Below are 72,089 nucleotides of genomic sequence, written 5' to 3'. Positions count from 1 at the left end.
TTTTTTCATGAGTAAAAACTCATCTAAGTTTGTGACCCCCCCCCTGATGAAAAGTCTGGATCCGCCCTTGTTCCTGGAAGACGAGAGGGATCATAAATTAATGAGGAATTTGTTGGATGTGTGTATTCTGAACGATTCAAATTAATTCTCTTATTTCGCCTCCTAATTTCTGCAGCTTGTTCGAGGCAGAACTCTTGGCTTAAAGAAATAAGAAATATGATATCAACATCTGATATACGTATTTCCTCAGACAGCCAGGCTGTCCTTCAATGTTGTTGTTACAAATTAATAACTGCCGATCATCTCTATTGTAAATGGAAAAAAAAGTTATTATTCACCTTTGCTGGGTGCCGGTCCCTAGAAACACTTCAAGAAATTGTAAAGCTGATAAAATCAACAAAAATGGTTTAATACAACCCAATCGCTGCGTGTAAGCTTTGCTAAAACAAGACGCTAAAAAGAAAAGCAACATCACGTGAAATAACATCACCACCTGTCATTCCACAACAAATATCTCTGAGCAGTTTGCATATAAGCTCATAACTGGACACTGTCAAATAGGAAAGCACGCCACGCGGCTGAGGTATTTGATTGTTAGTATATTAGAAAATATAAGAGGTATGTTGGAAAGCATTAAAATACAAGAATAATTATTCTTCTCCAAACAATTGAAGTTTGAATAAAATTTTGAACAAAATAATTTCTGGTTGGAACATTAATCAATGCAAATAATAGATCATTTCATTTCTGAGTTTCTTTTTGTCAACTGTTCCTATTTTTTTTTTTGTGCAGGTAATGTTAACTTTCCAATTTTAGTCGTTCACAAATAATTGCGATACTAAACTACCTCAAATATATCTTTTTTTAAATTCTCATAGAAAGTTATTATAATCGGTCCGATTTCTCCAATTAAGACATTTCTTGACGTTTTATGGTCCCTAGAATGTAAATCAGAGATTCTTAGAGAGAAGCCTGTGTGCGCGTATATACATAGGTACATTCGTACGTCCGTACGGTAGGGATACGCATTATCATCACCCATACCTCAAAAACTAGAACCAATAAACTGCAAATAAATTTGTTCATAAAGATTATAACACAGAAAAATGTAGAAATGACTTTCAAAAAAAATTAATTAATGTTTTCTTACTATAGGAATTTAACCAAAGAGAACATTTTGGTTGATCCAAAATATCTCACTATTATCTCGCTGGGCACTTAAATTAAATTACATAATGTAACGTGATACCAAATTGATATAACTTTGAAAAACAAAACGTTAAATGTTTTATATTACCTACGACTACGATGAATAACGTCTTTGACATCCGGTTTTAAAAAAAGTAAAAACCTAAGATATAATATTAATAAATATAATTACTAACAATTGATAAGAATTGATTTTCGGCTTTTCAGAAATAAAAGATATTGGCTTCAAACTAATTTGATTTTATAAAAAAGTTGTTTTTGTTGGCGTGGCAAAATCGCATCGTCACCTCTTCGTGGTGCCCGCTTGATAACCAACTAACGACGAGCATTGGATCCATTGGATCCATGAGCTGAGTCACCTGAGTTATCTTTTCAGGAACTAGGAGCAAAAGAACAGAAATACCGCTCTGAATGCACCAGCTCGCAATTAAATCTAAGAGCGTCTGACACATATTGTGCGGCACACTGGTCAGCGTCTGTACCATGTGGGGCGGCTGAATATAAACTATGGATAGAAGTAACTGACCTATTTATAGTACGAACACTAAGTTAACAAAATTATGGCAATGAACAAAACGACTAGATAAAATACCCCAGGTGGCACTACAGTGAAACTGGTAAATCCACTCTCTTACGAGGTCGGTCCTATTAATTCTGGGGAGGACCAATTATTTCTTACAAATATTGAGAGACGGAGTTCAAAGATTCAAAGAACTCCCCCAAACAAATTTACTTCAGGGGTTACATCATCGACAACCTCAAACAATCCTATAGATGTTAAAAACATAAGCGAAAAAGGAACCAAGATCAATGAAGAGATCGACATCACAGATCAACAGAGTTCCAAAAAAGTTAAAGAGAAAGACCAATCAAAATCAAAGAACTACTTTGAAGAATGGCAAATTGAAATAGCGGCAAGAAAACAACTTTAAGTTCTAGTTCAAAGTAAATAAGCATACCACAAAGAAACGTAAACGTAGTCCCGAGACTAGTTCAAGAAATCAGAAAAGCTCTAAAACCGAAAATAAAAAAGAGTTGATTACAGGAACTAAAGTGGTAGCTAAATCAATATCTCACGCTAAAGGCAGCAAAAAAATTACACCACCACCAATGTGGAGATCTTAAGAAAATAATAGAAAAATGTACTAAAAAAGCTTGCAAATACACATCGTACAACAAAGACAATTGGAAAGTCACAGTCGAAGAAGCTGACGAATATAGATCTGTCTCTGAAGAACTGAGCAAACACCAAATACAATGGCACTCATATGAGAACAAAGCTACAAGGTCAATAAAAGTAGTAGCCAGAGGTCTTCATTCCTCGTGCTCTCCCGAGGAAGTAGTAGAAGATCTTGTACAAAAAGGCTTCCAAGACCTTGATGCAGTCAATCTATTTAAGAATGAGACAATTTAAAACTCCTCTGGAGAACCAATGACAAGTAAGAGGTTGCTGCCTTAATTCATGCTAACTTTTGACTGCAAACAAAGTCTCGAGGAGATTTATAAAATAAGATCAATCTTTGGCATAGCTGTAAAAATTGAACCACTCCGAAAATCTAAAGTAGTTCCACAGTGCAAACGTTGCCAAGCTTTTGGTCATACCCAAAAATACTGCAACCGAGAGTTTGCTTGTGTAAAGTGCGAAGGAAAACATGCAACTAAAAATTGTCCTATGAGCAAAGATCAGAAAGCAAAATGTGTGAACTGCAAGGGTAATCACCCGGCAAGCTATAGAGGCTGCCCAGTTGCCCAAAAATTCCAAGATTTCAGAAGCAAAAATACATCTGCTAGAGACAAACCCAGAAACACAGTAAATAACGATTTAACTGCTGAAAACAATACTAAGAAGGAACCGCCTAAAAAGGCTGTTCAAAGTAAAAGCGATGAAAAGAAAGCCTATTCTCAGATTGTTAAAAATGTGCGGAAGAATGAAGAGACTTCCATAAAAGAAATGCTACAACTTATTCTTAAAAGAATTGATAAACAGGATTTGAATATCAAACTGCTAAGCGAAAAAGTCGCTCTTAAAAAACAATGATGGACAGAACACTTAAAATCGCTATCCGAATTAAAAATCTTTTTAGATCTAGAACATATCGATATTTGCCTTGTGTCCGAAACTCATTTCTCCAATGGGCAAAGTCTAGATAATGTAATAGAAAACTATTCATGTTACCACGCTCCACATCCAGCTGACAAGGCAAGAGGTGGATCGGCGATTCTTATAAAAGAAAGCTTAAAACATTATGAAGTAGCCAAGTTCACTAGTGAAAATATGCAGGTAACAACTATTAGTATTGGTATGAAAAAGAAAGAGTTTAAGATAGCAGCTATATACTGCCCACCAAGGCGCTCCCAGACAGAAGATGACTATACAGATCTATTTAATCTTCTTGGGCATAACTTTCTTGTTGGCGGAGACTTCAATGCGAAACACACCCATTGGGGTTCAAGGCTTATATCAACAAAAGGCAAAAGATTTTTCCAAGTAGGCCGTAAATACAATTGCGAATTCCATTCCTCCAGGTCGCCAACTTACTGGCCTCCGATACTAACAATCAAATCATACTCCAGTGATTCTATCACTAAGTGAATCGGAAGTACTAGAAAAAAGTAATCCAAAGCTAGTAAATAAGAAAACAAACTGGAATGATTTTAGAGAAAGGCTTTTAAGTTTTATAAATTTAAGATCTCCCATGGATACAATCGAGCAAATTGACCATGAAGTGGAACAATTTATTGCTGATGTGCAACAGGCCGCTGAAGAAAGTACTCCAACATTTTCTAACAGAAGACAAATGAAATAAAATAAAATGAAATAAAATATCCTTTAGAGATAAGAGAGTTGATAATAGAGAAAAGAAGAGCTCGAAGAAAATGGCAAAATAGTAGATTTCCAGATGATAAAACAACGTTTAACCGTATAAGCAACAATCTTAAAAAACAAATTTATAAATTCAAAAATGATTCACTCAGTACATTCCTAAGGAATTTAACGACTGATGCTTCAACCGATTTTTCGCTATGGAAAGCAGCCAAGCGCCTGAAAAGACCGCAGTTACGAAACTCGCCCCTGAAATCCCAAGATGTTAAATGGATCGGTAACCCGAAAGAAAAAGCTAACCTTTTCGCTGAACATCTTGCGAATGTTTTTAAGCCATACTCATCAAACGCTGCTGAAAATAACTTACAGTTTGTTGATAAGATAGATGAAAGTGAAATACCAATTGTAAGACTTAAAGAAATAAAAAGTATATGTTTACATCAACTACCAAATAAAAAATCACCAGGTTACGATCTAATTACTGCTCAGGTTATGAAAGAAATGCCATTGAAAGTCTTCATAAAACTCCAATATATAATAAATGCATGCCTTAAGCACCGGTATGTCCCGCACCATTGGAAAATTGCTGAAGTAATTGTCATACCAAAGCAAGGTAAACCACCTACAGAAGTGACGGCTTACAGACCAATATCGCTTATACCAATTATGGCAAAAGTTTTTGAAAAACTGCTTCTGAAGAGACTTAGCAAAATCATAGAAGAAAGAAGGTTAATCCCAAACCATCAGTTTGGCTTTAGAAATAAACATTCCACGATAGACCAAGTTCATAGAATATCGGATGTAATAGAAAAAGCATTAGAAGAAAAACAAGTATGTTCAGCTATTTTCTTAGATGTTGCTCAAGCTTTTGACAAGATTTGGCATGAGGGACTTGAGTACAAACTGCAAAGGGATCTTACCAGGCAGTACTTTGAAATATTAAAATCGTACATCTCAGACCTATTGTTTAGAGTAAGGTACGACCAAGAATACTCGGAATTGAAGAAAGTAGAAGAAGAAGGTGTACCACAAGGAAGTGTCCTAGGTCCAACCCTGTATTTACTATACACAAGGGATATTCCAGTTGGTAATCACAGCATAATGGCTACTTTTGCAGATGATACCGCAATTTTGGTACCCGACAAATGTGTCTCTAAGGCAGCAGTAAAACTACAAAATGCCGTCGACACAGTGAGAGCTTGGACCGAAAAATGGCGTATCAAACTCAATGAAACAAAATCTTCACATATGTACTTTACAAATAAAAAGATAAACAATATTCCAATAATCATTAATAATCAAGCTGTACATTACGCCAATACGGCCAAATACCTTGGAATGACTTTGGATGGAAAGAGCACATCAAAAAGAAAAGAGAAGAACTTCTTGAAACAATTGTGAATTACTTTAAATTACTTTAAAAGTGTGACAATAAGTGATCCTGAGCCTTGAGTCTGGATTTGACTTTGTGTATTTCTTTAAATTGTTATAAATCTTGAAAAACAAACATTTTGTAACATTTGGTGATTTTGGTTTTTCTGTGACATTTTACTTTTTTCTCCCACAAGTTTATTTCTCAGAGAAAATAATAATAATAAAATATCGTAAATATTATCACTCAAAGTTTTAAAATAATACATATTGTAAAAGTACCTCCTAAATTCACTACAATCTGTTTTACGTGTTATATTAACTATCGTTGCATACTTTGAGGAGTAAAATTCAAATTCATTATCCAAACCGACAGAAAATACACGAACCATTCGCAATCCTCCAGCAACGTCGTCGTCGCTACAAACACTCAATAAACTCATCTTAATGTCTTCCTGCACCATATGCCATCAAACTACGGACTACTTGATTCATTCAATAATATGTCATGTCAACTGTCGACGATCATATCACATGATATGTATTGAGGCCCCTTATAGTACTATTAAGCTTTTTAAGGAAGGGAAATCTTTTTACTATTTCTGTGACGAGTGCGATCCGTTTGCACAGATTAACATTACTCGGGACATAATACAAAATAATTATAATCTAAAAAAGCTGCATAACCAATTACTTCGTCTTACCGAAAAAGTTGACAAAATAACCACTTTGTCACCAGTGCAAAATATTGAGCCTCATAATAACGAAGTCGAAATGACTAATAGTGGATCGCTAAATGACACCTCATCTTTAAACCAAATAACTGACGAAACTGATACAATTCACAACATGGATTCTCATAGTGTCGAAAATGAAATGACTCATAGCCGATCGCTAAACGATGCAGCATCATTAAAGCGGAAAATTGACGAAAGTGACGCCGAATATAGTGAAGCTAATCCATCAACGAAAAAGCCTGCCAGGGCCGCTTCTCCCTCTGCATCTGAACTCCCTTCTCAACATCTTCAATTAACTCTAACCTTATCAACATCTTCTGCCCCGATCAAAGCAAAAGCAACTTCAATATCATCAATAGAGCCATTACTCGCAAATGCAAAACCATCATCATCAACGTTAGCAAACTCATTGTTATTTTCATCCCTTCCAAACAAAACTCATCTAAACTCACCTATCTCATGTGGATTGAAAGTAGTAGAAGGCCATCGAACTTTATTTTTATCTTATCTAAACTTGCCCCTTCAACAAACGCCCTCGATATTAAAAACTTTATTTCGAACAAGACTGATACGTCGCTATTAAAAGTTGAGAAAATGATTCATCGAAACCACTCAAAATATGCATCTTTTAAGATATGAGTTCCAGACTCAATCTTCCACCTTCTAAACTAAACATCGCTTTGGCCAAAAGGGATACACGAATTTGAGAATAAACAAAATAATAATATAAAGTCGTCATCCTTTAACCCTTTAAAGAGACCCGACAATGCATTATTATCGAAGAGACAGATTCAATAAGTTTAGATTTATTACCAAAACGTCAATGGCCTAAGGACAAAGATCAATACGATCTATAAAAATATTAACAATCTACAACATGACATAATTACTCTTACAGAAACATGGCTAAATAATTCCTTCATAGATACTGAACTGTTTGACTCAACCTACCAAGTTTTAAGACGAGATATGCACCAATCAAGCGACTCGGGGACAGTTGGTGGTGGTAAAAAACTACCTTATATGCACTTTGGTTGATACTTTTGATCTTTCTGACGTCGAAATGCTATGTATTAAAATCAAATTGGAAACAGGTTATCTCTTTATCATCTCAGTATACATACCTCCAAGATCTCCCAGTTTTGTCTATGAAAATTGCATGCATTTAACTGCATTCTTGTGGACTTGTTCAATTTAATGGAGTTGCCAATCAATACAACAAATATTTGGACCTAATATTTTTTTCCGACACGATAAATACTGACGTAGCTGTATCTCCAGCCGATGTTAAACTAGTAGAAGAAGACCGTCACCATACAGCTTTAAATATATCACTGAATATAAATGTGTGCAATATCCCTAATACATTAAATGAAAAACTTGAATTCAATTTTAAAAAATGTAACTTTAATGAACTAACTAACTTATTGTGTAATGTTGACTGGAATCAACTGCTCCTAATTCGTAATATTGATGACATGTGTCTAAATTTGTATAGTATTATTTTTAACTGTTTTTATGAAACTACGCCATTACGGAAATCTCGCTATAAATCTAAAACTATACCATGGTTTGACACTCAATTAAAAAACTTAAAAAATAAAAGAAATAAGGCATGGCTAAAATTTAGCAAAACTAGAGCAGAAGAAGACTTCAGGTTTTACTTCGAACTTAAAAATATTTTCATTGACTACTCCAATATTCTATACTCTGACTATATTATATAAATTGAAAATGAATTGAAACAGACCCCAAAAAACTTCTGGGATTTCGTGAAAAGTAAAAGAAAAACTGACGGTTACCCAAACTCTATGTCTTTTAATAACACAACAAGTCATGACTCCCAAATAATTTCAAATATGTTTGCTAATTTCTTCAAAGATGCTTTCGACGTGCCTCCTTCTTTTCAAATTCCCGATTCGTTCTTTCCAGCCCAAAATTATCCTCACCTTAACTCAACTTGTTCGTTGTGTCTCAGAACTTGATGACTGTTTTCACTATGGCCCTGATGGAGTACCATCATGTGTTTTAAAAAAATGTGTGTCTCATTTATCGTACCCTCTGTTTGTTTTGTTCAATGAATCTCTTAGAAGCTCAGTTTTCCCACTATTATGGAAAAGTGCATTTATAACTCCGATTCATAAAAAAGGGTCTAAGAATGAAATATCGAATTACCGGCCGATTGCCAAACTTTCCGTTATTCCCAAACTATTTGAGTCCATTATCTGTAAGATGTTATTCTTTAATTGTAATTCAATTGTATTCTGTATTGTATTCTGGACGAAACCATGTTTCGTAAGTCAACAATTACAAACCTACTTTACTTCACTTCTTTCTGCCTTCGTAAGCAAGTTGATTGCGTATTCACAGATTTCAGCAAAGCCTTTGACAAATCGTGTCACAAGACTTTAGTCCATAAACTTAAGGCCTTACGGTTTAACGACAAGTTCTTGATGTGGATCTCGTCTTATCTCAAGAACAGAAGTTATAGCGTTATATTCAGAAATGAATTCTCCGACCAATTTTACGTCAACTCTGGTGTTCCACAGGGTAGCCATTTAGGTCCTTTAATATTTATCTTATATATAAATGACATAACATCCGTTATAAAAAACTCCTCCGTTTTAATATACGCTGATGACATTAAAATTTTCAAATCTATTAGTTCAATTAATGACTGCTCACAGCTTCAAGAAGATCTTCATAGTTTTAGGGAATGGTGCAATACAAACCGACTTTTATTGAATATTGACAAATGTAAAACTATGTGTTTTACACGCAAAAAAAAAACAATTATAGATTAGAACTATTTATTAGATTCTTCCTCCCTTTGTAAGCTTTCCGTTTTCTCTGATTTAGGTGTTATTTTTGACAGTAAATTAACGTTCTGTGACCATTATAACTTTATAGTTAAAAAAGCTAACAACATTTTAGGTTTTATTAAACTTTTTTCTCGTGACTTTCGTGACCCCTACGTCTTAAAACTTTTGTATGTATCATTTGTCAGGCCAATACTTGAATACGGATGTATTATATGGACACCATACTATTCAGTCTATATTGACAGACTTGAAAGTATACAAAAAAGATTTATGCGTTTTTGACTTCGTTTTCTTCCGTTTTCCCAAATATTCAGACCACCTCATTATTCTCATAGGCTTTTGCTAATAAACCTCCCTACACTTTCAAAACATAGACAATATCTCCAATTTTGTTTTATTTTAAAATTAATTAATGGTTCTATTATATCCGCAACAGCTCTGTATCGTCTAAATTTTAGCTATAGTCAAACTAGCATAAGAAGACAGATACCTTTATGTCCGATCTTTAGCAAAACTAACTATGGTATGAATAGCCCTTTAAATCAATTGATTTCAGTCTTCAATAAATTTTATAATTTAATTTCATCTGTTAATGACAATGTTAAAAGTAAACAATTTAAAGAAAGCTTTTTTAATATGTTAATTAAAATTTTAAATTAAAAATTATGTACATAGCTATAAGTTAAATAAATAAACTAAACTTGAAATATAGAAAAATGTACTGGTTGCTTGGTAACAACTCTGATTTATCAATTCAAAACAAAATAATGCTGTTTAATCAAGTACTAAAGCCTGTTTGGACCTATGGAATCCAATTATGGGGCTGTACAAAGAAAACAAATACCGAAATCATCCAAAAATTCCAAAACAAAATCCTTCGTTGAATAGTTAATGCACCTTGGTACATAAGAAATACCGATCTACATCGTGACTTACAAATAGAAATGGTTACAGAAGTTGTTAAAAAATACGCTGTTTCGCACAACCAGAGACTGCAAAGTCATACTAATTCTGAAATGGAGTCCGTCTTGAATATAAGAAATCATGTTCGGAGATTAAGAAGAACCAAGCCTCATGAGCTTATGGTCTAAAAAAACATGGGAAAGTATTAAAAGTTTAAACTTCCCCCAAAGTGATTGTACAAAATTAAGAAAGAAAAATCGGAAGTCGATCCTCCAAGATTGGTCCTGATGAAGAGGTGGTTTTAGTGGTAAAAGTCCCACACTACTTGGTGTCGAATACTGCCAAGTGTCTTTTGAAGATTTCCTCCTGTCAAAAAAAAAATTGGTTGAAATTAATGTTCGATTCTCAATATCACTTCAATTAATATAGGTTATGTTGTTGTTAGCGTTTGATAATGGTCTTACAAATCCAATGCGTATTTAAATAAAATTAAAAAGTAAAAAAAATAGCAAAACCAGATAACTTATTATATCAATTAATGTTGTTAACTTTTAGTTTATTCTTTTAAAGAACCTTAAGTAAAAACTATTTTACAAAACAAGAACACAAACAGAAACAACAAAAAACTGTACAAAAATGGTTTTCAACTGAAGTGTTATAAAAACTTCAAAATTTGTATATTACACAAAACGTTATTATTACTTTTTGGTTTAAATCTTATACAAACTGATAGACCGGAACATATGGTAAGTCTCTTTTTATGTTTTGATTTTGGCGATAATACCAATCGATTTTGTGGCGTTCTTATATTTAAAATTGTTTTCCCGGCAGAAGACATTTTAAAATCAGTTTCATAATAGTATCTTGGCAGTATAAATAAAGCATAGCTGCTTCAATACAATAAGAATTAAAAGTTTCGTTTTTATAAATGAATCATTTCTTACAACAACAAAATTACAAAAGATGTTATAGCCCCGACTTATTCTCGACCGTAGAATTAGATTCAAATAGGATATTGCTGAAATGTTTGTCTGCAACGATTTGACTTTCAATGTCTGTAATTATGTATTTTTCGAATGTTTTAATGGTGTAGTTATTTAAATGAAAACTTAATAACTGATAGATTTTATTAAGAAAATAATTTAAAAATCATACAGAATATAGAAACAGAAAATAGAGGATTTTTAATAGTAGATATTAATGTATATAGGTTTGCAGCTTTCTTTGGAAAAACATATTTTTTGTCAATATAAAAAACAACATAATCGTATTCGTGATGGCAATAAAAAAAATATGTGTTACTTGAATCATTCGCACGCCAATCCATATACATATATACAAACGAATAAAAGACTATAAAGACTTCCCATACCAGAAATTAATATGACACAATTGATACCAAATATCTGTTGAACCAATACGTTAAAGACTTTAATTAAATTGTATATTAGCAAACATAAACAAAAATTTAAAAAAATTGGAAAATTGGTGTATTTTAAAATAAGTTATCTTCATTACAATGAAAACATTTCTTGTTGTACTTAAAAATGTAAACAATGCGTGTATTCGATATTCCTGAATCTGAATCTCTTACTCGGTCAAGAACTTTCTGAGATTTGCGATGAAACGTACATGTACATTTTTTTATTTAGGTATATAAGACAGACAGATTGAAGAAGTAAACCTCTAAAAACACTACAAAACAATGAATATCACATCAGATTCAAATTATTTTTCTTCGTACAAATATTTAAAATTCTACTTTCAAAACTGAAAAAAAAAAGAGGCTGGGATGAGACCCACACTCATAACTTCCCATCCCGTCTGTCGATTTGTCTTGCTTAAAAGTTTGTCTATATGTATTTTTACCAAATTTGCGCACTATTTTTTGTATTTTATTTTTTTATGAAAAAAACGGACTGTTGGATTTTTATATAAAAATTATTAACCATTGAAAACAATATCTTCTCTGAAATAAAATAAGTTTGAAGCCAATATTTTTAATTTTTGAAAAGCTATTTGAGCCGAAAGTAAATTTTTAACAAATTTTAGTAGGTATTGTTTTTTTTTTAGAGTTTTATTCTTTGTAAAAAAACTGTCTATTCGAATTTTTTAAAAATTGTACCAAATGTTAAAAACAATATTTCTTATAAGATAAAATTAGTTTGAAGCCAATATTTAAAATTTTTGTAGAGATATTTGAGTCGAATGTTGAAAACAATATTTCTTATAAGAAAAAATTAGTTAAAACCTATTATCTCAAAGTTTTTAAAAGATATTTGAGTCGAAAATCATTTTTTACGAACTTTTGTTAATTTTTTTTTCGGTTTTTAATTTTTTGTACAAAAACTGTCAAATCGATTTTTTTCAAACTTTATCTGAATGTTGACAACAAGATGTTTTAAAATATAAAAGTAAATTGAAGCCAATATCTCAAAGTTTTGAAAAGATATTTGAGTCGAAAATCAATTTTTACCAACTTTTATACATTTTTTTAGGTTTTAATTCTTTGTAAAAAAAACTGTCAATTAGATTTTTCTCAAAATTTTATCAGATGTAAAAAACATTATTCTTCGTTGCACAAAATTTTTTAGGTGACAAATTTTTTTTTTCAGTTTTATTGATTTAAAAAAAAAACCGTTATATTGATTTTTTTCAAAAAATATACCAGTTTGGTATCACGTTATATAAAATTTAATTCAAGTCTCTAGCGTTTTTGGTTTGTAAGATATTTAGGGTTAACCAACATTTTCGCGAACGTACGGACGTAGGTACAAACTTACGTACACACGCACGCACAGACATCTTTCTAAAAATCTTTTATTTCGACTCTAGGGACCTTGAAACGTCGAGAAATGTCAAAATTTTCAATTTGACAAATCGGACCCATTACAATAACTTCCTATGGGAAGTTAATAAATACAAATTTAGTAAAAGTTGTATATCTCTTCGTCTTCTATAACGCTATTGTCTTGTGAAGTCATACCAAGTTATTATGAACTTAAAAAATCAACTAATATTTTTTTTATTAAATAAAAACAAAATTAAAGAAAAAAGGGGCTGGTATGCGACCCATTATGACAACTTCCCATCCGTGCCTGTCTGTCGATTTTTCTTAAACTTTAAAAATATATTGATCACAATATTTTGTGTGGGATAAAACAATTTTTTTCAATATTTTTCTTATTGTATTTTTGTAAGTTTTCGTGTTTTGTTAAAAAAAATTGTCGTTTTAATTTTTCCAAAAAATAAAGTCAAAGTCGAGTAGAAATCAATTTGTACCAACTTTTAAGGAGTGTTTTTTCTTACGTTTTTTTTTAACCGTTAGCTTGATTTAGATTAGAAACTTTATTATTCGTCGCATACAATTTTTTCCGGAGGTAATATCATTTTTGGTTCGTGAAATATTCGAACTGACAAATACTCGTATGTTTCATATTAAATTGTAAAGAAGGACACCCTGTATCCCATATATATTCTTTGCTTCATCATAAATGACTAATGTATTCAACTCAATTACTACAAAATTTATAATATTTAAGGCTTCCATGGGCAGGTAAATGTTCTTTCGCACACATGAGTAATGAACTGCCTTAATGTCTTCAGATCAGATTTCTTCAGTTCCGTTAAATAGACGCAAGACATTACCTGAGCATTACGTGTATGTCTGTTCTTTTTAGCGCTCTTCACTCTGTATCCCTCAAAATATGTTAGCCACAGAACACGGCCAGAAGTTTTTTATTTTTACTTTCCATTGGAAGCAAATATGACAAATTGTTTTTATATTATTATTATTAATTTTGTTTTGTACATTTCTATTTTTTGTACCAGAGTAGGCATTCTACTTAAAACTAAACCTAAACTTGGACTATAAAACAGGTATGTAGACGGCCAAGACTTAAAACCGCATGTCAAGTACAGATTGAAGCCACCAAAAATGGTAGATTAGGGGAATTGCCACAATGTTCTGTATCAGTATCAAAAAGAGAAATGCCTCTGCCGGAATGAAGCCGCTCAACCATACACTTTCAAAATATTCGTCGTTCGGATATAACATTGCAATCCCTCTTTTCTGAAGAAACCTGATGGATTGTAGAAAGCCCTCTCCATCTGAATTCTTTCAAATACTGATGGCGAATCATTTTCTCTACTTTTAGAACTCCTAAGTCCAAACACCAATCTCGGTCATGTAGAAAAAAGTATTCTGCTATTGCAAGAGAAAGCATTTCCTAGGCTATTAATACTTTCTCTCCCTTTAAATCTCCAGGTGTGGATGGCATACTACCAGCAATGCTACAAGGACTTTAAGATATAGCAGTAACATGGCTGAAGACTATCTTCAAAGGAGATCTATATCTCAATGGTACCGGAGACATGGATACATGTTAAAGTAGTATTTATCCCAAAAGTGAATAGGTGTGAATTCGCGAAGTATTATCGAGCAATTGGCGTGGCCTTCTTTACGCTGAAAACACTGGAACGCATCCTAGATACCCATATCAGGGACATTCTCGACGAATATCCGCTAGAAGAATCTCAGCCCCATATATCTCAAAGGCAAGTCTACTGAGACGGCCCTGCATAAAGTAGTGCAGTGGGTAGGTGTTTCGCGGCAAAGGTATAACCAACGAAATAATATTATTTTATTTTAAGTTTTAATAATATACGGATTTTAGTTTCACGTTATAAAAATGACTTCTTTATTTTAAATTGCAAGGAAGAATGAAAATATTACAAGTGTATGAAAACATTACACCTCGATATTGAAAGTTATATGAAAGTCAGCTGTGATATATAAATAATTACATAAGTATTTCAAAGGTTATTGACATTTCATAAATTTCTTGCAGACTGGAATAATATTAAATTTAGCATATACAATTACATGTTTAACTTCTTTTTGCAGTGTGAAGCAAATACATATTTAATTTAATATACATATAAAACATAGTAATGATGAAAGTATGACAATTAAATTTTAATGAAAAGAAAAGAGATCATTATATAATTAGCTTTGCAGTCTGCACAGATAGTCTGCACATCTAGTCTGCATATTTAGTCTGCACATTTGACAGTTCGTGTTTGACAGTTTTTTACATTTCGGCTTGTTTCTTTCACGCGTTAATTATTAGTGATTTTAAATTTAGATTAAATTTTTTTGTTTTTAATTTAGTTTATATTAATCGAAATATCTAACATGGAAGAGCAAGGTAAAAATTCGCTTGACTGGTTGTTGAGATTGTTAAACCTTGTGTTTTAATTTCTTAAAAGGCATCTCAGCATCTCAGTCCAACGAATGTTTTTCCCGCCTTCATCAAATGTCAAATGTGCAGATGAAAGTTATTAAATTCTTTGAATTAAATAAATCTATGTATAATTTTGAGATAAAAATTAAACAAAAGTGATTTTAAGACATAAATAACAAGATATAATAACAAAAAAATATGTTGGGAAGCAACATGCCCCCGCCCAAAGTGTTTGCAAAGTGTTTGCTCCCGCCCAAAGTATTTGGATGCTGTTGGTGACTTCTGCATGACGTCCAGAATCTCCTTGTTTTTGTCAATTGGATTTATCTCAGTACAATATTCATCGGATTTATCATGAAAATTATAGAAAAGAAGGAAACAAGGTTAGTTAGTTCTTAGACCCAAAAAAACGAAAAGGATAATTATAATTGAATATAGTTATCTGTTTGGCTTGAGTGATATTCATAGAGTTGAGGTTAAGATTTTATTCGACGTTATTGATTTAAACAGAAGTGTATTGCAGGTTTGTTTTGATATGGGCATTATAACGTTGTATTATAAATAGGTAATTGATAAGGGCTTTAGAATTAAATTTTTATTTTTTTAAAAGTTCATGAATTGTAATGAGAATTAAAAGTGACTTTAATTCCTGCTCCACTTTAGTGTTTATTTCATATATACATATGTATATATATTCAGGTATAGTTTCTATTGTTTTTTATGGATTCGGTTCGACGGATTTGTTACCGGCAAAGGGGATAATTTTGCTATCGGCCGTTTGAACGTTGAATTTTGTGTTTTGATGGTAGTTACGCGCGTTAGACCATCAGTTCCCGGATGCAATTCGATAACCCGCGCGAGTAACCATAATGAGGGTGGCAAATTGTCGTCCTTTACTATGACAATGTCTCCAACATTGATGTTTGGTTTTTGTTGTAACCATTTTGGTCGTTGTTGAAGCAAGTGAAGATAGCTTGTGCTCCACTGCTTCCGAAAATCTTATGTAATTTTTTGTATATATTTATATTTATCAAGATTATTTAAATTTTTGACTGTATGATTTCTGTCAAGCAATACATTGAGTGGACCTCCAATAAGGAAGTGTCCTGGTGTCAAGACATTGAGATCATTTGGATCAGATGTCATTGGACAAAGAGGTCGTGAGTTAAGGCACCCCTCAATTTGAGTTAGTAATTTAGAGTATTCTTCAAAAGTTAACTTCGCAGTGCCAATTGTTCTTTTAAGGTGATGTTTAATGGATTTCACCCCTGCCTCCCATAGTCCACCAAAATGGGGGGATAGTGGAGGATTAAAGTGCCAAGTGGTATAGAGCGTGTCCAGAGTTTTTGAAACTGTGGATGACCATTCAGAAGTTATGAATTTACTGTCTCTTTTGAGATCATTGCTTGCACCCTTGAAGTTAGTTCCGCAATCACTAAATAAGTTGTTGCATATTCCGCGCCTGGCTACGAATCTCCTATAAGCAGCTATGAAGGTTGCTGCGGTCAAATCACTGACCAATTCAAGATGTAAGGCCTTTGTAGATAGGCATACGAATACGGCGATGTACCCTTTTGAGAATTTGTTACACCTACCCTTCCACATTTTAATCTCAACAGGTCCAGCATAGTCCACACCAGTATTTGTAAAAGGTCTTGTGATTATAACACGTTCAGTTGGAAGGCTTCCCATTAGTTGGTTTTGCATTATAGCATCATGTCTATGACACCTTACACATTTGTGTATTGTAAATTTTACTAGTCGTTTAAGGTTGGTTATCCAATAATAGTTTCGAATATCTGCCATCATGATTTGCTGTCCGCCATGTAGAGTGCGTTGATGAGCATCGCATGCAATTAGTTTTGAAAAGTGATGTTGATCCTTGAGGATGATTGGATGCCGCTGACTGTAAGGTAAATAGGAGTTTTGAAGTCGACCACCTACACGTAAGATACCGTTTTTATCAAGGAAGGGATTTAAGTTCAAAATTCCACTTCCTTTAGGGATAGCTCTTGATTCATTTAATGCCTTTATTTCTTCATAAAATAGTTCGTTTTGTACTAATTTGGTAATTGTTGTTCTAGATACATTTAGTTCTTCAATTTTAAGTGGATTGTTCTCTAATCCTAATTTCATTTTTGAATTTAATTTTGATCTTAAGTTAGATATGTATCTTTGCCATATTGCAACGATGCGAATCAATCTTCTTAAATCGGAGACTCTTCTTAAAAATTCGTTTTCTGTTGTAACACAGTAAGCTGCAACACAAGAAAAGTTTAATAGTGTTGCAAAATTCTTATTGTACAATGTTTTTGTATTGATTTTGCTTTCCTTTTTTGTTTCTTGTTGTGTTTCAAAAGTAGTTTTTGATGAATAATCTTGCGGATTAAAGTTTCTTAGAAATGTTGGTCCATCCCACCACATCATTGTTAATGAGTTCTTCAGTTGTTAATCCTCGCAATTCTAAATCTGCAGGATTCTGTTTTGTGTTTACATGATACCAGCATTCGATGTTAGTTAAACTTTGAATTTCGCTTACTCGATTAGCAACGAAGGTGGTGCGCGTGGTTGGGCTTCCTTTTATCCATGCTAAAGTAATCATATAGAGTCAGTCCATGCATATGTTTTAATGTTTTCAAATTGCATGGCTTTAATAATTGTGAATATTAGTTTAGCCAGGAGTAATGCTGCACAAAGTTCAAGGCGTGGTAAAGAAATGCATTTGACTGGAGCAACTCTTGTTTTAGATGCTATTAAGTGTATTTTTTTAATGTTATTTTGTATGACACGTATATAGATGACTGCTGCATAAGCTTTTTCTGAAGCATCGCTAAAGCCATGCAGCTCCACCTCGGACGAGATTTCATAATCAATCCAACGTGGTATTTTTATTTGTGAAATTTTTGGCAGGGTACTGCGAAGATCTGTCCAAGACTTTTCTATATCTTGTGGTAAAGGTGTATCCCAAGCCAAATTTCTAGTCCAAAGTTGTTGGAGTATAAGTTTTGCCTTGACAATGCAAGGAGAAATCAATCCCAATGGATCGAACAGGCAAGCGATGTCGGCTAGAACTGATCGCTTTGATAATTTTGAAGTTTCAGGTAAGTTTATTTTAAAGCTAAAGTAGTCCTTGCTAGGATGCCATTGAATCCCCAATGTTTTTATGGCATCTGTTGATTTTAAATCTAGAGGAAGATTAATCTCTCTATAATTTTCAGGAATTCCCTCCATAACTCTTTGTGAGTTGCTTGCCCATTTTCTGAGAGGAAACCCTGCTGCTTGTAAATTTGAAACCATATCCTTTTGCAATCTAATGGCTTCAACTTCATTATCTGATCCATATATAAGATCATCGACAAAAAAACCATCCATGATTGCCTTTGCTACATGAGGATAATTAAGTTCAATATCTTCAGCTAACCTTTGTAATTTTCGTACAGCTAAGAAGGGAGCAGAAGCAGTTCCAAAGGTAACTGTATTTAAACAATAACATTTTATGGATTCATTTGGGGATGATCTCCATAAGATCATTTGATATGGTGTGTCTTCTGGAGCCACCCAAATTTGACGATACATTTTGCTTATATCTGCAACTAGAGCAATTTTGAATTTTCTCCATCTTGCCACCAGATCAATTATATCGAGTTGGAGGCGTGGGCCTACCATAAGACATTCATTTAATGAAAGTCCATTTGATGATTTGCAAGAACCATCAAATACTACCCGTAGTTTGGTTGTAGTACTTGATTCTTTCAGAACCGCATGATGTGGAAGATAATAAAAATAGTTTGGACCTAGTTCATCCTCAACTTTCACTTCTTTCATGTGACCTAAGGTAAGGTACTCATTCATGCAATCTACATAAAGTTTTTTAAAGTTACTATCTGCTTTCATTCGTTTTTCAATTTGTAGAAATCTTGCTAATGCAGTTCGTTTGGAATTACCTAAGACTGGCTGTTTCGTCCAAAAACGGTTTTCCAACCAGAAATAAAAGAAATGTTGTTTCCTCGGTGAGGTGTGACAAAGTAATAAATTTTATTGAACAAACAATAGTAACATTTTAGGTACAATTTTACAGCTTTATAGTATATAAAAGATTTATGTATTTTTAAAACAAAGAGATTACAAAATTAAAATTATATTATATATGACATTTGATAACTGACATTTATATATTTTGACTTCCAAGCTTGAGAGGTTGTTGAAAGTATATCTAGTTGAGCCACTGTATGGTTACATCAGTTGAGCTGCTGTATGCTTAAGGTTATGTTCGCAACATTCCTCCCCAGCTGTGAACAACGTTCGCAAGTTTGTTTTATTTCCTTCAGAGTGCTCATGGAACGATATAAAACAAATATTTAATACATTTATAACAATAAATTGTAATACATTACGAGAACACAAAAAAAAATTTTAATCAAACAGATCTAATTGTGAATGACAGGAATCTATCATGTTCTTGTAGTTTGTCTACGTTCCACAATTGCTACAAGTTCTACATGTCGGCGTCGGTTGTAAATTGTTTTAGTTCGGTTTTGCATTCGCTTTGTTTTAATTTGTGATATTGTTAAAATATGTTAATAAAAGTAATAACTTTAATGGAAAAAACAATTATAGTGCTATATGGTGACGAATTAAAGTGAGTTTTAATTATATTTTGTGTTACTTTGTTGTTTATGTCGATAAATTGTGTGTTTTGTGTCTTCCCTTCATCTCCAATAAGCTTATACGTGTTCGTGTGTATTCCCATAAGCATACCCATTATTGTTGTTTTTTTTTTTGTTTCATTGATGGCTTGGGCTAATTTTCGTTTAGAAATAGGGTGTTCATTTTTTTATGTGTAAAATTAATTAATTTTGATTAAATTATTTTTAAATCGATTTTTTTTTTTAGTGGACTGTAGATCATTAAAATTTGATTAATTAGATATGGTTTTTAATTAGTTTTACAGGGTGTTTCGGTTTTCCGTTCGAAAAATTAAATTTTATTCTGAGTTCGCAAATTGTTTTTGAATGTTTTGTTGTAATTCTGGTGTGAATTTTAAGTATATTTAAAATATTTTAAGGCGAATTAAATTAATTCCTTTTACATAGAATTAAAGTTGCTTTAAGTAAAACTAAAATTAATTTTCGGTGAATTACAATTGATTTTAAGTTTGTGATGATGTGCTGATTGTGATATTTGACCTAATTGTGATTTATATGATGATTGGAAATTTCTGTGACTGTGATTTAATTGATCAAATTGATTTGTTTTTGTGATAATAACATTAGTTGTGTGATAAATAAATTGTATTTGAATGTTTTTTTTTTTTTTTTTTTTCGAATATGTGTTTATTTAAAATAATTTATTATGTGATATTTCAAAATGAATTTATTGTGATTTACTGTGAATATTATGGAATTTTGTGAGTGTGATATTTTTGAATATATGAGTGATATCGATCCAATGTGTGTGTTATCGGTTGGTAGAGTATGAGTGCGTGTGATTTGCATGAGAGAGTGATAACGAATGTGAGTTTTGATCGATATCGAAGATTGAGTGTTTCAAGTTACTGAGTGTGCGTTTGTGAGTGATAGTGAATGATTGTATCGATGATTGATTTTGTGAGCGATAGCGAGTGAGTCAGTGTATCGAATAATTGATTTTGTGAGCGATAGCGAGTGAGTCAGTGTATCCAATAATTGATTTTGTGAGCGATAGCGAGTGAGTGAGTGTATCGAATAAATGAGTATGAGTTGTGAGTGATTGATTTTTTCAAAATGCAATCTTGCTTTGCAGAAATAATTTTATTATCTGTGACGACATTTCTGAATGATTATTGATTTGTGAGTGACTGATGTTGAATATTTTGATTTTCTGCTAACAACATCAGAGTTGAACGACTGTGATGGATGCATGATTGTTATTTCTTATTGTGATTTAGTTAATACGAGTGTTTGTTGATTGCATGTTAGATTTTCGTCCATGGTTAGATAGTTGCGGTTTCATCTGCAGTTCGATTGGATGGTAGTAGGCAAATTTTTGTAATTGGTCTTTTGAACTCTCCAGACTGCGTTTTTATGTTGACGACACGAATCAATCCATCTTTTCCTGGAACTAAAGATATGATGCGTGCAAGAGCCCATTGAGAAGGTGGCAATCGTTCATCCTTCAGCAAAACCAGGTCTCCGATTTGAGGCTGTGCTTCGGTTTTCAACCACTTCGGTCGTTGCTGAAGGCGAGCTAGATATTCGCTACTCCATTGCTTCCAGAACGAATGAACAGCAATTTGGATTTTTCTCCACCTATCAAGGTTGGAAACCTTTTCTGCCAAATCTGCTTCTGGAACTAGTTGGGCCGATGTTCCAAACAGGAAGTGTGCTGGCGTGAGAATAGCGAAGTCGTCTAGGTTGTCGGAAACTGGACAAAGAGGTCTCGAGTTTAGACATGCTTCTATTTCTGTTAGAAGCGTGCTGAGCTCCTCGAATGTAAGGGTTTCATTTCTGACGACCCTTTTCAAATGAAACTTTACGGATTTCACTCCTGCTTCCCATAATCCACCAAAATGGGGAGAAGCGGGAGGAATGAAATTCCATTTAGTTCCGACGTTCGTTGTTGTTGTTGTGATTTGCTTCCAATCGATCTTTGCAGACTTCATCATTCTTTGGAGCTCGGTATTGGCACCCACGAAGTTCTTTCCGCAGTCGCTGTACATTTCAGTGCAGACACCTCGACGTGCCGTAAATCTTCGAAAAGCTGCCAAAAATGCCTGAGTCGTCATGTCACTTACCGCTTCCAAGTGGATTGCTTTGGTAGCTAGACAAACAAATATGGCGAAATACCCTTTATAGATTTTGCCTCCACGTCCTTTCCAGGATTTAACCTCTATCGGTCCAGCATAATCTACACCTGTGTGTGTAAATGGCCGGGACACTCTGACTCGAACAGCTGGTAAATTCCCCATCAATTGTTGCATGGGTTTAGCTTTGAATCGAAAGCAAATTACGCATTTATGGATGTATTTTTTCACGCTTCTCTTGAGATTCAAAATCCAATATTTGGTGCGGAGATTGGTGACCATTTGCTGCAATCCACCATGGAGCGTTTTTTCGTGAGCTTCCCGGATGAGTAATTTCGAAAAGACGTGTTCTGGTTTGAGGATGACTGGATGTTGTTGTTCGAACTGTAAGTTTAAATTTTGAAGGCGTCCTCCAACTCGAAGAATACCATTTCGGTCGATAAACGGATGTAGTGATCCAAAATGTTTCGATGATGATGGATGCTTGATTAAGTTTTGGATTTCTTCAGGAAACATCTGTTTTTGAGCAGCTCTGATGCAATTAAATGTTGCGTTTTGTAACTCGGAAGTGGTAAGTAGTTCAATTAAATGGTTCATCGGGAGTTTTTTCAAGCAAATGTGAACAATCCTCCGGCAATAAGCGATGATTCGTATCAGTTTTTTCAAATCTGAGATTTTATGAAATAATTTTGCAACTTGATTTTCAGATTCTATTGCGCAATGTAACTGGACCTTTACTGATCGCATTTCTTCTTTAGTTTCATACGTTGTTTTTGGACTTGGAAACGGGAACTTCCAAATTGATTGAAGATACTCTGGTCCTCGCCACCAAAGAGTGTTAACTTTTAATTCTGATGGCGAAATTCCTCTCGAAGCTAAGTCCGCAGGATTCAGTTTAGTGGGGACGTGATTCCAAATGTTAACGTTAGTTAATCGCTGAATTTCGGCTACTCGATTGCTGATAAAAGTCTTCCATTTTGATGGCGGTGCAGCTATCCAACATAAAGTTATGGTGGAATCAGTCCACGCGTAAGTTTTGATTTGGCCTAGTTGCAAGACATCTCTTACATAGCACAGAAGACGAGCTAACATAACAGCCCCACATAACTCAAGTCGAGGGAGTGAAACTGTATTAAGAGGAGCAACTCTAGTTTTGGACATAACGAGGTGAGTGTGAATTTTGTTGCTTCTGTTCAGAATCCTAAGGTAAACTACTGCCCCATATGCCTTCATAGAAGCGTCACTAAAACCATGTAATTCTAACTCTAAATTCTCTTTTTCAGTGCAAATCCATCTTGGTATTCGAATTTTTTCGAGACTTGGCAAATCTGTTCGCAGAGAAATCCATTCTTGTTGCAGATTGAGAGGAACAGGAACATCCCATGCTAAACCTTTCAACCACAATTTTTGCATGATAATTTTTGCTGAAATCACGCACGGAGAAATCCAGCCAAGTGGATCGAAAAGTTTAGCAATGGTTGACAAGATGGTTCGCTTAGTGACTTCAGTTGCTTCAGATTGAACCCACTGAAAAGTGAATGAGTCACTGGAAGGGAGCCATTTTATGCCCAAGGTTTTAATGTGCTCAGAAGAATCGAAAGGCAACAGAAAATCAACTTCACGTTCTTGGGGTGCAATATTGATCAAGGCATCTTCAGAATTGCTCGCCCATTTACGTAAGTGAAAACCAGCTAATGATAGAAGATGGTTGATTTCAGCTACCTTTTGTTGAGCTTCTGGTACTGAGTCTGCTCCGCTTACCAAATCATCAACGTACATATCGTGACGTATCATCTGGGCTGCTAACGGATATTTGTCCTTCTCGTCATCAGCAAGCTTGTTCAACGTGCGAGTGGCCAGGTAAGGAGCGGAGGCTGTTCCAAAAGTGACGGTTTTTAATCGATACAGCTGCAGCGGATTCATCTTGTTGTCTCGCCAGTAAATCAGCTGATAAAAGGTGTCTGGTTGTTTCATCTGGATCTGCCGGTACATTTTTTCGATGTCAGCCGTCAATGTAATCTTGAATTTTCTCCATTTTAGTATGATATCCATTATATTTTATTGCGTTTTAGGTCCCACCAAAAGATGTTCATTCAACGAAGTCCCATTTGTAGTTTTAAAGGCAGCATCGAAAACTACTCGAAGCTTTGTGGTTGTGCTGGACTCCTTGAACACGGCATGATGTGGAACAACATAGTGGAATGGTGATTGGAGAATTTCACCTTGGCTGACATCTACCTTTTCCATCTGATCCAACTGAAGATATTCCGAGATGCACGCTGAATACTCCTTCTGCAATTGAGGATTGTTGTCGAATCTTCTTTCGAGCTGGAGAAACCTTCGTAATGCTCCTTGCTGACTTGCTCCTAGTGCTGGTCGAACACCTTCTTTGAATGGTAGTGAGACTTCGAATCTTCCATTTGGCAAACGTCTGGTGTGTGTTTTGAAGTGTTCTTCACAGGCGATATTTTCTGCAGTTTCTGGATCTTCAAACGGCGATTCTTCGATTTCCCAAAATTTTCGAAGGACACGGCAAGTTTGAATTGGCGCATTGCCAAAAACAATCCACCCGAGTTGAGTATTCTGTGCAATTGGTGCTACAGGCTCATTTCCCCTTACTATTTCTGGCAAAACGACCTCGGAGAAGACACCACTACCTAGGAGCAAGTCAACACTAGAAGGTTTATAGAAAGAAGGATCAGCCAAACACAAACCCTGAATGTGACCCCATTGATCAGGCAGAATTTCTCTATTGGGAAGTAAACCAGTTATAGTTTTGAGAACAAACGCCCTAGCATCAGTTTGAAAAGAGGTATGTAGAGATTTGATTTTCATATCGACAAAGCTTTGACAAGAACCACTTTTGTTATTTCCCAAACCAGAGAATTCCATGAAGGTACGACATTTTTTTAGACAAAGTTGTTGTACCGCTCGTTCAGTGATGAATGTTGATTCTGAACCAGGATCTAGCAGCGCTCTCAAACTGATGAATTCTCCGTTGGCTGATTGTATTTGGATGACTGCTGTAGCAAGTAACACCATAGTACTCAAGGGATTTGCGACGTGATAATTTTGATAAATTTGCGAAGTGGCAGCTTGGCTAGTACTCGGATTGAATGGTTTCGCGTTTGGATTAATCTGGTTTGTATTTTGATTATTATTTGAATTACAAGACTGTGAATTTGTAATTGTATTAAGCGCATTCGATGTAGCTGAATTAAAACTGGAACAATTCGCTTGATTGGATTGTGAATTTTGAGAATTTTGGCTGAAATTAGAATTTTGAGCAATAAGAGAACTGTGCAAAAGCGTGTGATGTTTTTGGTTGCAGTGAAAAAACCGTTTTTGGACGAAACATTTTGTTTTTGAATGGAAGGTGTACCTCATATCTACCATCTAATCTTCTCTTGAATGTATCCTTAAAATGTTTTTGGCACATATTCTCATCTTCAGTCCATTTTCTCTCATCAAGATTTTCTTCAATTTCCCAAAATTCAGTAAGTTGGACATCCAATTGTGTATGATGACTTTGGATAGTTATTGGAATTTTTTGTGTGTGAATGTTTCCAGTTAAGATCCACCCTAATTCGGTCAACTGGGCTACAGGTGTTCCTGTACTTCCCTTGACTACGCCATCCAAAATTATTGTCGAATACACATCGGCACCTATCAAAAGATCAACCTTTCGGGGTGTATTGTAAGTTGGATCAGCAAGTAACAGATTTGATACATGATTGAAGTTAGATGCATCAAATTTCTGAGTGGGCAATGTAGTGGTTAAGTTATTGAATACTAGAGCCCTAACATCTACAGAGAAATCAGAATCATGTACTGAGAATAACTTAAAATTGACTTCATATTTTGATGTACCAGTTTCAGTATTTCCTAGTCCTTTAACAATCGCATGTGATTTATGTTTTTTAAGTTTTAAGATCTGAGCTGCATCTTCGGTTATGAAGGTAGCTTGAGATCCTGGGTCTATAAGAGCCCTTAAAATAAGTTGAGCTCCATTTGGTTTGAAAACTTTAACAAGGGCAGTAGCCAATAAGGATTGTGATTGCATTTGATTTAAATGCGTTTTATAGTTTATTGGCTCTGTATTAGAGCAGTGTGGTTGAGGTTCATTATTTGAGGATTGTAAATTTTGTTTCGACTGAGATGCATTTGCTTGGTATGTGTTTAATGATTTAGTTGGTTGATAATTATTTTGAGACTCAATATGTAATAAGGTAGTACCCGTGGCATGATGGTTAGTGCGTTGGACTGTCATGCAAGGGGTCTAGGGTTCAATCCCTGCCTGTGCCACCTTAATTTAAAAAAAAAAATTAATTTTCGCGGGTACTGCCTCTTGCGAGGAATTGACAAATCCTTCAAGAGTAATTCTTGACATGAAAAAGTGCTTTCTCAAACTAGCCGTTCGGATTCGGCCTAAAATTGTAGGTCAATTCCATTCCTGACAACAGTACTCGCACACAGGAATGGTTGAGAGTTGTAAGTCACTAGGCCCTGGTTCACAACGGACTGTCGCGCCACCCCATTTGATTTGAATATGTAATAAGGTATGATGCTTGAGTCCGCACTTGTAGCATCGATTTGTGCTGCTGCACACTAAAGCATGATGATCATAGCCGAAGCAGTTAGAGCACGACACGACATCTGTACGAGTTTTAACATCCAAATTTAAAAACTTCCTGCAATGATGTGTGCTATGAGGCATTTTACAAATGCGACAGTTGAAATTTGTATTTTTATTTCCCGGCTGGGTAATTGAACGTTTTTTCAAAAACAATTGGTTGGTGGAAGGTTTCTTTGATTTTCATTCATGTCTAGGATATTTTCTAGAGAGTTAAATCGACCTTCTATAAATGCTAGAAAGGTTTTCCAGTCAGGCAAACTTTTTGTTGCACCTAGCTTGTTTTCCCAATCTTTTTGGGTTTGGTATGGTAATTTTTGAAATACTATAAAAATTAAAATAGCATCCCACATATCTACCGCAATTCCTAAGTTGGCAAGAGCATGTACACATTCGACACTTTTATCGTGAAGCGATTTTAAAGAGTCTGCAGATTCGATATTTTGTTTTTTTTGTTCCAACAAATTTTTGATTTGCGTGTTTACAAGTTTTCGTTTATTTTGAAACCTATCAGTAATGATCTGCCAAGCAGAGCTTTTCGTTTCTATGGGTAGATGTTGTATCAGACGAGCAGCATCACCCGTTAAAGATGTTTTTAAATACTGTAATTTTTGAATATCAGAAAGTTCTTCATTTTTATTTATTAAATTATCGAAAAGATTGAAAAATTCTATCCAATCTTCAAATTTACCCGAAAAAGGCTCTATTTTGATGCGTGATAAGCGCACATCTGAATTATATGATTTTGTGTTATTTAAATTGCTATTAGTATAATTCAATGCACTTGTATCTAAAGAGATTGTTGCTTTCTCTGCCAATAGCTTATCTCTATCATCGTGTAGTGTATAGTACCGATATATTTGTAATATATGTATTTAATTTTTAAAAAAAATTTCATCAGCAAAATATGCTTCTTTAGAAGTATATCGGACGTACTATTTACTATAACCGCGTGGTCTTTCTTGGCTCGTGAAAAAATGTCCTCAACTTCTTTCATACACGCGTTCACGTACCCCTTTGATTTTCGCGACGCGATTTCTTTTAAATAGTTTTCGTAACCACTGGACAATTCAGATAAAGTTAAACTTTGTCCTTCTATTAATTTTGTTAATTTAGACATATGTTTTTTAATATGAAAGATTCTGATTGTAAGTTAATAAATATGATTTTCGATTTAAGTTCAAAATTTTTGATTTAAATTTTATTTAAAATAAATTTAATATTAACACATGAGAATTATATTAAGTTCTTAAATATGTGTTATAATATGTAAATTGTATGGTATTGGAGAAACAGTTTACCTTAATGCCATATACTTAATAGTTTTTGTTAATGATAGCAGTAAGCAGTTCTCGGATGAAGATACAGCTAGTACGGTGCTCCTTAGCTGTCCCTTGGTTTACGGTCTGATGAATTAGCAGTAAGTAATTCTCGGGTGAAGATACAGCTAGTAGGTACGGTGCTCCTTAACTGTCCCTTGGTTTACGGTCATAAATCGATGCTATCCTGGTTCTTTTTGATCTTATTCGCAATTTTATTGCAAACTTCCACTCACGTTGATTAAATTTACTTTTAAGTTATAAGTTCTTAATTATTTTGACTTGAACAGTTAAAACTTTAAACTTTAAAATTTAAACTTCTTAAACAAATGTTCTTAGGTGCTTTTTAATTATTCGAAGGCTCGAAGGACCATGTTTCGCGGCAGAGGTATAACAAACTAAATAATATTATTTTATTTTAAGTTTTAATAAAATACGGATTTTAGTTACACGTTATAAAAATGACTTCTTTATTTTGAATTGCAAGGAAGAATGAAAATATTACAAGTGTATGAAAACTTTACACCTCGATATTGAAAGTTATATGAAAGTCAGCTGTGATATATAAATAATTACATAAGTATTTTAAAGGTTATTGACATTTCATAAATTTCTTGCAGACTGGAATAATATTAAATTTAGCATATACAATTACATGTTTAACTTCTTTTTGCAGTGTGAAGCAAATACATATTTAATTTAATATACATATAAAACATAGTAATGATGAAAGTATGACAATTAAATTTTAATGAAAAGAAAAGAGATCATTATATAATTAGCTTTGCAGTCTGCACAGATAGTCTGTAAATCTAGTCTGCATATTTAGTTTGCACATTTTTAGTCTGCACATTTGACAGTTTATTACATTTCGGCTTGTTTCTTTCACGCGTTAATTATTAGTGATTTTAAATTTAGATTAAATTGTTTTGTTTTTAATTTAGTTTATATTAATCGAAATATCTAACATGGAAGAGCAAGGCAAAAATTCGCTTGACTGGTTGTTGAGATTGTTAAACCTTGTGTTTTAATTTCTTAAAAGGCATCTCAGCATCTCAGTCCAACGAATGGTTTTCCCGCCTTCATCAAATGTCAAATGTCCAGATAAAAGTTATTAAATTCTTTGAATTAAATAAATCTATGTATAATTTTGAGATAAAAATTAAACAAAAGTGATTTTAAGACATAAATAACAAGATATAATAACAAAAAAATATGTTGGGAAGCAACAGTAGGGTATGCTGATGATTTGGTTTTAATGGTATCGGAAAAGTTCATCACACTGATTAGCGAAATCACGGAGATGTCTCTCAAGAAATTTAGCAGCTTGGCCATGAGCTGGAGTAGGTGTTAATCTATATCACAAACTAAGCTGGAAGGTAAACATTAAAGAACAGGTTAAGAAAGCTTGCATTGCCTTTTATGAGTGTACAAAAAAGCGGGCATTCAATCAAAGATGATTGAAAGTACACAGCTGTAGTACGACATATTTTGTCAAATGAATCGATTGTGTGGTGGCCTATTTAACAATAAAACATCGAGAAAATCTTCTTTACTGGTCCAACGATGAAGGAATTTTATTTTTCAATACATATGTAGATCTAAGGGATTTATGGTATCAAAACGGCGCTTTCCAGTGCTAATTAAGTCGTGTATGCTAACTTAACACAGGACTGCCTGTGAATGTAATGAACGCAGGAAGATTCGGCTGTTTAATGTGAGCCAATACAGTGTTGTAAACACTGCCGCTTAAACAGCCAACAATTCTCCATCTGGAAAAGTTCAACGTTGAACCACGCCGGACAACCATAAACGAGTATCGGCTATATGAGGGCCATGTAGCAAATTACCTTCACTCTGATGGGATCAAGCTGATTGCTGTAAAATAGCTGTTTCGTGAGACAGGGAATCCAAGGTTTTCCAGTGAATAGTACATTGCTTAGCAATTATATTGTTACATAATAAAAGTACTCCATTATCTCCCTTAGTGAGTACACCATAAATCTAAGCTTTCACCACACTCGTTTTTGTCTAGCAAAAACAAGTGTGCTTATACGAGTACTTAGTCTTTTAAATCTCTCCAACTTCATCTTCTGCAAAGATAAAGCTGGAGATCATGATTGGTCGTCTTGCCTAGCAACTAAATGACGCTTAGGGATTAAGTGAAGCTTTCAAGTCCAGTTCTTTTGTTAAGCTATATTCAGCTTCGTTTAGAGTGGTCACCCAAAAACATATTATAATAGTCAGTCTGTCTATTTCTGTATTCCGTCCTGTTAACACGTTGTTAATAATTAAAATTAAATGTAATAGACAACTAATGTTACAAATAAAGTATTGTTAAGAAAAAAGTGTGTTTTCCTGTGTTTAAATAAAACACATATAATTGGCGCAGTCGGAAAAAAAAAAAAAAGTTCGGTGCAAGGAATAACTATAAAAAAAAATCCATCCAAAAAAATAATAAATCACGTGCACATATTATTAAAGTTACGCTGTGGAAATCTTTTTGAAAATCCCTTAAACATAAACTATAATCCAAATAGTAAGTTCTGAAAAAAAATTTAAGTAGAATAAAATTATACAAAAGCGTAAACATAAAACAATAAAAAAAAATACAAGTGAAGAACAGGAAAAACTGTACTTAACAAAAATTCCAGCACCCAACTAAATAAAACGCTTCTACCGCATAAGAAACATAAAAACAAGTCTGTTATCATCTTTAAAAAAAAAAATCAAAATCAAAATCAATACGAACAAAAAAAGACAAAAAAAAAACAATTATAAAACATAAAAAAAATATAAATAAAAAGTAAAACAATTCGAAGTGAATCATCTGTAACCGCCTTAATTGGAAGCGGCTCACAAGGAAGGAAAGTCGAATAATTGCAGTTGAAAAATTTACGAGTGAGTACCTTTACGTAGTCCCAACTTTAATTTTGGAAACCTTAACGATGGCAATCATAGATCCTGTGGATAAATTTAAGTTAACTTTAGAATTAATTACTAAGATTCCTGAATTTGATGGTAACAATAAAAATTTATTATATTTCCTGGACAGGGTAGATTCTCTTATGTCAACAATAGAATCATTTGAAGATTCTGCAAAGAACCTTCTCTTAGGATACATAAAGGACAAAGTAGTAGGAAAGGCCAAGTGTCAACTACAAAGACATGGTAGACAAAATAATTGGTCTGAAATTAAAGCAATTTTGAAAAATAATTTTGGTGAGAGGTTGTCTGTGGAAAAATTATTAGATAGTATTCGAACAACAAGAGTTTCAACAAACATTGAAGATTATTATCATAGGATAAATAATTTGCTTAGTAGAATTAATGGTGTTTATTTTCTTGAAAACAATAACAGTGATATAAGTGCGATTATTGAATCAAATAACAGGATTGCTCTTCAAGCATTTAAAAATAATTTACCTGAACCAACAAAGTCTATTATACTAAGTCGGAATCCTAAGTCCTTGACCGATGCTTTCAAAATCATTGTTGAAATCAATCATCAACGGTTAGGATCTAATACTCATTTTGGTGAAATAGGTAGGTCTCAATATAATTCAAATCAGAACTACAGGTCCTATGGTCAAAACAGGCAGGTTAATAATTTTACCGATCGGGGTTCGTCAAGTCATAATAATTCTTTTTCTGATTCAAGAGCATCACGTCAATACAATAACAATAATCAGGGCGGGCAGTCACGTCCATATAACAACTATAATAACAGAGGCCAATCACGACAAAATAACAGCTCCAATTACAGTGGGCAATCACGCCAAAGTTACAATAACCATAACAATAACATCTATCAATCACGACAAAACAATAGCCATACGACTAGTGGTCAATCGCGAAACTCTAATAGGAATAGACAGCCCAACAGCACGGAATCTATGGACATTACGCTAAACGAAGACATGCAAAATAATAATGACCATTCTGACAACCGTCAAAATTTTTCAGGTGGTCAAAGAAACAACTACCCTATCTAGTATTTCAAAATAACATTAAACCTTTAAGGTTTATAATCGATTGCGGTGCAGAGTACAGCATTATAAATAAAAACTTATGTGATCCAAAGTGGGAAATTCCTTCTAATATACATACTCTCAAAGTACTTAACCGCAATGTTCAAACAAATAAAGAATACCGTATCCCTCTCTTCAAAGAATTTAATGAATCGAAAAAATTCGTTAATTTTATTGAATACCCGTTCCATGATTACTTTAATGGTTTGATAGGTAATAACATCCTCATTGATCTGAACCCGGTGATTGATTATAAAAATCGTGTTATTAAAACTGAGTCTGCAAGAATCCCAATATTTTTTAATGAAGAAGAAGAAGTTTATGCTAACAACTGTTTTGAAGACAATTCATTTAATGTCTTCTGTAGCGAAGCTTTCGATTCAGATATAAACGATAAAATTTTGGCAAAAAATTTAAGTTCAAATGATGCTTCTAGCCTTAAATCTTTGCTCCGCTCTTTTAAATCAATTTTTTATAAGGAAGGTGACGACCTTACGTTTACTAACGAAATCAGGCACCAAATAAAAACAAAAAACGAAATTCCGATTTATAGCAAACTCTATCGCTATCCAGAAATTCACATAGAGGAAGTCGATCGGCAAATAAATGAGATGCTTAGACAGAGGATAATTGTACCCAGCCATAGTCCCTACAATTCGCCAATTTGGGTCGTTCCTAAGAAGGACGATTACGATGGAAAGAAACAATGGCGAATTGTAATCGATTATAGGAAGCTTAATGAGCAAACAATCGATGATGGTTTTCCTATGATTGGTTCAGACGAAATTTTTGACAAGCTAGGCAAATGCAATTATTTTTCTGTCATAGACCTCGTAAAAGGCTTCCATCAAATTGAAGTTGACCCGCGCGATAGAGCTAAGACAGCTTTTTCGACAAAAAGGGGTCACTATGAATTCTTAAGGATGCCTTTTGGTCTCAAAAACGCTCCCAAGACGTTCCAACGTTTGATGAACCACATCCTCAAAGATTTCATAAATTTAATTTGTGTTGTTTATCTGGATGACATCTTGATTTTTTCTACAAGTTTTCAAGAGCATCTGCAAGCTCTCAGAAAAATACTTCAAGTCTTGAAGGATTACAACTTGAAAGTTCAAATTAACAAATGCCGTTTTGCGGAGTTGTCGATATCTTATTTAGGACATGTTGTTACTAGTGACGGTATCAAACCGGACCCCAACAAAGTTAAATCCATTGTAGAAATGCAAATACCAAACAACATCAAAGGCATTAAGCAATTTTTGGGAATTACTGGGTACTACCGGAAATTCATAAAAGATTATGCAAAGGTAGCCCACCCAATGATAAAATATCTTAAAAAAACTGAAAAATTGAATATATCCGATCCAAAGTACATTAAAGCATTTCAAAATTTAAAAACGTTGCTCATTTCCGATCCTATTCTTAAAAGTCCAGACTTCAATAAACCATTTGTCCTTACCACTGACGCGTCCAATTATGCTCTTGGAGCAGTGTTGAGTCAAAATGGCCATCCCATCTGTTATGCTTCACGCACACTTAATAGACATGAGCTCCATTACTCGACAATCGAGAAAGAGCTCCTTGCAGTTGTATGGTCAGTGAAGTACTTTAGGACATATTTATATGGAAGGAAGTTTACGGTGAAAACGGACCATAAACCACTTGTATGGTTGAGTGGGATTAAAGTGCCAAACATGAAGCTACAGCGTTGGAAAATTATGCTAAATGAGTACGACTTCAATATCGAGTACCTAAAAGGGAAAGAAAATTGTGTAGCGGACGGACTTAGCAGGTTTATCGATCAAATTCAAAATTGTCATTCTGAACCTAACGAAGAACTTGCTTTAGAAAACAATTTCGAAAATGAAAACGTAAAACAAATTTCAGATCTTGACGAAGAAGTCTATTTTGCCGAAATTTTTAATAATGAATTAAACTCTAATGATCAGCAATGTGGAAATAACGAAGATGTTATTATAACAGGTTCAACCGTACAAGAAAATAATGTTGATGCTATATCAACTGTTGCAACCATACATAGTGCAATAGAAGACGAGTCACTGCACATTTTTATGACCGAAAAACCAATTAACTTGTTTAAAAATCAATTATATTTGTCTTATGGCACAAAAGAGAAAATAACAATGAAAATTATACACAAAAAGATACAAAATTACATTCAAATTGAAAAAAATAAGAGTAATATACTTGAGATAATGAAACGTTTCTTAATTAGCAAAGGATTAATCTGCGTTTATTGCGAAGATTTAACACTTTTCCTTGAATTTCAAAATTTATACGTAAAATATTTTTCATCAAATACAAACCTTAAGATCCTTAGATCAACATCAAGACTTAAAGACATTACAGACAAAAACGAAATGCTAACAATAATTAAAAATGAACACCATAGTAAAAATCACAGAGGGATAAATGAGATTTTCTGCGAGTTAAAAAAAGTATATTTCTATCCGAAACTTCAAATAGAAATTCAAAAATTTATCAACAACTGTGATATTTGTAATGTGGCCAAGCATGATCGACGTCCAATGCAAATACCATTACAGGTGTCAGAAAGTCCTCATCATATTAATGACATTCTTCATGTCGATATCTGGTTTCCAGAGCGAGGTAAAATGTACTTTACTACCATAGATAAATTTTCAAAATACGCTACGATTCATCCCTTAGAAGACAGGAATTGGATAGCCATCTTAAACGCAATAAAACAGAGGATTCAGTTTTTAGGCAAACCCAACAAAATTGTCTCGGATGGTGAAACATGTATCTTGCATTCGGCTGTAGAGCAATTTTTAAAGGAAAATGATATAACTTTCCACAAGACCACGGCATCAATCAAAACCGGTAATGCCGACATTGAGAGATTGCACGGAACACTGAACGAGCATCTCCGAATACTTGCTGCCAGCAAGGACAGTTCTGATTTAAATGAAAAAATATTCAAGATTTTAAACATCTACAATAACACCATACATACGACTACAAAACTCAAACCAATTGATTTTATTTCTAAGAACATCAGTAAGGAAGAGATCGAAGGGTTAGTAAATGTTTACAAAAAAAAAAAGGAAATAGCAATAGGTAAAAGAAATAAACACATACCACTTAATCACAAATCCGAACAATGTCCAGAGTTGGTTCAAAACAGAACTATTGTAAAATGTAAACCAAAATATAAAAAATTAACTAACTTTACAGCTGCAGGAAACTATGTGACAGATACTTCAACAAAACGAAATACAAAATACTATAAAAAACAACTTAAACGTAGATACAAATATCAAAACATATAACTCTAAAATTCACCAATTCGCTTTCGCCGTAGTTAGATTTCGCATTTGCACTTGATGCATTTTTTTTTTTTTTTTTTTTTTTTCTTCGTTTTCAGAGAGATATACACTACACACATATATATGTAGGTAGGTGTAAAACACTTTGAAATTCAACAATGTTCGCGATAAAATTTCATTTACTTTTTTCAAAACCTTAAGAATACTATGTACATATATTCAATAAATTGCGATAATTATATTTTGCATTCAGGCACCAATTTGTTTTCACTTAAATAAACGCATAGATAAAATATTAAAACTTTAAATTTCAACAATTCACATTTATATTACCTTACACTATAACTCATTATTTTTTTTTTCCATCTCCGTACGATATTCATAATATTTCTTTTTGTTCTATCAAAATATAGTTTTATTTTCCTTGTTTTGTTGTTTTCTTGTACTTTGAGACCCTCATTTATAATAATTTCGATATTTAATAATAAATTTTCCACCAGACATCAGACAATACACCGTTGAACTTTGTTTTAAATACACAAATACGGTAAAATAAGGGGGAACGAAACGGAAAGAAAAAAAGTTGGTTGCCATTTTCTTTCGTTGACATTTTGATCAAAGCGTTCAAATCCATTACGCGATAATGAGTGTGTTCCCTAGATGAACTCGTTAGTTTCGTGTATCGAGGTGGGGCAGTGTTCAGCGTTTTAACTTTCATGGTTCAATAAAGATTTTCAGTAGTTATGGTTTTGCGATACTAGTTAATTATACCTAAGTTAAGCTAAGTTAAGTTAGTGAAAAAGAACATATTACCCTGGCCAGGAAGGTAATAATATTAGTATTATAAGATTTATTATGTTATTGTTATCTTAATATGTTAAATGTATTAAATCATACAAATTACAGAGTGTAAACAACGGGACCGGACAATATAGAAAAAAAACATTTGATAGTAGGTATTTAACCTTTATTACTCGTTACTTATAAAATAAAAGTAAAAAACTATAATTATTGATGCAAATAAGAATTGAGTTGATTTTTTTTTGTTAAATGATAACTAATTATATAAGTTATATACATACATTTTGTATACAAGAAATTTTGTGTTTTTAATTTAAAATAAACTTATTAATTTATATTTGTATAATTGTAAAAGTAACGACTTTGATTATAAAAATTAATTTTATGATAACAAAGAACTCAAAAATTAAATTATTGAATAAAAAAACTTTTTGTAAATAATGTTTTTGGGGACCAAAAACAATTAAGTGGGGGAGGTGTTACATAATAAAAGTACTCCATTATCTCCCTTAGTGAGTACACCATAAATCTAAGCTTTCACCACACTCGTTTTTGTCTAGCAAAAACAAGTGTGCTTATACGAGTACTTAGTCTTTTAAATCTCTCCAACTTCATCTTCTGCAAAGATAAAGCTGGAGATCATGATTGGTCGTCTTGCCTAGCAACTAAATGACGCTTAAGCCTAGTACATACTTCCTCGTGAAGTGAACGTTCGCCAGTGTAGAAAGTGAACTTTTGCCATTGCTCACTGGTACACACTTGTGAGTACACGTTGTGAACATTTGACTTCAGCTTCACCAACAGTTCCCGTACATTTTGCACGTGAATTGTCCGTGAACGAAAACTCTCCACTTTGTTCTCCACTCAGCTTCACGAGCAAGTTCACGGGTGAACCAAAAACTGAAATTTGTATGGGTTCACGAGATGGTTCACAAGTATGTACTAGGCTTTAGGGATTAAGTGAAGCTTTCAAGTCCAGTTCTTTTGTTAAGCTATATTCAGCTTCGTTTAGAGTGGTCACCCAAAAACATATTATAATAGTCAGTCTGTCTATTTCTGTATTCCGTCCTGTTAACACGTTGTTAATAATTAAAATTAAATGTAATAGACAACTAATGTTACAAATAAAGTATTGTTAAGAAAAAAGTGTGTTTTCCTGTGTTTAAATAAAACACATATAATTATATGAACCAATATTTCCTTCATTTATTAAAATCAATAAAAACAATCAAATTTATTAAAAGCGATACAAATATGTCATAAACTACGAGAACTTACAAACATAAATATTAAACATGAAGCAAAGAGGAAGTAGGAAGTAACATTCTTCGCAATACAAAAGGTGTTAAATTAATTACAGCTCTCGCCTTCTCATAAGATGGAATATTTGAATTTCAAAAAATCTTCGGTAAAGCTTATAAAATATATAAATACTTGGTTAAGTAAAAAGAATCAACATTGAAATCAACATCGATTTAACTCAAGAATAACATGGGCAATTTGAATCGAAAAACTTATTTTATAAACAAAGATAAGTCCATTAACAACTGATTCCAGTATCATACAAAATATAACAATACTTCATTTTTTAAAACTGATATAATAATCCATTTCTAGTACACCAGTTAACAGCAGACAATACCAATCTGAATCTTTCTGGCATCTTAATAAGATCTTAGACAGTTAAACATCTTGAGATCTTCTGCATATAAAAGATACATTGAAAATAAAATACAATTTGGCAAATCATAATCATTATCATCATATTCCAATGAAGGAGATTACAGTGAAATCCAAGTAACTAAAGTTTAAAAAAAAAGCATTGTGTTGGATGCGCTCAAAAGCCTTTTTAAAATCGGTATGAATAACGTCGACTTTCAATCAATTAAAAGACCGTAATTTATAACTATTGATAAATTGGTTCATGTCGATTATGAAGCTACGCTGTTGCTGGGAAATGTGATTTCGAATTAAACTATAGTTTAGCAATATGTCTTTATAATTTCCACAGTTGCATTAGATCCAGATATGTGCAGAGGAATACTCAGTCAATGTTTCTTATTAACTTAAAATTGTAGCAAGGGCATACTGAAAATATAAAATAGTGAGGCTGCAAAATTATGGTGAAATTGTATCTGTTGTCTAGAGACAATAAAGCTGGCATCACATCATCTGTAGATAATCAAAGCCTATCACTGAAAATACTTCTTTATAAGATAGACTACATGTTATACCAATCTATTTTTTTTAGTATTCAAAAATGACCAAAAACATTTAAAATTACTCTTAATTTTCGTCTCCAGTGACCATATTCAATCAAAGCAGAAGAATTAGACTTAATCTCAAGTGATTGGTGATGTATACTATAATCTTTTTACTTAAAATTTGTTGGATCTTACCGAACTTCAAGACTTTTATCCATAAAAACAAGATCTAAAAAATATAATATTTATGAAATCCAATAAAATACGAAAATAAAATTTTTATTTCCCAAAAAGTATGAATATCGAAACCAAATCCTAAATCGGAAAAAAATTGACAAATAGTTTGTGTGTAAGATGTCAGAATTTCGAGTCAGAACCATCTACGGGGTTGTACAAACATTTCAAAAAACACGTAAGAACTAAGTTCCATTCAACTGAGATCTTAAATACCTAGAACTCTAAAAAGATTTTAAACCGAGCTCTATACAGACATGATTAGATGTGAAGAACTGCTCGAGTTCTAAATATTAAAAAAAAAACGAATTTTTAATTTATTTTAGAACTTTGTCAAGAGCTTAATACGTATTCAATTTACATATTCATTATTACTTTACGTTTCTCATTTATAAAATTTTGATCATTGGGAGTCACAAATTTTAACAAAAAAAAACTAAGAATTGTATTATTTGATTTGCATATAATTTTGTTAACTGCGTTTGTGGCGTACATTTACATACCTACATTTATATATATTGAACATTACAAAGAAACTTTAAGTAAATATTAATGTAATGGTATTCAACAAAATAAGAAAACATTTATTTGATTTCTTTAAGCTTTACATAAAACATGCATAGATGAACATGTGTGTATTTTTTGTATTCTTATTTTTGTTATTTAATACAAAATAGGAACGTATTTTACGTTTACAAGTTGGACCATTCCTGGAACATACATACTCGTACCTATTCCTCGAAGTTTTCTTAGAAGAAAATTTTTGCATGTAAATAAAGTATCTATTCATGCGATATTATGCTCTCCCTGTTGCTTTTCAATGAATGTATTGATTAAGTGCTCGGGGAATTGGAAACATCTCAACAGGTTTTAGCTTTTAAGCCTTTTAGAATTCAAAATAAGGAGCAAAGGATGGATGAAATAAAGATGATATCGATGACAAGAACAACAAAGGGCTTCAATGCCAACAAATGGTTCATTCAATGGTTACGATTTTATATAAGTAATAAAGATGCTCACTCTCACTATTCTATATGCAGACATTTCTTTATTCAATTTTAAAATGTGGTTGCTTAAAAATGTTTATGTCTTTCATGGCTTGATACTATGTCATATTCCCACCTGAAGTTATTCTTTATTTTATTTCAGGGTGACTTCAGTTGATCGTAGAGACCCAAGGCCTAGTTACTTTACACTCAATTATTCTTGTAAGTGAGTCATTTCAGGAATTAAGGGGACCTACAATTTTCACGCCCAATCCGAACGTCTAATTTTTGAATGCACTTTTCATGAAAAGAATTACTTTTGGATGATTTATCAATTCGTCGCAAGAGGCAGTATGCGTGAAAAAAAAAATCGTAGGACCGCTAGCATGACAGTCCTACGCACTAACCATCGCGCCACGGGTATTACACAAATTATTTCCTTCATTAATTTAAAGTAATTTTATTTTTAAATAGAAATATTTTTCTTAAGCTAATGTGTTCTTTTTTGTTTAAAATTATTTGTTTGTGCAACTGCTCACTTCAGAGTTATTAGAAATTATGAAAAATGGTCTTTTTTGTTTTTTATTTGTAATTTTTTTTGTTACAACTTTAAGTCTACAAGTTAACCTATTCGCATTACATTTAAATTGCCGCCCAAATTGAGGATTCTTCAAGTCATGTCAAATGCCATAATTGCCGAGCAAGCGGGACCAAGTCCCTTGTTAGTGACGAAGGTTGAGCTTTAGCTCATCTTCAATTCAATAAAAAACAAAAGGTCAGCAGGCGTCGATGGTATATCCAATGTTGTACTAAGACATTTACCGATGGAAGCAATTGTCATTTACACCACACTCTTCAATAATGCACTGAATAATGCATATTATCCAGTGCATTGGAAGACCGCTGTGGTTCATCCTCTCTCGAAAAAGGGAAAGGACAACTCCAACAAGTAAACTCTTCGGTCGAAAAGTCTTCTTCCGAGGATCAGCAAAGTTTTCGAAAAGATCATTAATAGGGCTCTATCTAAGTGGGCTGCGGACAACAAAATTATTCCGGATAAACAGTTCGGGTTCAACGCGGGTCATGACACAATTCATGCTGCTTCTAAACTAGTTTCTGATATCCAAAGGAATAAATCAAAACAACAATGCACAGGTGCTATTCTGGTTGGTTTGGAAAAGGCCTTTGTAACCGTATGGTTAGTGGTTCTTTACCTAAATTGGCATTAGCAAGCCATTGTTGTATATATTTTTTTTTTTGGTATGCTTAACGGTAGTAGTCAAAAGTGGCAATGTAACTTCTACCACAACATTCTCAATTAAAAATGGTCTTCAACAGGGAGCGGTGAATTCGCCGATTCTCTTCAGCATTTACACCAGCAATCTGATAGGTAGTCTTACAAAGGCAATTGCGTACGCCGGCGATCTAATTGCGTACAGAACGGCCCGAAAGGTTGAGGTTATTAGAATTCTCTTGCAGCGTGATTTCGACAAGATTCAGCGATATTGCGACGACTGGAAACTGAAAATAAATGTCCAGAAGTCGAAACAATTCTGTTCCGGAATCCCTTAGCTAGAGCCTCGAGGGATACGTGCAAGACTTGGCGCAAGATTAAATTACTTTTCCAACGAGGTCCTATACAACGAGGCTCGAATCAACAGAATTGACAATTTCGTGATAAAACTCGTTCGAGGTCACATTGCAAGAGCTATGTCTTCAACCAACGATTTAATTTTCGGGGCGTTCTATGCGAACGACGAGTATTTTGAAAGTGCACGCTTGAGCGGCTTCATTCCACCAGAGGCATTCCTCTTTTAAGACTAATGCGGTCTGATACAGGATAGATTGGCAGTTCCGTTAATCTACCACGTCAGATGAAGAACCGTGGATAGGCGACTCCCATACAATCGGGACGTCATGGCTCAAGGTGGAGCAGAGCTCCTTCGGTTCAGTAGGGCTGTGTCCGAACGCTACCGAACTGATAGGGTGAAGCAGGAGAACCAGTATTGGTGGCTTCAATTGGCACTTGATCGTGGGTAGTCGGGATGTGGTTGTAAGCCTTGGCCTTCTTATATACTTGTTTTATAGTTTTAGGGTTTAGTTTTAAGTAGAATAGGCATGGTGGTACAAAAAGAAATACAAAACAGAAAAAAAAATTAAAAAATACATTAAAGAAAAACATTGAATACAAAACAAAAATTTTAAAAAAAGACAACAAAATATAAAAAACAAAAATGTTAGATATTTAGATTTGCTGCTGTGGTTGTTTTAATTTTAAGTAGTTTGTAGGTAGAATAGGTGGTTTAAATTAGCTTTAAGTCTTATATTAAGGACCTTATTTTAAGTAGATTTTAAGTAAATATAAAACAGGATCTTGATATTAGTTTTTTTTTCAAAATTTTCTAATAAATACAAAATAAATAAAATTCAAATTAAAGTAAAAAAGATCTAAGGGCCGAAAGGCATTAGTATTAAGAATTATTGTTTAACTTAGAGTGTCTGTATGGGACCATTAAGTTAGCTGTTAGTTATGGATAATTAGGCTAGTTTTATGAATTTTTGTCTACCTTTAAGATAGGTTTAAGATTATAAGATTGAAAGATTTAATTAATAAAAATGAATCAAAAAAAAATTCATCAAGTCATATCATTCAACAGAAAGTATCGCACCATGCATTCAGCATACAAATAGTCAGCTTTGGCAGTCGGAAGCAGTTCAATTTCATGTACTTCATGCACCCGCGTGATTTTACTATCGGTATGATTTAATAATGTAATTATTTCAAGATAAATATTTTGTAGGTCAGTTTTTAGCCAATACCCATCACGAACACATCAGTTCCTAAATAAAGCCATATTGAGATTAAGTTAAAAGAATTGTTTCATTTATCACTTTTTTTCTTTAAAAACATCTCCAGGCAAACTAAGTAAATAAATTACATACTCAGTTGTAGGCAAAAATTATAGTTTATGTTAAAGTTAAAACACCAATAACTGAAAAAGTGCGAATTTTTTCACGGTTTTGCACTACTGGACTATTAATTAGGCCAACATAATAAACAAGTAACTAAAATAAACAAAAACTGACGGATGCATGATAATAGTTTCTGTGGACTAAAAACAAAATTATACAAAATTTGCATAGTTGAGTGCAATTGTATCGAACACTTGCGGTGTTCTTTATAACATTTCAGTATTAACTTAATGCTGCTTCGGTTTAAAAAGAATAATTAAAATGCAAGAATAATGGTTGGGACTAATAATGGGATATCCCTCCACAACAGCAGCTTGTCGACGCACGGCTTATGCTCGTCGGATCGGGGCCCTCCCCCTTGCTATACAAAACATTATTTAAATACAACAAATAAGATATCGTTCCACTAATAAAAACTTACATAAAATAATAATAATCGCTGTTGAAAATCGCAATTATCCATACATCAAACACACTGTAGTGGCAGCACCAATAATTCCGTGCAGTTCCTTAAAGACTCAAAACCAAAATCTTTACCATACCTTTTTATCTCAATTCGTCTAAACAGTTTCCAGTCAAGAGTACGATAACTCAAGCGACAATATATTATAACGGATTTTTCAAGAACAGTTAAAAAACAAGCATTTTATACTGTGGGAGGGGGGTCTATCTCCTAGCGTTTAGGAGATAGGGGCAATTTAAAAAAAAATTTTTAAATGGAAAAAAATAGTTACAAAATAACGGTAACACTTATACAAACACAAATATTATACATTTTTTTAAAGTCAACATTCTGTTCTATTAGTTTTCAAATCAAGTCAAAAATATGAGTAGTTTTTGAAAAAAATAATTTTAAACTCAAAATTGAGTTAAAAAAAAGTTAAAAAAAGTTTTAAAGTGTAATTTTTCAATACTTCAAGATTATATGCTATTGTTTTTATTTGTGAAAAACAATAGTAGATAATCTTAAAGTTTTGAAAAATGATTCTTTAAATCTTTTTTTAAACTTTTTTGCACAAATTTTGAGTTTAAAACATTTTTTTTTTAAACTATGCATAGTTTTGACTTGATTTAAAAGCAAACTAATAGAAAAAAGTGTTGGTTTTAAAAAAATATATAAAACTCAATTGTAAGTATTACCAATATTTTGTAATTATTTTGTTTCCATTTAAGGTTCATATTTTTTTAAATTGCTCCTACCGCCTTAACGGGGGGAGATAGACCCCTCCCTCCCTCAGTAAAAAATGCTTGTTTTCAACTGTTCTATACAAATAGGTCATCAAACTTTGTCGCCTGAGTTGTCGTACTAACCCCAGATTCCATCTTCCCGTTTATGTTTTAATCTACTATAACTTAATTTTTATATAAAAACGTATTTAATATACATTCGGTAGTACCCGTGGCATGATGGTTAGTGCGTTGGACTGTTAGTTTAGGGTTTAGTTTTAAGTAGAATAGGCATGGTGGCACAAAATACAAACAAAAAAAATAAAAAAATTATATTATATATATGTATGTATATAGGTATATTGGTATATAAAAAAAAACATAAAATAAGGAAAAAAAGGAAAGGAAAATATGAAAAATAAAAAAATGTTAAGTAGGTTATAGGTAGTTAAAATTAGTTTTAAGTCTTATATTATGGACTGTTGAGCTAAGAAACAGAACGCCACCCACCAACTAGTCTTCAATTTGATTGTTTTTATAAAGTTATATAATTGTAAATGTCAAATTCAAATTCTGCTTATCATGTTTCATTTTTATTGTTATACCATTATGCCTATTTTGTGACAATAATGTCAAGAAAATAAATCATTCTTCTTTATAACGTTGGAACGAAAAGATCGTCTTTTATTTTAATTTATCGGCGAAACATTTGGTCCTTCGAGCCGGATTAAACTAATACGACATATATACATATCATCAAAGTTGATTGTGATAAATATACAGATAGTAAATCTTAAAGACTGTGATAAATAAAGTAAAATAATAATACTGTGATATAATCAAAACAAAATACTGTGATAAAAAATACAAATTGTGAGTGTACGTCGAGCGTCATCGAGCATACTGTCCAGTGAAGTACCCATACGTTGTCTTGTCCTGCGGAGCATCCAGTCAGTGTCCTGTCCAGCGGAGTTCCCAATCAGTGTCCTGTCCAGCGAAGTACCCAGTCAGCATCTCAGCCTGCAATTAATCAACACAATTAATTTATAAATTCATGTGAGTAATTATATCAAATTACACAAAGTGCAATAAACGTAACAAAGAAAATCTATATTTTTTGGAGAATTTAACCACCAAATGTGATATTGGATTGCCGTTGCTTCATAACTGTTGTCCGTTATAACTGTTGCTGCATTACCGTTGTCACCGTTATTGCCGTTGTCACCGTTTTAACTATTGCCATCATTATCACCGTTCATCATTACTGTGCAGAAACTGTGGAGAATTTGTCGAAATCATCGTGTGGAATTTTCATCATTTATCCTGCTTTTTAAAGTGAGTGCAATAATTTTTATATTTATCATATCATATATTGAGTGTTATATATACATACATACATATATTACAATGAGTGAATCAGCCTCAATGAAATTATTTAAGAAAACTTGTGCTCAAGTCAAAAAGAGTTTCACGAGTTATAAAAATTTGGGTGCTGAAAGAAAATCCAAGAGTTATTTGCATGTTCGATTGAGTGTTTTAGATGATAACTATAAGAAAATTAGTAGTCTTTTCGATGACATTCAGAAATCAGATGAAAGCGAAGATGTAGCGGATAAGTGTGAAGAATTATATGATTTCATTGTCGAAATGTGTCTCTGTTATAAATCAGACATTCTAAACGATTTAGAAGAATTGGTGAAGTTAGATGGTGGTCAATCTGGTGAAGCCACTAGAAAGGTAGAAAGGAATGATGAATCTCATTTTAATAGTACTATGAAAACACCACATGTACATGAGATTAAGCTTCCTCGTATAACTCCTCCAACCTTTTATGGAGATTACAATACTTGGCGTCCTTTCCATGACCTTTTTGTGTCATTGATACACAACAATTCTTCTTTATCGAATATCGAGAAATTGACATATTTAAAATCATGTTTAAAGGGTAATGCTGCATCATTATTAGACTATTTAGAGGTTAATAATGATAATTATGATGAGGCTTGGGAAATTTTGACAACACGCTACGACCACAAAAGAATTTTAGTCAACTCACAGTTAAAATCATTTTTTGAGCAGCCAATAATTAAGGTTGAAACGTCAGATTCCATCAAGTGTCTGTTAGATAAATCGAAAGAAGTGCTTCATGCTTTGAAGAACTTAGGTGTGCCAGTAGAAAGTTGGGATGTTTTCGTGATTTTCACATTGCTACAAAAACTACCTATAAAAACACAACAGTTATGGGAAGAAAAGCTTGGATTAACAAAGGAGCTACCTTCTTTCCATGAATTTTCAGTTTTTTTGGAAACTCGTTTTCGTTCTTTAGAAGTTGTTTGCCAATCAGGGTTGAAGTCATTAGATTCCACTAGTAAGGAACCATCTAAATTCAAACCAAGAGTATTTCACTTGAATTCTACAAGGAAGGATACTCGTAGTTGTGCAGTATGTCATCGCGGTCAGCATACACTTCGCTCTTGTTACTCATTTTTAGATTTGGATGTACCTGAAAGAATGAAGATAGTTAAACAAATAGGAGTTTGTGAAAATTGTTTGGCTTACAACCATAAAACATTCAAATGTCCGAGTGAGAAACGATGTTATCACTGCAGACAGAAACATCACTCACTTTTACACGATTCTCATTCTACTCAGCAGTCATTTAACAATCAACCTTCATTTTCTCAAGATTCACAGTTCAACAATTCACAGCCGTCTAATTCGCACAATTCACAACCACATCGTAGAAATCCAATACCAGATTCAAATCAAAATAGCTATCCAGTATCAACACAAATCAATCCAAACGCTCCAGCATTTCATCCAGGTAGTGATCAAGCTTCATCAACGAACACCACTCGCAGTTATCACCTCTCAAATCAAGCGAATTCTTTCGTTCTACTTGCCATAGCAGTAGTTCAGATTCAGTCATTGAACGGAGAGTTTGTGAATTTGAGAGCGCTGATAGATCCAGGTTCAGAAGCAACATTCATCACCGAAGCAGCAGCACAACAACTTAATTTAAGAAAATGTCGTACCCTTGTCGAAGTCTCTGGATTTGGAAATAACAAAACAGGTTCTTGTCAAAGCTTTGTCAACATAAAATTAAAATCGATACATACCTCATTTGAGATAGGTGCTAGGGCGTTCGTTTTTAAAACTTTAACTGGTTTACTTCCCAATAAAGAGTTTCTTCCACATCAATGGACCCATATTCAGGGTTTGAGTTTAGCCGATCCCTCATTTCACAAACCTGCTAACGTTGACTTGCTATTAGGTAGTGATGTTTTTAGTGAAATAGTTCTGCCGGAGATAGTCAGGGGAACAGAAGCAGTTGCTCCAATTGCTCAAAACACTCAACTTGGATGGATCGTCTTTGGTAAGGTACCTGTCGAAACATTTCGGATACACTTGCAGTTTGTCGACATCGATTCACAACTTCGCAAATTTTGGGAAATTAAAGAAACACCGTTCGATGAACCTGAAGCTGCGGAAGACGCTGCTTGTGAGAAGCATTTTCAGATGAACACCTGCCGTTTACCAGATGGAAGATTTGAAGTTGCCTTACCATTCAAGGACGGTGATAGACCTGCACTTGGAAACAGTCAGCAAGGAGCCTTCAGAAGATTTCTTCAACTCGAACGAAGACTCAACAACAATCCAGAGTTACACAAACAATATGCAGCTTGCATTTCCGAGTACCTTCAACTAAATCACATGGAAGAAGTAGATGTCAGCCAAGGAATTCTTAATTCACCATTCTATTATGTCGTGCCTCATCATGCTGTATTTATGGAGTCCAGTACCACAACGAAGTTGCGAGTAGTTTTTGATGCTACCTTCAAAACTTCTGACGGAACGTCCTTGAACGAACATCTTTTGGTTGGACCTAAGACACAATTAAACATTATGGACATCATTTTAAAATGGAGAACTTTTAAGATTACCTTGACAGCGGACATTGAAAAAATGTACCGGCAAATTCAAATGAGAGACCAAGACACGCTTTATCAGCTAATTTATTGGAGAAGTGACAACCAGAGTCCTTTGAAGCTGTATCGTTTAAAAACAGTAACTTTTGGAACCGCATCTGCTCCTTACTTGGCAACACGTACTTTGAATAAGCTCGCTGATGATGAAAGGCAAAATTATCCATTAGCAGCTGATATGATAAGACAAGACATGTACGTTGATGATTTAGTAAGCGGAGCAGACTCAATTTACAAAGCTCAACAGAAAGTGACCGAAATCAACCAACTCTTATTATCAGCTGGCTTCCATCTTCGGAAATGGGCCAGTAATTTTGAAGAAGCTCTTGTGAACATCGCTCATCAAGACCGTGCAGTTGATTTCATGCTACCCTTTGAGTCAGCAGAACACATCAAGACTCTTGGAATCAAATGGCTTCCTTACAGTGACTCCTTTTCTTTTCAGTGGACCAAATCCGAATCAGTAGAAGTCACCAAACGAGAAGTTCTTTCAACTATTGCCAAACTTTTCGATCCCCTTGGATGGATTTCACCATGTGTGATTTTGGCAAAAATCATTATGCAAAAGTTATGGGTGAAGGGTTTGGCATGGGATGCACCTGTTCCGCCAGAACTGCAGCGAGAATGGTTATCTCTACAAACACAACTACCAGTTCTTCAAGATATCAAAATTCAACGTTGGATGCAAACTGAAAAGAATAATTTAAAAGTAGAATTACATGGATTCAGCGATGCTTCAATGAAGGCTTATGGAGCTGTAGTTTATTTACGGACCTTGGACAAAAATAATAAAATTCACACCAACCTTGTTATGTCGAAAACTAGAGTTGCACCACTCAATACTATATCGCTTCCTCGACTTGAATTATGTGGTGCTGTGATGTTAGCTCGACTTTTAAACTATGTTCAAAAGGTCTTAAAATTAAATGATGTCAAAACGTTTGCGTGGACGGATTCTATGATAACTTTATGTTGGATTGCTGCACCGCCATCAAAATGGAAAACATTTGTTAGTAACAGAGTTGCCGAAATACAGAGATTAACAAATGTCAACATCTGGAATCATGTTCCTACAAAACAGAACCCAGCAGATTTTGCGTCCAGAGGAGTTTCACCATTGGAACTTAAAGACAACTGTCTTTGGTGGCGAGGACCAGACTACCTTCAATCCGATTGGAAGTTTTCGAGCCCAAGTTCAACATCATCGTTTGAAACAGAAGAAGAAATGCGTCCAGAAAAAATCCACCTGCATTGCGTCGTTGAAACTGAAAATGAAGTACAAAAATTAATTAACAAAATTTCAGATTTTAAACAACTCGTACGAACCATTGCTTACTGCCGGAGGATTGCATTCTTTTTTGTTAAAAAATTATCACAAGACCAGTTAAAAAGCCCAATTTCAACAACCGACATTAGAAATGCAACCTTTAATTGCATTAGAGTAGTACAGAGACAGCACTTTTCAGAAGTATTCAAGGATTTGACAAAGCATCCAACATCAGGTAAACATTTTGGATCATTAAATCCCTTTATTGACAGTCATGGAATACTACGAGTAGGAGGACGTTTACAAAATTCAAATTTACAATACGAACAGAAACATCCAATTATTTTAAAATCTAGCAATCTCTTCACAGAACTTTTGATTAGGGAGGCGCATGAAAACACTTTCCATGGTGGAATACAACAAACGATCGCATATATAAGGACAAAATATTGGATTTTCAACCTAAAAACTAGTGTTAAAAAATATATTCACCACTGTACTATCTGTTTTCGTTTTGGAGCGAAACCGTTACAGCAATTAATGGGAAATCTTCCAGCTCCCCGAGTAAGAATCTCGCGACCATTTACCCACATCGGGGTAGACTATGCTGGACCGATAGATGTCAAATCTTGGAAAGGCCGTGGAGGAAAAACGTTCAAAGGATATTTCTCCATATTTGTATGTTTAGCAACCAAGGCAATACACCTTGAAGCTGTCACCGATATGACAACTCAAACTTTTTTGGCAGCCTTTCGAAGATTTACAGCACGTCGAGGTATTTGCACAGAAATCTACAGTGACTGTGGAAAAAACTTCGTAGGAGCGAATTCCGAACTTCAAAAAATGCTGAAGGCCGCAAATTTCGACTGGAAGCAAGTCCAATTAGCAACAACCAACATCGGAACAAAGTGGAATTTTATTCCTCCCGCTTCCCCGCACTTTGGAGGTCTATGGGAAGCAGGAGTGAAATCTGTTAAATTTCACTTAAAGCGGATCGTTAGGAACGAGACCCTTACATTTGAGGAACTCAGCACACTTCTAACTCAAATAGAAGCATGTTTAAATTCGAGGCCTCTATGTCCTTTATCCGACAACTTTGAAGACTTCGCCATTTTAACACCAGCACACTTTCTAATTGGAACATCAAGTTTTCTTGTACCAGAAGCAGATATAAACGACGAAAAAATTACTCATCTAAATAGATGGAATAAAATGCAAGCAGCCGTCAACTCATTCTGGAAGCAGTGGAGCGGAGAGTACTTATCTCGAATGCAACGTCGACCAAAATGGTTACACCAACAGCCACAACCTCAAGTTGGAGATTTAGTATTGCTAAAAGATGAACGCCTGCCACCATCGCAATGGGCTCTTGCACGTATTACCTCACTAGTACAAGGAGCTGATAAGCTTACACGTGTCGTAACTATAAAAACAAAATCAGGTGAATTCAAAAGACCAATAACTAAAATATGCCTTCTACCCTGTAACAAATCTTTCGACGAAAACTCAATTATTTAACCATGAGAAATTATATTACTGAATCAATAACAAAACAATCTCTCATTTAGAACCAAAACATGCACTCACTAAAACACTCAAAATCGAAATACACACTCAGTCAAAATCGAAATACACACTCAGTCAAAATCGAAATACACACTCAGTCAATCAATCGAATACAAACACTCAGTCAATCAATCGAATACAAACACTCAGTCAACCAATAAATATGAATCAGTCAATCAGAATATAACAGTCATATTTCAGATTATCACAGTCATGCAATTCTAATGTTGTCACAGAAAATCAAAATATTCAACATTAGACATTCAATTGCACAATTCAAAAAATGTTACTCACAAAAAATCAGCATTAAACGTATTGAGATATTGCATTTTTAAACAATTTAAATCTATCACCCACAATTACACAGTATCATACTCATTTATCACAGCAGAAAACATAAGTATCACACGTACTAAAAAACACCTAAACATGTTAATTAACATTGTTATATTATCATTAATGTCATCAAGAACATTCTTCATTTAATAACAAATAAATAATCACATATAAATTCATCACATTTAAAATCACATTCAACTCTAATTCAAATATAAATCAACAAAACAATCATCTATAACTAAGATTAAGCAATAATTAAAACATTAAATATTAAAACGATGTCAACCAAATCAACAAAAAAAAAACAACATTTTTTTTTTTTCTAAAAAAAATTCTAAAACACCCCACTGTTATCGTCGATTAACTTAATTAATACAAAAAATTAATAATAATACAGTCCACTAATAATATCATAATAATAAAAAAAAATATTTTTTTTCGAAACCAATAAGGGACCTTTAGTCTGCAACGAATGGAATTTTACTCAATGGAGATACGAAATACACACGAACATGTACTTTCCTTATGGGCAACACACGCACTCGTATATTTCTTATGAGAAACACACAAACCTGTGCATTTCTTATGGGAAACACACAAACCTGTGTATTTCTTATGGAAGAGTAAAATGCAACTAATTACGCTATTATACTAAACTTACCTACAATATTAACACAAAATTTAAAAAAAAAACTTACCCTTATTTAGCAGCACACACCACAGATAAATATTTAACAATTTATTTATTATTTATAACAAAATAACACAATTTAATATCACTGATAAACAAACTTGAACACAATTTACAAATTTACAAACAACAAAGACCGAAGCGAAAATCAAGGTGCACGGACTAGAATGAGACAACTATAGTCACATTGGAAATTTAATATCTGACGTTCAGCCAGATCTGTTTGTTTGAACTTTTCTGTTTATGTCTCCGTACCTAATCTAGTGCTATATGTTTTATTTTTTTTGAATCGTATTAATCATTTAATTTTATCGTTTCATGATGTCTCAAGACGAAGATGGAGTTGAGAACTATGTTCACGCCGGGGAGGAATGTTGAGCTAAGAAACAGAACGCCACCCACCAACTAGTCTTCAATTTGATTGTTTTTATAAAGTTATATAATTGTAAATGTCAAATTCAAATTCTGCTTATCATGTTTCATTTTTATTGTTATACCATTATGCCTATTTTGTGACAATAATGTCAAGAAAATAAATCATTCTTCTTTATAACGTTGGAACGAAAAGATCGTCTTTTATTTTAATTTATCGGCGAAACATGGACCTTCTTTTAAGTAGTTTTTAAGTAAAAATAAAAAAACAAACATTGAAATTAGTTCTTTTTTAAATTTTCTAATAAATAAAAAAATAAATAATACAATAATACAAAAATTAATACAATTGAATTTAAAAAAAGTGCGTTTTACTGTCATGCCAGAGATTTTTGGTTCGATACCTGCCTATGCCATCTAATAGTTTTTTTCACGGCTACTGCCTTTCGCGAGGAATCGACAAATTATCCAAAAGTAATTCTTCTTGTCATGAAAAGTGCTTTCTCAAGTTAGCCGTTCGGATTTGGATTAAAACTGTAGCTCAACTTTATGCCTGACAACAGAACTCGCTCACAGTAATCTTTGAGAGTTGTAAGTCATTGGGCCCTAGTTATCAACGGACTGTTGCGCCAACAGATTTATTTATTTATTTTTTAATATTTATTCGAGTCAGATTAAACATGTATATTTATTCTTTTTCATCATGTAGAGCGGATGGACATCAACGCTCCAGCCCGGAAGGTCTTCGAATCCAATCCCGAGGGACGGCGCAGTAGAGGAAGACCGCGACTCAGGTGGCGCACCCAGGTGGGAGAGGACCTCAACCAACTTGGCGTGCGAAACTGGAGACAGCTAGCTAGGGACCGAGCTGGCTGGAGACGCTTGTTGGTTGAGGCCCAGGTCCGCCCCGGACTGTAGCGCCACCTTAAGTAAGTAAGTAAGTATTTATTCTTTTTGAATCGGTATAAATTTGTTCTTACGAGTAAAACTAACCTTTCCTAAATTCAGTTTCATAAAGAGCAAAATAAAAATGGATGTTTGTTGGAAATTAAGAAAGTGGCATTTTGAAAATAAACTTAATCTTAATTTTATATTGAGTTTATATAAGAGTTCGCCCTTATATGTCAATCTAATAATGCAGAAATTATTGCGGCAGATATGACGTCGTGCACGATTAAAATAAGACAAATTTAGATTGACTTACCATAAAAATGAAAAGATTGGTGGGACTGTGGAAAATTAACATTACCCATGTATATGTAAAGAGCATATATGTATGTACTTAAAAACGTTGTTTAAAAATGATTATCAACAAATGTATGCATGTATATATGTATGTATAAAGTATATGCATATGTATACCTATACATAAATCACATTGATGATTGAGATAGTACATCCAACGATGTTCGCATAAAGCGTATACCGATGTTTTGTTTATAACTACTTGCTTACTATTGTTTTTCTTTCGATTTAATGAGTTTAGTTTATGCTAACGTATAACAAAAATTATTTCCACTGGACTTGCTTTTAACGTAAAGCATACTCTAGGATTCATACAAAAAATTAAAATTAATAAATGAACAAAATTTGATCAGAATTGTTTGCTATAGATTCTTTCAAGTTAAAGTGGTTTCAGTGCTCCACTTTGAACGATCGTATAGCAGTTTTAATTTCGGCAATATTGTAGATAAATAAAGAAATCTTTCTCAAAGATTTGAATGATATTCTCATACGATACCTGATTGCGGCACAAGTCTGTTTAATTATTATTATACCCTACCGAAAATAACGGTATCGCTTAAAACTAATGAATAGTTATAATGAACAGTTTATAACGGAAAATTTAAGATTTATTGTTTTAACGAATTAAAACAATACGAGAGAATGCAAACCTCATATAGTCTTAAAAACATACATATTTTTTCGCAGAATTTGTTTATTAGTGAACTTCAACTTTGCCTTTATTTTTAGGAGCAACTCGAATGGTCGTATTCATATAACGTCATTGTGAGAAGAGAGTGTTTAAAAACGAGTGCAAAATTAATTCTTTTTTATTATTACATTATACATTATTTCAAAACAAAATTGATATTAAATAAAAACAATATCCTTTTTAAGTAATTTTATTAAATTTAATTAAAATAACGTGAAATTGCAAAAATAACAAATTAAAACGATGAAATTGTTTGTTCTTTTTTTATATAATAGATTGACTCATTTTATATTGAATGCTTCTAAAAACCAAGATTCAGGATTCCAGGATTCAATAATCTTACTCATTTGGTTACAAGTACTCATCCAGAAGATAGCATCAGAAGATACTGATACATATCTAGAAAATAACTACTTTAAAAGAACTTTCTCGTTGAAGAAATATCGTCGATGCTTTTACGTACCTTTGAGAGTTTTTATTCAACGCATCTATTGATTGAATTGCAGTAAAAAAGTGTAATATGTAAAAATAGCTTGAAGTATCTGAAAGGAAAAGGGAAGAGTAATATGCATAGATACATTAAATAATATACATAAGTAGATGACCAAAATGCAGGAGATCAATATATGTGCAAAATATTATGTTTTGTTTTGTTTTTATTTACGTGTCCGTATCTTAATTTGTTGAATTGAAAATTGCACATTATTTTCGAGTTTTTTTTTTTGATTTGAAGTTTTAGGGTAGGTTTGAGTTGTTTTAACTTATCCTATTTTTGCATACATTTATTAAAATTTTTTTTTTATTAAATCCAAAACATACATTTTTAATTTTGAAGACTGTTCCAAAAACTGAGTAAAGAATGTCTTTATTTGATAACTAATATTGGTCAGAAAATAAAAACCTACGAAAATAGCAATTTAAAAAAATTGTTTTCTTTTTAAGAATTGCTGAACCATAAAATAATCTCTTCAGGTAGGTAGAACTTCTTATAGATCACTTGAAATGTATGTATTTTAACTTAAAAAAATACTGTACATAGTGGACATTTTTTTCCCTTAACATATGCATGTAATCTATATAAACCATTATTCCTCTGAATTTGGGCACCAACAAAATATTTCAGCTTTTCCACATACCTCAATAAAACATTCTACAAATGTACATTTTTGCGAATCTGTCATTGTCTTATTACTTTTTTCATAAACATTAGAAATCAAGTGAAGTATCATGCATTTCTCCCTTCAAATCATTTACATTATTCTTCAAAGAAACCTCATTTAGAAAATAGTATTCTAAGTATAAATATTTTTTTCTTAGCCGCGCATTACACGAATGGAAATGGAGTGGTTCAAAAATTCCTCCGGACATTCAAAACCAATGGGCTTGGGCATCCTCATCTTAATGTTAATGTTTCTTAAATGTTAATACTGTGATTGACAATATAAATTTATTCATAATCCTTTCAGTGTGATTTGTATGATACATTGGCGAATTCACAGGAAGTGTCAATAACTCATAGGAAACTATTACTCTATCACAATTAAATTGTCAGTACAGGGACCTCATTGGTTCGTTCGTAGATGGCCGGCTCTTAACATGTAAAGACTTATTGGTACAGAATTAAAAAAGTGATGATTGTAATATATAATGTTACCTGTTTTTCCGTCTCTCTTGACAATGTCATTAACTTTCCAGCCAACATAAAATAGTTTTTTTGAGTTGTCAGTAATGCAAAAATTGTTGATCTTCTGTATTTGACAGGTTGCTCATACCAATCGGAAAAGTACAGATTTTGCCAAAACGAATGCATCTGTTTAAAGAAAACATACTTTTCAATTAACAAAATTATTGAGAAGAAATTTATTTTTAACGCGCATACAGCTATTTTCAATTGGATGATAAATATAGATTGATTAAGATTACCAGAACGCGTAGGCAATTGGGACCAATTGAATCCTAAATAATAAAACTATCCAAGTAAACCCATAACATTTTAGACAATAATCATTTAATACGAAATGTCTACTATTGTTAAGAATTACTTCAGTATCACAAGGCTAAAATAATTTCATTTTAAACCTTTGCTAGTCTTAATAAAGGGTAATTTCTTAAAAGCTATAGAAAAGTTTAAAAAAAAAGAAATACATAAAATTCAGAAAATCCATGAAATCTTCATGTGAATCGATAGTACCTACGGTCCATATAATTAAATGTTTGAGAATTATGTCATGCAAATGTTGAACTTGACTGCGCCTCAAATGGTCCATCCGCTTAGTCCAACTTTGGCATACTCTTTCCAACCGGTATCTCACTAATAAATGCTTTAATGTTATCTTTCAATGTGTCAATTGAAGCGGGCTTGTCTCTAAAGACATGAGCTTTAAATCGCACGATTTAGGCGGCCAATTGAACGGTCCCGAACGTGAAATAAAATGTACAGAGTTACGTTACGATTCGCATCATTTTTGAAGAAGTACGGTCCAATGACACCACCAGCCCATAAACCGCACCAATCTGTGACTTTTTCTGGATGCATTGGTAGCTCTTGCAATGCTTCTAGCTGATATTCACTCCAAAATCAACAATTCTTCTTATTAACGTACCCAATGAGCTTCGTCACTGAACACAATTTTTTTTTTCGGTAAAAAAGTGGATCTTCGGCCAACTTTCCAAAAGCCCATTCACCAAAAATTTAACGTTATGAATTTCTTAACAGAGCACACATTTAGATAATGAAATTCAATAATTTGCAAGCGTCATGGTTAAATTATAGATCAAACTGAAGATGTTTGACAATGAAACAAAACAAAAAACAAAACGTGCTTCAGCTTTTTTTAACCAGTGTTTCCAAAAAGATAATAGCTAAAAAATCACCCTTTTTAATGCTTAATATTTGTAGGTTATTTGTATAGAACTTGGATTGTTTTTAACATTTATGTTTTTGTCGTGGTATCAGATTTTTGAAAAAAGAAAGAACGTCACTTGAATATTTAAGTTTTTAATGTTAAGTAACAAGGCGTCCCTAAGCGTAATTAATGTCTTACGCTTTTGCTTAAGTGCCGACCTTAACCTGGCTGGAGCTGCCACACTAAGAACTTAAATATGCTTTTATACTCGATTCAAGCAGGGCCTGATTTAGTTTTTTTGAGCACTAAACCAAGAAGCAAATAGTGCCCCATATTTATATATACCGTTATATTATCATATATTTTATACAACAAAAATAATTTTATTCGTAGTGATATTTACATTTATGAAATTTTGTAAAATACCTATTGTTTTCTTAATTTCCTATTATAGAGCAGTCTTTTATAATTCTATCAATAATTATTTCGTGAAGCAAGTTACTGCGAATGCAAAGCAAAGATAGTGCATAAGTCTTTCCTGAGTCATCATTGTTCGACAAGGACTTTCTGATCGCTTTAATTGTGAAAATGACCTTTCAGTTTAAATATTTGTTACTATAAAACTTAAAATAAAACGAAATGCTGTGTCTACGTATGGAAAGGCTGATAATAAACTGTCTTTCCACATTTATTTATATATATAGATAAGCTTGATTACAAAATGTAAAATTATTTCTATTTTTGTGCATAACATAGCGATGGAACTGTACAAATTCTTCAGCAAGCCCGGGAATATAAATCTTTACGATATTTTGACACCAAACTCTTGACACCGTCCTTAATATCGATTGTTTCATTTCATTGATGGCTTAAAAAGCATTAATTTGAAAATTATTATTTGGGCTCAAATTATCTTCGGGGGTATTACCATTGGTTTTTAGAGCGCATTTCAATATTATTGAAATTATTCTAGCTGATCGCAAAATGATTTATACAAATTCTAGCGCGTCAGTTATGTAACAAACTCTAAAAGATATCGTCCCATATAACAAGCATTAAAAATTCAAGTTTAAAAATGTTTGTATGTAAATCACCATCTTCCCTTCAAATATCTCCTTTAAGTAAATCGTCCTTAGCCATGTCGCTTAAAATATGTAATAACTTATTGAATGCCTTAATTATTGCAGAAACAGCTGCAGCATTAGCTTCCCAACTCGTATCTGAGAAATATGTTGACACTTAATCATCTTTAAGAGCATATTTTAAAGTGTGCCGATTTCTAGTTGATGCAGAAAAAAATGCGCAGCGGTTGTTCAACGGAAAAATCAGCTGCGATAAGACAGCAATCCACAGAACTGTGACTAACAAAATTTAACGTTCAGATAATGTGCAAATAACAGGAACCATTTTTTTAAGTATATGCTTCTAGTATGAACACGATTTTGCATTTGGTTTTGAAAATTTCTCTGAATTCCGAAGTGGGATCTACGTGTAATGTAATTCGCCATGATTTTGGTCCTCATGTTCTTGTTTCTTAGCTAGCTTCCATTTTTGAGCTCCACTAAACTGAATTCACTGCAAAAAGCGCACAACATAGATAATGATCGATAAATTTATGAAAACATACTATACAACAAACATAAAACAATATCTAGAAAAATCACTATAGAACTACCAAAGTAAACTATTGTTATTAAAAATGCCAATTAACTGTCTATCCCAGTCAATCCCACAAAATTGTTTCAGCCAAAAATAATTTTCATAGTTGCCAATAAACTGCGCATATTCATAAGCTCGAATTACCATTCAAACTGCATCTACTTACATAAATTCAATCTTTCTGGTCGAAATCTAACGCTAACAAGACTCATACATACAGCCTCAAACGTAAATGGCTATTCAAACCAAGACGCCACGGTAAACATGTACACCAACACAACATACACCAAAGACACTCCGACAGTTTGCGCAACAATTAGAGGGAATACATTTATGTGGACAAACGTTTATGTATGTTGCCATTGCCAGCCCTTCAACTGTTTAGTATTACGACGAAAGACAACAAAATTTAAGAATAGAGTAAGGATAAGTTCATTAATGTAAAAATGCAGCAGTATTTAGCATTTAGCAAAATGTCAGAACAAGATGAGTAGTTAAAATAATTGAATATTTTTGGCAAAAAATAAAATGATTTGTGAATAATAACTTGATATATAGTAAATAATATAATAGAAAACATTTTTATTGAACATTTTGAAAGAATTTTTGAAGACAAGAAAATTCTTCATTATTTCTGTCATTCTTTTTTATAGGCGCCTACTTTGATGACATTTATGAACTGTTTTTTTCAAAAAGTACACGGATTTTTTTTTCAAACAAATATTTATTTATTCGTCTGCATGAATGTCGTCCCATTCAAAGTAGTCCCCCCGAGATATAATACACTTATACCAGCGTTTTTTCCAATCTTCGAAGCAATCTTGATCTTGATATTCACTTTTTGATATGTCCTGAGAATCAGCGATTCGGCCTTTATTTCTTCAATAGAGGAAAAACTTTGGAAACAGGAAAAAGTCACACGGAGCCATATCTGATGAATATGGAGATTGGGGTCATGAGTCATGACAACGGAATTGTTTTCAAATAAATCTGAGCAATTTTTTCAGATTGTTTTACACAAACGTCGCATAACTTCAGGGTAATACTTCTTGTTAACCTTATGACCTTGTAGCAAGAAATCTTGATGCACTATGCCATTATAATCGAAGAAAACAGTTAACAGCAAACTTTCACCTTTGATCGAACTTGACGTGCTTTTTTCGCATTTGGTGACGTTAGATCCTTCCAGGTGGACGATTGTGCTTTGGTTTCGACATCATAACCATACACCCATGTTTCATCATCAGTTATGATATGACCGTTTCAAGCAAACTTGAATCGTTGTTGACGTCATTTAACAGCTCCTGAGAGGTGTTCATGCGATTGTTTTTTTGGTTAAAATTCAGCAGTTTTGGAAAGAATTTTGCAAAAATCGCCGAAATCGTAAAAACACGTCGAGCCATAGCAACTACCACAGATAAAGTAAACAGTGAATATAGTTGAAAATTGTATCATACTTTAGGGGCACAATTAAAACAAAATTTGACCTTCGGACTCTCCAGACCCGCGAAAATTATAAATTCCGGGTACTTTTTGAACACACCTCGTATATCTGCCGCATTCTTGCGGTAGTTTTTCTGTTCATAAATTGCATGATTTTGTTCGGCATGGTTTGTACAACTAGTAGTTGCATTTGTTTATAGTTTTGTGGAAAACGAACAGTAAAATACTTGAGTGTTGGCATTTTATGTGCACAAGATTATGGGTGATTAAATGTATAATGTAATTTGTAGAGGTACAAGCCCCTCCCCCCCTGTTTTCATGCTCTAGGCTGGGCCTTGTTTGCCTAAGGGTAAATCCAGGGCTGAATACAGCATTAATTCTTAATATCGGAGCATAAAATATACCAAACTTTATAACACAATTTGTATCTAATATTTAAATGCCTAAACATATGGTTTTGAATGGAATGGACGTAGATATAAACTGAGTATATAATATTACTACACGTTGGCTATTGCAAATATGTTGACTTAGGATAAAAAAGGAATGTGTGGAATGTTCATCCGTTTGAGGCTGCTACATGTATGTGCTTCTTTTATTTCGTTATTAAACTAAATTTTAGTCTTAACACCATTCTTGATTCCTATTTTTAAAAAAATGTGTGTCTCTTACTTTTATTCCTAATGGATTTAAAATTGCATCTACTAACTTTTGTATATCTTACTTACTTTTATTTAATAAATTGGTTTGGTGTTGTTGGCATTGTTATTTATAAAATGGAGGATAATATATCAATATTGTCAGACTTGTATCTCCTTTAAATTTTTGTTGTAATTTATTATATAGTTGCATCCTAATCTTTACCTTTCTCACCTTGTTATAACACTGCTCCCAGGGTAGTATTAGAAGCATCAGTTATGGTTATGAATGTCTTTTAGTGGTTCGGGTACAATAAAACTCGGTATAACTGCCTCACCCAAAATTTCTCGTTTCGATAGGTACTTATGAAGGTTAGGCAGTTATAAAATATCTCTTAAGTGCACATATGCATTTATATCCAATTTATATGAAAATGTATTTATTTAGAAGGAAGGCTGTTTCTTAAGGAAAAAACTCGGTTTTGTCAAGATGAATGTTGAAGTTGAATTCCAGGAATCTTAGGAATAATTTTCTTGAATTGTCTATACATTCTTGTAATGAAGTCGAAAAATTACAATGTCGTCTAAGTAGACTAAACATATTTTTTCTAGAGGATCATTGAATACATGATCCATTAAGCGTGGAAAGGTTGAAATGGCGTTCTCCAGCCCAAATGGCAACCAAATAAAATCATACATAATATGTATCTTTCAATACTGGGAATTTGAGCATGGTCACACTTTAATTGGTTGTTCTAGGAGGATATTATGACCAATGTTTTTATACCATGGTATACTTCACAAATTGTTTACCAGGTGTTGGCTGTGCAGATTCCCTCCGAAATAGAAACGAATGGTTTTATCTCAGTTGGTCTAAGAAAAAATGTCTCCGTTTTGTATATGTCTACCGTCCAGCTTGCCTATGTATAAGCGGATCACTTTGCACGACCCCATCACCGGCACTGGACACCTTACTCTACCTAACACCTCTTGACATATTTAGCAAACAAATAACTGCAAGCTTTGCTATTCGCCTTAAAGCTTTGTCGGAGTGGACTAACAACAACATTGGCCACTCCGTAATTCTTAGGTATTTAGAATCAATTCCAAAGCACACAGACTACACCTTCTCCCAACTGCAATTTGACAGAAACTTCCAGATTTCTATACCTCACAGATCTTTCTGGGACGATAGGGCATTCCTGGAAGATGAGTCATTTCATTTTTATACAAATGGTTCAAAAACAAAAGAAGGGGTTGGTGGAGGTCTGTACTCTGAACGACAGAAATTAATTATCTCATTCCGCTTTCCCAATCATTGTAGCGTGTTCCAGGCGGAACTTTTGGCAGTAAAAGAAGTCTTTTCCTGGCTTAAAGAAAACGTGATATTAACATATGATATCCGTATATATGAAGAAGCCAAACACCAGATGGAAAAACATCACCACGTGTCACGGTCACGAAAAACATCTGACCAACACTAGATTTAAAGCGTTCAAGGTGCTTGCTATCTCTAAACAGATCGCATATTAGCTCGATAATAGGTGTCATAACAGCACACTGTCTCATAGGAAAGTACGCCACCCGGTTAGACGTATTCACCTTTTCTTTACATGCCCTGCTCTATCAGCATAATCAGCCTCTCACGTTTCGTAAGAGACTCAAACTGGTTCCATTGAGCTTAGGAGGAAGCCTCAAAATTCATGTGGTATCCCAATGGGCCATTAAACTAGCCTAAGTGTGTCCGTTTCCATCATGGCCTGCCACTTTAACCTAACCTAAGCAGTGTCTACCGGGAGGCGGCAGATGATATTTGAAAGTGAGGGAATTGCATATTGTTGAAATTCTTGGCTATAGCAAGTGTCCTGGTTATAGTTATCAAGATGTTTTATATTTATAACAAAATGGATTCCTCTATTGAAAGAATTCGAAGGAGGTTGTTTCAATTTTAAATATATAGTGTTTCCATAGGTTCTTGATGCTGCATTTTGTCTATTTGAAAAATTACATTAGCCGTTGTTATTGCCAAAGGGTTTATTAAAATTCATTGCATTCGAACTAGTGAGATGGTTGCAAAACTATTGGAGGGGTATTTATGCAGACTTTTTCTTACTTGTGATTGGTGCAGAGGTCTATTTTGTGGGTTTAGATTAAATGCAAAGGTGTTTCTACATTTGGTCTTGGGGAAAGTTTGAAGGGCTTTAAAGAAGGATCGAGAGTATGCATTAGCTTATGAAAGTCTCTTTTGTTGTTGGAAGTAGATGGGTTGATGTTTCATATAAGATATTTTCTATTCTTTTGTGCAGAATGCAAACGTATATGCAAGAGTTTTAGGTCTCACAGCTCTAAATGTGGCTCCAAGTGGTTCTTTAAGAGCCGATAATACGCTTTTAAGGCACATTTAATGGTTTAAGTCTCTTTTTGCAGTAATAACGTTTGCATAAGTTTTGTATGTGGTTAGTCATTGCTCACCGATTTGAAAGTCATAGCACTAAACATCTGTCGAACTCACATGTGTATCTACACTGTATCTATGACATATCACATTTGATTAAGGTTTCTTCAAGACCATAACATACCCGCCCAGGTTACAAACAGCTTATTATTGATTACATTAAAGTGGGTTTATATAAAGAAGCTCTTCAAATTAAAACAAAGAATTGCCATAAATTGAATCTATGTGTCTTTTTAAAATAAGTTTTTACGCACGTTCTGCTTAAAATTTGCATTTGAATTTGTTTGGTGTTTCTGAAAGCTTTAAATTTGGAGGGGTATTTAAAATCGGTTACCTCGTTAGTGATCTTCTGTCCAGCTTCACAGTAACATACCAATCCAAAAACACACGAACTACAGCCAGATATCATGGAAAAAAATTTAATGCTACCAATAGGTTGTCTTGAAATTTGAAACATTGTAAGTCCTGCTGTGAAATAACTGTACGAGAAGTGCACCATATTCGATCCCATAAAAAGTGCTCGAATCACATTTAAGAAACTATAAAACATAAAATGATTAAATACAAATTTCAACTTAAATTAGTTTTCTCACTCAAATATTTCAATGTTAGCTTTCAGATGCCTTATTAAATGTATGTGCTTCTCTTCAGATGACCGATATTTTTGAAATGCATGCCTTTTAAATTCGGTGTTTAAATTTTTTAATATCGCTGCAGAGCATAAAAGAAACCCAACGTAGGTCTGTAAATGAGAAAATAAAACAAATATTATTCAGGATTTTCACTAACGCAAACCTATTTCAAAAACATAAAATAAGTATATAGTCAGTCATAACAATATTTCTTCAATAGATTGTTTCGGTCCCAATGCACGCTTGTGTTCTTTTAATGAGTTCAAATGGGTTTTGCGTATTGTAAGACAAGGAACAATCAACGAGTATTACAATAACACAATGACTAAAATTTGATTACAATTTGTATTGTTTATGTTTATTATTTAACACAACAGTCGCTAGAATAGCAACTTAAAGAAGTAATCAAAAAATGAATCCTTAAATAATATAAAAGTTTCTTCCAAATTCACGAACCGAACATTTCTTTGCTGAGCACGTACGTTATGCCCTTCCTTTTCCTAGGAAATTCAAACCCGTAGCCGTGAATAGATATTTATTTTATATTTTATTATACTACGAGTCTGCACGAAAGTTTAAAATTTACTAATCAAACAAACCCCACTGAAATTGTTCAATTCAAAACTTAAAAAAAAAATAACTTACTCTTGTCAACAGCTATTTCAGAACAGCAGGAAGAAATGTTCTCTATGTTTCACAGGCCCCTAACTTATCGAAGTTCCTGTGTAAATGTATGTACAGTACATACAAGCTAATGTAAACGCTCTTCATAATAAGGGGTTTCATTTAGAATAGTCACTTTTTAATACAATGAATGAATTTGTATTCAAAGGTCTATTTCAAAATAGTACTAGATATTAAAATATCTATTAATATACCTGCAAAATAAGTTTATATTTAAAAATTTTTAACTTTAAATTAAAAATTAATTTAAATTGAAATATCAAATTTTGAAGAAACAAATATTTTACCTCTCTATCATTGAAATGTCGTGTTTGATTAACATCTCGAGTTTGAAATTTCTTAAGGATCTCAAAGATGGAATTCATGAAGTTATTAGTAGCTTTAAATGTTTGAATTGGTCATGGAAATTTCAATAAAAAGGATTATGGTGCCGGTACCCTAAGAATCCATTTGCAGATATTGGTATGAATTGTTAATAAAAATCAGACTGTGATGCAACCCAAACTGATAACTTCCCAGTCCATCTGTCTATTTGTCTTGCTTAAAAGTTTTCGTGTTGGGTTGAAAAAGTTCTTAGTTGAATTATTCTTACAAATTTTAAAATTACCAACAATATTTTTCATATCAAGAAATAGTTTGGTTTCGAAAACAATTGTTTAACAATTTTAGTACCATTTCTTAAATTTTTACAAATTGGATGAATGAAATTAATTTGAGAGATACGAGTGTCAAGAGCTGAACATCAATTTTTACCGAATTTACGTACTATTTCTTGTAGATTGTATGTTTTTTTTTTTTAAACGGACTGTTGGATTTTTATAAAAAAAAGTGTTGAATATCGAAAATAATATTTTGTTTGAAATGAAAAGAGTTGGAAGATAATATTTTTAATTTTAAAATGCTTTTTGAGTAGTAAGTAAATTTTTACCAAGTTTAAGTATTGTTTTTTTTGTTAGGTTTTTCTTTTTGTAAAAAGAATATAAAAAATTAAAATTTAACCGAATGTTGACAACAATGTTTTTTGAAAGATAAAAGTAGTTTAAAGCCAATATCTCAAGGTTTTCAAAAGATATTTAAGTTGAAAATCAATTTGGCCAACTTTTGTTAGATTTTCTTTTAAGTTTTTATTTTTTGAAAAAAAACTGTCAATTCGTCTTTTCTCAAAATTTTACTGAATATTGACAAGAATATTTTTTAATACATAAAAGCATCCTAAAGCCAATATCTCAAGGTGACAATTTTTTTTTCTTAATTTTATTTTTTGATTTATTTAAAAACAATAATTTAATTTTTTTTTAATATACTTGATTGATATCACCATACAATATATTTTATAAAATTTAATTTAAGTCGCAGGCGTTTTTGGTTCGTAAGATATTTATAGTTAACTTAAATTTTCACATATTTTTAAACTGCTATGCTAAAAAAAACCCGCCCACACAATTTTCTTAAGAGCCCTTTCTGCATCTTTCTGCCTTTTTATCTGTATAACAACATTTATTTGGAGTCGATATCTCTTCTGGTTCTTGAGCTACGGACAAGGAAAAAAACGTCGCGAACGTACGCACGTACGGACATCTTTCTAAAAATCTTTACCTTGAAACATCGAGAAATGTAAAAATTTTCAATTTGACAAATCGAACCAATTACAATAACTTCCTATGGGAAGTTAAAAATACAGGAAGCCTTGTGTACAAAACATTTATAAAAAGTCAATAATATGTATTTTGTTTAAAACTTACCATATCGAAAACCATTGCAATTACAGTATGACAGACAGTTCCAATTATCTGATAAATTATAAAGCACTCATATATTGGACTTTTAAACACATCTAAACCAAATGTAAACATAGTCCTAATTGGGAGTACTTTTCGGTAGTTAACTGCAACAGGGAAGAGACAATATCCAATGCAAGCTCCACCAACCAATAAGGATCCAATAATCATTAGTTTTTCAGAAATCCTTAAACTTTTATGTATATGAGTTTGGTCCCGATGTTCGACTGACATTTTTTCTAATTTTGTTATTATTTTACGAATTTCTAACTCTTTCGTCGCGAGCATAACAAATTTGTATTGCATAAATGCATAGGTAAAAGAAAATGTCCCCCAAATAAACGCCTTTTCAGTGTCCCCATCCATTATATTAAGGTAGCATCCACTTAAAACAGATGCGGTGAATGCCCAGCCAAATGTGAAAAAAACCTTAAAAAAATAATTCATTAAAACAAACCCAAGCGTGCAATAATATATATTTACATTAAATCTATGAAAATATAAAACAAGATTTAAACATTTGTGGTACTCATTTCCGTGTCTCCAAAGGCCAGTCATTTCAAAGAATGTTGTTGCAGACTGAAAAAAACATGGCTCTTCCAGAGCTCTTGCTTTATTTGATACCATCTTAATATACTGCTGCTATGCACTCAATGGGTCTGGTATTTATTTATACTCATGTATTTCACCAAGAGAAAAAACACGCAATTGAACGCAATTAAAAAAGTTGGTTAATTAAAAGCACTAAATTTTGTGTTGGCCTCATTATTTATAAACATTTTTATTAGTTTTGAGGACTTAAAAAATGTTGTTCGACTTTTAAAACAAAAAACTTTAAGTTTTTAATTATAATATCAATAATACATAGGCACTTACACCAAAAATGTATGCGTTTTATGTAAAACGTTATAAAATGATTCGTTTAAAAATGTGAAATTTATAAATACGTAACTTCAAATGTTCTTAGAATATACAGTCTATGAATTTACTATTTTTTAGAGTTGAATATTTTAAAATTAAATACCTAAAACTAATTGAGACCCAAAAAAGCAACATTAAAAATGCTTTAAATTTTCGCTTTTTGTTTAATAAACGAGAATATTTACAAAGATTGAATAAAAAAAAGGTTGGGTTTACATAACATTACATGACATAATATACCTAGGAAATATGTATGTACATAATATGGTAAGTATTTCTTTCATAAACAAATTCGAACTCGAGATTGCAATTAAACATGGCACTACGAATATAGAAAAAGTCGACAAAAAGATGGTCCACGATTCCGTCCGTTTATCTGTCTGTTCGTCCTCGCCCCTACATCCCAAACTATTGTGTCGATTGAGTTTAAACTCGGAAAGGTTTTAAGCAGATTCACGTAAAACCTTGGGTAAGTTCATTAATGTAAAACTGCAGCAGTAATGCAAGATTTGCGTTCATAAATGTAAATACACTGCATTACTGCAGTTGGTAATTCTGTTCAAAAAAACAGTCTGACAGCTGAAATGCGATCAAACCTGCAGTCATTTTATTTCTGTTGCCGCTCTGCAGGAAAATGTCAGAACAAGATTAGTCGGTTAAAATACTTGAATATTTATTAAATTTTAGCAAAAAATAAAATGTATTGTTATGAAGTTGAATTTTTTTTATTATTATAATAATAAATAATTTTATTTAGTAAAATAATAATTATAATAAGAAAAATTATTATTATTTAATAAGATTAATATTTATTAGAAATTTTTTAATTTTCCATTAAATATTTATAAATATAAATATTTAAAGAATTTTAAATTACATTTTAAAATATATTCAAGAATATATTTTTTAAATGTAATTTAAAATTCATATTAAATATTTAACAAATTAAATTTTAATATACATATATATATATACTTGTTATTTATAGTATAAATATATATATATATATAAATATATTATTTATAATTTATACTATTTAAATAATAAAGGATTAATATTTATATAAATAAAGAGATTATAATAATATATACATATGTTGCTTATCAATATATTATATGAAGTCGAATTTTCTCAAAAACAAACCGATAGTTTTTTTTTAATTTATCTAAAATTTTATTTTTTAACTTTTCTTCAATAAGAAAAATATATTTTTGTATTGCTCATAGAACTGTTATTTTGTTTTTTAATTTTCTCAGGAACTTATGAACTGATTTCCATAATATTTTTTTGAATAAGCTCTTATATTGCCTTAACAATATTTGGGTTTCTGAAGTGCATTTTTTGTAATTTTAAGAAAATATTGAATTTTTTTTTAAATTCTATATCTCAAAAACGGGTCAACATTTTTTACAAAACTCAAATGTAGAGCGTTTATTTACAATCTCTAAACAACTGCACACCAAAAATATTTTTTTAACAAAATTGAAAAACTCTATACATAAAAAATTAATTTAAAAAAAAAACTGCTATAACGATTTTCAAAAAAAAAATTGAAAAATCAAGGGTTTTCTAATAGATATTATGGCATTTAAATTTTTGAAGACAAACTTATTTTTCAGGTAAATTTTGAATCTTAAATAGTTTTTTTTTTAATTATTTGAACTGTATTAAATATAACCCCCTCCCATCTCACCAGATCAAATCTGCCCGAAAGCGCGGTACTAGTACAAGTGAAAGAAACGGGCCAGAAAGAGTATATCTATTTTCTATTAGAATCACTTTTTCATATTACGTACAACTTCTACTTACGTGTAACTTCATAACTAAAAACCAAAACGCACAAGAGTCTGACTGTAAACAACACATAAATAGCAATTTCTTGTACCTGTTCGTATGCTTTTTTTGTCTGAACGTAATAACTTCATGTTTGCGCTGAGAAGTTGTAGGAAAAAAGGAATGTGATAAGATTGTAGTAAGTACCTTCTACATACCAATTACATTCTTCATTATCATCACAAACATGTCTTTATCTATCTATCTGTATAAAGCTGAGCACGCCAATGAACTATTCTTTATTCGTTTTAGACACCTACCTAACTACACAACCAATAGGCGATCGCTTTACAATTTAAACATACATGTTCTTCCTCTTTCTTATCTTCAGATAATTTATTTTCCATCCTGGTTCTTCTTATATAAAATTAAAATAAAGCTTTCCAAAGGAAAAAGCTTTGGACAAACTAGATGAATACACAAACAATTGTTTTCGTTAAGTATGCTTACGAGTGTTTTTCATTTCCGGGATAAGTTGTGTCTTGGGATGAATCGCGCTGTTTTTTTTTTTTGAAAAATCAAATGGCATTTTAATCTTTGAAGACAAGCTAAGTTCAAAGGGATATTTTAAAATCTTATATAGGTACTTTTTAAACAGACTCTTTGCATAAGTAAGTTCGTGCGACCCATCGTCGTTCATTTTATTTTGTTCATAAATGCATTGCATGAATTTTTTCGGCATGGCTTGTACAACAGTTGCATTTTTGAACTCAACCTTTTTTTTATTTTTTTCATAAAAATATTTTGTTCAAAAATCGAAAATAAGGCTTGTATTAAATAGTCTCTTAACTTTTTTGTCTTAACTTAGCTTCCTTCAATAAAAAACATCTATAGAAGGATATACTCCCATAGAACTGTTATTTGGTTTTCAAGTTTTTTAAATCATTTTTTTCTCCACTGTCATGATAATAGTTGATGATCACATATATTTTATTGTTTTTTTTTTGATTTTTAAATAAATATATTTTTTTTTTAAATTCGATATTTCAAAAACGGGTCATAATTTTAGCAATGGTAGTTCTGCATTCAATTTACGATTTTTTACTGAACTAAATTAAAGAATTCTAGGTATACCAAATTAATGAAGGAACTGCTCTAAGAATTTTCAAGAAAGTTATTTAATAAATCAATTGTTTTATTGATAAATTGGCATTCAATTTTTGACGACCAACAAATTTTATGGATAAATTTTAAAATATACATACATATGTAAGTACTATTTTTTAACAAAGTCTTTGGATATAGTAGCAACTTCGTACACTTTATTTTTTATGAGCATTGCAAGGGGTTGGAAATTATAGTGCTGTTAAAAAATCTGAAATTTTGAAAATATTTTCCTATATTTTAAGTGAACTGTAAGTACCTTGAGTCTGAAAGCACTTCATTTAATACTAATTGTTGGTTTAAGACCATTTTTCACAGTTGGTTTAATCTGTAATTTCATTAATTTGCTTCTCTATCCATAATTTTTGTATAACCTTGATTCAAATATTATTGCTTTTCACAAATCGTTCCATTTTCCTTCCTATCTGCCAGTTCAGTTGAGAAGATGAAATCAAGAACTAGGTACACAATTTTATAAAATACTAGCTGACCCGACAAACGTTGTTTTGTCATATAAATAATTTCTAGATAATATTTTACTAAAAATAAATAACATATGTAAGTGTGTAAGGAGGTGCTGTATAGGTGGGAGAGGTATAGAGCACTATAAACTGTGACAAAATATTAAACTAACAGATCACCAAACAATTTTTTTTAATACATTAAAATGTATTCCTTAAAATTATATGTGTCATCATTACATAATGTAACAGAGAGTACAAAATATTTTGTGAATCCATCTTTCACCAATCCAAATAAACTGGATGGTTTTCCCACTCGAGAGCACACCACGTATAATTGGCTGTGTGAAAAACATGAATTGCACAAATCCAAGCCGCAGACAGACATCGTTTGGCTTTGAGACTTATTGATAGGGGGTATGATATGGATATGTGGTAACAATATATTTTCACCTCGTAATTTACACATTTAGAATTATGGCTTCAATTACATTTTTTAAATATTTTTATTAATGTGTAGTTGCACCAATGGCAGATTCAGGGGGGGTGTGTCGTAGGGGTCATGACCCCTCCCCCTGGGAGATATTTTGTTTGCTTTTTCGTAGGAATTCCCTTCAATTCAAAACTAATCGTATTGCGTTAATCGATATGACCCCCATTATATTTTGAATTATTTATTTTTTTATATGAAAACAACATTTGTATTTTAATTCCTTTAAGTTTGTTGCTAAAAGTACACTTTTAATTGAAGATTGCACCAAGAACATAATATGAATCGGATATTAAGCTCTATTCCAAAAACATAACACAAATTCATCAACTTTTGAGCCATTTGACGATCCAGGGGGGGGGTCATATGAGCCAAAAAGCTGAAACAGTTAAGTTGTATAAGTAAAGATTTCATTTAAAGATTTATTAGTAATTTAACGACATTCACCAAAACGTGGTTTGCTCAAATTTTGATATTCGTTCAATTTCAAATTTAAAAAAAACTTAAGTCACGTTTTAAATTATTTTCATTAAAATTGTTTTTAAGAAAAAGAGCAAATATTCCAGCTCTTAAGAAAAAACCTTGAATAAGAGATCATCAATTTTATATTAAGTTGCCTTTGAATTCCTTAATCCTTAGCCTTCAATTATTATTATTACATTTTTTTGACAAACTTAAGTAGTGATTATTGTAGTAATTTTTATTGCGACATATATAGAAACTATGTATGTATATAGCAAGTTTTACATTAGGAAACAGTTTCAAACTAGAGTTTTTAAACAAATATGACATTACGAAAAAAGTGGGTACCCCGATTCCTTCCGACTTTCTGTCTTTCCTATCCCCTATAGTTCAAACAATTGTGCTGATTGATTAGTCTAGGGCGTTTTTTTTTTCATTTTATCAATACGAAAAATAACAGCAGCCCCCACACTAATTTTTTGGTTCAAACATGTGATTTTTCTAAAACTTTCGCTAAATTTTGTGTTCTTAATTTGGCTTCTTTCTACAAGAAAAACATATTTTCGTATTGCTCCAGAATGGTACCCTCAAAAAACCTTAATTTTGTTTTTAAGTTTTCTCAAGCACTAATGGAAAGATTTCAAAATTCATCTCTCTATGAGCAAGCTCTTGTCAATGATCAAACTGATGATGATTTTTTATGATCAAAAATGTATTTTTTTTTATTTTTAATAATTTTTTTTTTGTTTACAAAATTCGATATTTTATAAAGGGGACAACATTTTTTGACGAAATTTAAATGTAAAATGTTCATATAGTTATAAGCTCTTTATTAAGTGCTTATACCAACATTATTTTTAAGACAAAATTTAAAATGATTTCCGAAAAAATAGGTTAATCTAAATTTCTTTACAATTAAAATAGCATTTAAATTTTTGAGAAAAACTTATTTTACAGGTACATTTTTAAATTTT

General features: G+C 32.7%; 4 protein-coding genes and 3 long non-coding RNA genes across 14 annotated transcripts; 2 read left to right on the top strand and 5 right to left on the bottom strand.

Annotated features, from left to right (window-relative positions):
• Positions 1-16,008: 16,008 nt before the first annotated feature.
• LOC129950546 (uncharacterized) lies at positions 16,009-17,248 on the bottom strand. Its single transcript, XM_056062476.1, has 2 exons — positions 16,190-17,248; positions 16,009-16,110 (listed from the first exon to the last, which is right to left on the bottom strand). Exons 1-2 carry the CDS (start codon positions 17,246-17,248, stop codon positions 16,009-16,011), a joined length of 1,161 nt encoding a protein of 386 aa, XP_055918451.1.
• A 462-nt stretch (positions 17,249-17,710) lies between these two features.
• On the bottom strand, positions 17,711-19,006 carry LOC129950545 (uncharacterized). The gene has a single exon (XM_056062475.1). It carries the CDS (start codon positions 19,004-19,006, stop codon positions 17,711-17,713), a length of 1,296 nt encoding a protein of 431 aa, XP_055918450.1.
• A 2,077-nt stretch (positions 19,007-21,083) lies between these two features.
• Positions 21,084-23,945, bottom strand: LOC129950544 (uncharacterized). Its single transcript, XM_056062474.1, has one exon. It carries the CDS (start codon positions 23,943-23,945, stop codon positions 21,084-21,086), a length of 2,862 nt encoding a protein of 953 aa, XP_055918449.1.
• Positions 23,946-24,429: 484 nt separating this feature from the next.
• Positions 24,430-25,204, top strand: LOC129952648 (uncharacterized). Its single transcript, XR_008782354.1, has 3 exons — positions 24,430-24,705; positions 24,776-25,034; positions 25,092-25,204. It is a non-coding gene; the product is annotated as an uncharacterized LOC129952648 (long non-coding RNA).
• Positions 25,205-44,390: 19,186 nt separating this feature from the next.
• On the bottom strand, positions 44,391-46,252 carry LOC129949940 (uncharacterized). Of its 5 annotated transcripts, none has more exons than XR_008782073.1 (6): positions 46,115-46,252; positions 45,828-46,055; positions 45,609-45,773; positions 44,946-45,044; positions 44,633-44,875; positions 44,391-44,572 (listed from the first exon to the last, which is right to left on the bottom strand). It is a non-coding gene; the product is annotated as an uncharacterized LOC129949940 (long non-coding RNA). The 5 variants fall into 5 exon arrangements; XR_008782071.1 differs by having other exon boundaries at positions 44,633-44,878; positions 46,112-46,243; XR_008782069.1 differs by having other exon boundaries at positions 46,112-46,243.
• LOC129949939 (uncharacterized) lies at positions 44,472-52,697 on the top strand. Of its 3 annotated transcripts, XR_008782067.1 has the most exons (4): positions 44,472-44,608; positions 44,676-44,887; positions 51,733-52,364; positions 52,483-52,697. XR_008782067.1 is itself a non-coding variant. In XM_056061687.1 (2 exons), the coding sequence occupies exons 1-2, from the start codon at positions 44,960-44,962 to the stop codon at positions 51,777-51,779; spliced, it is 5,334 nt and encodes a 1,777-aa protein (XP_055917662.1). In that variant the 5' UTR covers positions 44,931-44,959; the 3' UTR covers positions 51,780-51,968. The 3 variants fall into 3 exon arrangements, 1 of the variants encoding a protein (XP_055917662.1); XR_008782068.1 differs by lacking the exon at positions 44,676-44,887 and having other exon boundaries at positions 44,488-44,608; XM_056061687.1 differs by lacking the exons at positions 44,472-44,608; positions 44,676-44,887; positions 52,483-52,697 and adding an exon at positions 44,931-50,246 and having other exon boundaries at positions 51,733-51,968.
• Positions 52,698-53,446: 749 nt separating this feature from the next.
• On the bottom strand, positions 53,447-63,279 carry LOC129952647 (uncharacterized). Of its 2 annotated transcripts, XR_008782353.1 has the most exons (4): positions 63,085-63,279; positions 55,364-55,519; positions 54,173-54,251; positions 53,447-54,108 (listed from the first exon to the last, which is right to left on the bottom strand). It is a non-coding gene; the product is annotated as an uncharacterized LOC129952647 (long non-coding RNA). The 2 variants fall into 2 exon arrangements; XR_008782352.1 differs by having other exon boundaries at positions 53,447-54,251.
• Between the last annotated feature and the right edge of the window lie 8,810 nt (positions 63,280-72,089).

This window comes from Eupeodes corollae, chromosome 3 (genome assembly GCF_945859685.1).
Source record: "Eupeodes corollae chromosome 3, idEupCoro1.1, whole genome shotgun sequence".
In the NCBI taxonomy this organism is placed as follows: domain Eukaryota; kingdom Metazoa; phylum Arthropoda; class Insecta; order Diptera; family Syrphidae; genus Eupeodes; species Eupeodes corollae.
Note: the sequence above shows the minus strand (reverse complement) of the source record. Positions and strands in the feature narration are given on the sequence as shown.

Bases quoted from the DNA above. Each gene is read 5' to 3' on its own strand.
- LOC129949939 (XM_056061687.1), top strand. From the start codon at position 44,960: ATGAGTGAATCAGCCTCAATGAAATTATTTAAGAAAACTTGTGCTCAA. The intron at 50,247-51,732 runs GTGAATTCAAAA...TGATGTCTCAAG, and splicing joins AACTATAAAAACAAAATCAG to ACGAAGATGGAGTTGAGAAC.
- LOC129950544 (XM_056062474.1), bottom strand. From the start codon at position 23,945: ATGGATATCATACTAAAATGGAGAAAATTCAAGATTACATTGACGGCT.
- LOC129950545 (XM_056062475.1), bottom strand. From the start codon at position 19,006: ATGAAAGCAGATAGTAACTTTAAAAAACTTTATGTAGATTGCATGAAT.
- LOC129950546 (XM_056062476.1), bottom strand. From the start codon at position 17,248: ATGAAATTAGGATTAGAGAACAATCCACTTAAAATTGAAGAACTAAAT. The intron at 16,111-16,189 runs GTATTGCTTGAC...AAATTACATAAG, and splicing joins TTATTGGAGGTCCACTCAAT to ATTTTCGGAAGCAGTGGAGC.